At 32.1% G+C, this 72089-nt stretch overlaps 5 protein-coding genes and 1 pseudogene across 13 annotated transcripts in view; 5 read left to right on the top strand and 1 right to left on the bottom strand.

Annotated features, from left to right (window-relative positions):
* LOC146959201 (Splicing factor, CC1-like protein) overlaps positions 1-1605 on the top strand; it is a 10115-nt gene extending 8510 nt beyond the window's left edge. For 2 of the 3 annotated variants that reach the window (XM_085740741.1, XM_085740742.1), the window contains 5 exons: positions 343-407; positions 483-699; positions 785-873; positions 955-1069; positions 1169-1605. In XM_085740741.1, coding sequence (XP_085596867.1) covers positions 343-407; positions 483-699; positions 785-873; positions 955-1069; positions 1169-1210 — 528 coding nt within the window. In that variant the 3' untranslated portion in view covers positions 1211-1605. Of the gene's footprint in view, positions 1-342; positions 700-784; positions 874-954; positions 1070-1168 lie in introns of all 3 variants that reach the window. The other variant, XM_085740740.1, reaches the window with a different exon arrangement.
* Positions 1606-2199: 594 nt separating this feature from the next.
* LOC146959200 (monooxygenase 2-like) lies at positions 2200-4491 on the top strand. Its single transcript, XM_085740745.1, has 6 exons — positions 2200-2404; positions 2510-2656; positions 2799-2867; positions 3023-3179; positions 3330-3558; positions 3706-4491. Exons 1-6 carry the CDS (start codon positions 2319-2321, stop codon positions 4236-4238), a joined length of 1221 nt encoding a protein of 406 aa, XP_085596871.1. The 5' UTR covers positions 2200-2318; the 3' UTR covers positions 4239-4491.
* A 2258-nt stretch (positions 4492-6749) lies between these two features.
* LOC146959199 (monooxygenase 2-like) lies at positions 6750-9695 on the top strand (annotated as a pseudogene). Its single transcript, XR_015024835.1, has 5 exons — positions 6750-6926; positions 7824-7970; positions 8198-8269; positions 8444-8831; positions 9118-9695. The product of XR_015024835.1 is annotated as a monooxygenase 2-like (transcript).
* A 22029-nt stretch (positions 9696-31724) lies between these two features.
* Positions 31725-33194, bottom strand: LOC146959198 (transcription factor MYB32-like). Its single transcript, XM_085740739.1, has 3 exons — positions 33062-33194; positions 32540-32669; positions 31725-32447 (listed from the first exon to the last, which is right to left on the bottom strand). Exons 1-3 carry the CDS (start codon positions 33192-33194, stop codon positions 31748-31750), a joined length of 963 nt encoding a protein of 320 aa, XP_085596865.1. The 3' UTR covers positions 31725-31747.
* A 21861-nt stretch (positions 33195-55055) lies between these two features.
* On the top strand, positions 55056-62346 carry LOC146959197 (monooxygenase 3-like). Of its 2 annotated transcripts, none has more exons than XM_085740744.1 (6): positions 55056-55236; positions 55471-55617; positions 59895-59966; positions 60094-60262; positions 61228-61459; positions 61721-62346. In XM_085740744.1, exons 1-6 carry the CDS (start codon positions 55157-55159, stop codon positions 62248-62250), a joined length of 1230 nt encoding a protein of 409 aa, XP_085596870.1. In that variant the 5' UTR covers positions 55056-55156; the 3' UTR covers positions 62251-62346. The 2 variants fall into 2 exon arrangements, with proteins under 2 accessions (XP_085596870.1, XP_085596869.1); XM_085740743.1 differs by having other exon boundaries at positions 55071-55236; positions 60094-60379.
* Positions 62347-63025: 679 nt separating this feature from the next.
* Positions 63026-66635, top strand: LOC146959196 (monooxygenase 2-like). 5 transcript variants are annotated; one of them, XM_085740747.1, is made up of 5 exons: positions 63026-63230; positions 64089-64235; positions 65126-65197; positions 65311-65696; positions 65938-66635. In XM_085740747.1, exons 1-5 carry the CDS (start codon positions 63151-63153, stop codon positions 66459-66461), a joined length of 1209 nt encoding a protein of 402 aa, XP_085596873.1. In that variant the 5' UTR covers positions 63026-63150; the 3' UTR covers positions 66462-66635. The 5 variants fall into 5 exon arrangements, with proteins under 5 accessions (XP_085596873.1, XP_085596872.1, XP_085596877.1 ...); XM_085740746.1 differs by having other exon boundaries at positions 65308-65696; XM_085740751.1 differs by lacking the exon at positions 64089-64235.
* The last annotated feature ends 5454 nt before the right edge of the window (positions 66636-72089 follow it).

The following is a 72089-nucleotide window of genomic DNA, read 5'->3' as shown; positions in this document are numbered from 1 at the left end:
GTCTCTGTGCCTTCTCTTTCAACGAGTACCAAATTTCAATGATCTTGATATTCAACAAATCAGTGAGCATTTCGTTTTGTTAGCTGCACCTGTATGCTTGTTTCTGTTTAAAAATTAGTACATTTTTTGGTTGTATTTTCAAATATAAATTAACTTGAATTGAAGTTAGTTAAATTTATATTCAACTATATTTCTACGTAATTTATATTTAAAAAATAGATCCAACTCTTAGACCCTGTGATGGTGAGTGCTTCATAGCACCAAGTTGCCCTTTACATAAATTAATTTGAATTATTTTTTCATACAAACCTATGTTGTAGCTGACCTTCCTTAATTTTTCAGTCCTTGAATGCCTCTTCCCGAGCATTACTCATGCAGAAGTTGGATCGCAGTGGCATTGCATCAAGGTTTCCCCCCTGCCATTTTGGTTTTCATATTTTGAGATCAATGTGTAATCTTACCTTCTGTGACTTTTTTTGCAGCATGGTTGGTTTGCTGGGAAATTCTGTTGTCAACAATACAGGCCTTAATGTACAAGCAATGGGAAACATACCAGCAGTAGCTCTTATTCCCACCCCAGGAGTTGGAATGCCAGGTGGAGGTCTCCAAATTCCAATGCTGACAAGTCCTACTATTGATACAATCGGCGCTCCAAGTGAATGCTTATTGTTAAAGAATATGTTTGATCCGGAAAATGAGGTGGCTAAATTGCTCTCCTATATTTGGAAAGTTTTCCCCATATTTTTGTTGTGTCTAATGATATTATTGGCATTGTGTGATGCAGAAGGAACCAGACTTTGATTTGGATGTTAAAGAAGATGTTGAAGCAGAATGCTCTAAGTTTGGGAACTTAAAACATATATATGTTGATAAGTGAGTTAATCAGTAATTCTTATGTTCCTATGAGACTACAAAATCATGACATTTTCATTGAATTATTGTTTCTGTGAGCAGGAGGAGTGCCGGATTTGTCTACTTAAGATTTGAAAATACCCAATCTGCAATAAGTGCACAGCGGGCCTTACATGGAAGATGGTTTGCAGGAAAAATGATCACTGCAAGCTTTATGGTACACATATGATCGGCTTTATTTTCCTTTGTTTGATTTTCTGTATATTTTACGTTTTCCCCTAACCAGAAGTTTAATAAATATTGTATATGATGGTAGGTGCCCCAGTTATACGAGGATCGATTCCCAGACAGCAAATGAGTTCTTGGGGGTCCATTATCAAGTAGTGGAATGATAGGGAATCTTGTAGCAGAAATTAGCATTCTCAGAAATATTTGAGATTTTTTTCTTTAACCAAGTTATGTTATATATACCCCACCCACATGAACTTTGATTTATCTTATGACTTATAAGAAGTTAAAAGGTGCTGCTATTAGGAGCTGCAGTTGCTATACTTCACCTGTCTGTTTTGGAGGGATATTGATTTTATTAGTTTGCAGTGATACTGGGACATGTTTTGTGAATTCTATCTAGTAACAGTAATGTAATTCATCCTCTGACGGCAATTACACTGAATTTTTTTTTGTCTCGTAATTGGTCCGTACTATGTGGCCTGATAATCATAAACGAACCACAATCGAGTGAGATTATCTCAAGTATTAACATATACGTGTGATGTCAATTTAATCACTAGACCAGACTTAACGACATCAAATAAATAAATTTGATACTCTTATTATGCTCACATTAAATATGTTAGTAACATATGTTAGTGGCTGTCTCCTCATTGTTACGAGCAAATGGATTGACGAGTACCAAAGAATATTTGAATTCCTGGTAAGTTGTCTCTCAGGCCTAACCTTTGGATGTTCAGATTTTGCCCATAACTTCAACCCATATATGATGTTTTTCTTCCCCTGGATTACCGAGCATTATTAAGATAGTTAAATTGTCGAGCCCTCTCAAAAAGTGGATAAATAAACTATGTCGGTTTCATGGATGATTAAATATTCTATTCTATCATGGGCGAGACAATTACGAAAGCTTCATATGCTCTTTTATTCTATTATTACTTAGGAATAGGATGGTACATAAACTTATTTTAAGAGAAAATACGTACGGTATGGCGTTATCGTAAGCACTTGGGTCACCATCTTTGTCAACTAGTACTACTATATATATATATATATATATATATATATATATATATATATATATATATATATATATATATCTTCTTCTGTGTACGTAACGTAATAGTAGCAATCCTTAAAAGAAGAGCTGTTATAACTGGACACAAGGTTACTCTCCGGCCATCGACCAAGGTTACTCTCCGACCGACATATCATGTATTTTAAATTTGTTTGTAATGGAAACAACAAAAATAGTTGAAGAAGATATTGTGATTGTGGGAGCTGGAATTGCTGGCCTTACTACTGCCTTAGGACTTCACAGGTACCACCTACCTTTTCAATTCTGTAATCTTCATTATATATATGAGTATATTTAATTAGAGTAATTGAGCTAGTTTATTTTTTTTTATTGTGATGTCGTTGGCAGGTTGGGTGTAAGAAGTTTGGTATTGGAATCTTCAGATAGTTTGAGAGTAACTGGATTTGCTTTAGGAATATGGGAAAATGCTTGGAAAGCCTTGGATGCTGTTGGTGTTGGAGATATCCTCCGCCACAAACATATACATCTTTATGGGTATTTTGCATATTACTTACTAACTTAATGTTTTTAATATTATAAAAAAAACTGAACAAAACATGAAAAAAGCGAAAGCACTTTGTAGAAAATGTTGTTAGTTAGAACATGAAACTTAAGTACTTCCTTGAATTGGGTGCAGGAATGTGACTACTTCTTTGATTACAGGACAGCAATTAGCAACTTTGTCTTTCAGGGACAAAGGAAAGCTGTAAGTACAAAATTGTATTATTGTATCTATAATGTTTTCAATTGAGTTTAAAAATAACCAGCTTGTTTTATTCAATTTTTGCTACTCGATATCAATATATAGAGGACAGGCTTCTAAAATTTGATGTGAAATTCTTGTTATGATGAGTTATGTAGTGAACTACGGAGTGTTAGAAGGAAGTTATTGTTGGAAGCCCTTGCCAATGAACTTCCAAATGACACCATTAGGTACATGTCAAAAGTTGTTGCTATTGAGGAATCTGGATTCTTTAAAATACTACATCTTGTTGATGGAACAACCATCAAAACCAAGGTAAACAATATGTGTGACATGACATAATGAATATAAAATATTTAAGATATTTTACTTCATACATTAGAAGAAGAAAACAAAATATATTATAACATGAATTCAACCTTGTTTGCTTTGACTGATACATGAATATAATTTGTAATTGAAAAGGTATTGATAGGATGTGATGGAATCAACTCTGTGGTTGCAAAGTGGTTAGGCTTCAAGGAGGCCATTTATACAGGTAGATATGGAATTAGGGGTTTTGCAGAGTTGGAAAACAATCACAGTTTTGAGCCTATGCTTATGCAGTTCTATGGCAAAGGTTTTAGAGTTGGAGTTGTTCCTTGTCATGAGAAAGGTGTTTACTGGTTTTTCACTTGGAGTCCTACCACCCAAGGTCAATTCCTTTTTTTTTGAGCATGTTGAAAGTGAATTCATTGTTTCATTCCAGAATGGTCTTATTTTTAATGTTTGAAAATTAAACAACATTCAAAAGTATTTTGACCATTGTCATGTTAATTGATCAACTTGACTTGTGTTGCAGATAAGGAGCTAATGGAGAACCCTGTTAAACTGAAGCAATATGTGTTAAACAAGCTAGAGAATATGCCAAGTAATGTTAGATCTATCATAGAAAAAACAGAGATAGATGCTTTCCATTCAGCTCCATTAAGATATAGACATCCTTGGGAGCTCATAATGGGAAATATTAGCAAAGGAAATGTTTGTGTTGCTGGTGATGCTTTACACCCCATGACACCTGATCTTGGTCAAGGGGGGTGTTGTGCTTTAGAGGATGGGGTGGTTTTAGCAAGGTGTCTAGCTGAAGCCTTGTCCAAAAAACCAAAGGAAGAAGAAGAGGAGGAGAAATACAAAAGAATTGAGGAAGGGTTGAAGAAATATGCAAATGAAAGAAGATGGAGATGCATTGATCTTATTACTACAGCTTATATTGCAGGTGTTATTCAGCAGGCTGATTCAAAATTGGTTACATTTTTTAGGGACAAAATTTTGGCTCCATTACTAGCTGGTCAACTATTCAAGAAGTCTGGTTTTGATTGTGGTAAACTCAATTAGCCCTTAATTAGTGGCACACTTACCTTGTATAATTATCTAAACACAATGTCGCTTTTCTTTTTGCCGTGGTAATGAATTTGAGTTGTAAGTTATGCTTTTGATGCCAATAGTTTTCTTTCTTCACTATTATTTGATGATGATGATGAGCAAAGTTGGATGTGTAAGGTTGTAATCAAGGTTCAAACTTCTATCGTAATTAATGAACGATGCTATAAAAAAAATCATAATGAAACAAATGATGATAATTGCTCCCCCGATTTCTTTTTAAATGTCGTTTGTAAGCAAAGGTGAATAAAAGAATTAGAGAAATATATATTTACAACCATTTTATGACAACTTTTATAACAACGTTATATTTTTACTTTTTCTCTCTAATGTTTTGATTTCCATGTCAATATCTACTTTTCTTTGTAAATTTATGTTTGTCCTAAACATTGTCTCACAAATGATTGTTCAAAAAACACACCTTAAAAAATTAATACAAACTTTGAAAAGATAGTTAAATATGAATAAAATATTTCTTCAAATTTGACAATTAAAAAAGAACATAGGAAGCAAATTACTAAGAGCACCCACATCCATGCCACTCTACATGGTGGTATAAATGGGTTCCACGTAATACTTTATATTATTTCACACTTTCCAATTATTTAAACCACTCAACTACATTTTCTAAATATTCATACCACTCTTACAAAACTTACAATGTGTCCCACTAATCTTACAATATAACTTACATGCATGTCTTCAAAATAGAATTGGCAAAAGCTAGTTATTAATAAAATAATAATAAAAACTCAAAGGCAAATGGTATGGATACGGTTCCATTCTTTACCACGGTTCCAACCAATGCTACTACCACCTCGTTAAATAGGGGAAATACTTGTGTGACATTAATGTCACGGTGACATTAAATCTGGGCCACACATTGGGTGACATTAGATGTGTTGTGTGACCCAGATGCAATGGCAATGACAATGTGTGGCCCAGATGCAATGGCACGGTAACATTAATGTCACCAAAGTGCCACCCGTTAAATAGTGGTATCCATACTGACACAAGATGCCACACGTAAGCAATGCCACCACCGATGTTTGTGCTCTAAGACCATCCCCAATGGTTTTCCCATTCAACACCTACTTTTTCAATTCCTAACACTCCACGTCTTTTTCTCTCTCTTATTTAACACTCATTCAACTTTTACCTTCTCCAATTGTTTTCCATTCAACACTCTACATCACCACTTTTTATTTCTTATTCTTATTTAATTTTTGTTTTTATAATTACTTAAAATTATCGATTATAATTATCGATTATAAATAAATTAAAATAATACAATTAACTATTTATTTTTTAGTATTTTTTGAAAAACAAAATTTTGTAAAATAATTTATTTTTATTTTCTTAACTTAAAATGCAATACAACAAACTAAGCACGCGGCACACAAATAACTTAAAATGTAATACAACAAATGGGTAATTAAATGGGATTTTCGTAGTTAAATGGGTAATTAGAATAATTTTGGGTGTTGAAATGGTTATTATTGGGATCCATTTCACTAAAAATAAGATTAAAACTTCACTTAGTTTGCTAATAGAAAGATATTAATAAGATGAAGATAGTGAAAAACTTGGTTTTTTTTTCTGTGTCAAAATCAAATGAACCAAGTCTCTATTTACAGAGAAAAAAGAATCATGAATTTTGGTATTTTTTTTTTAAATTAATTTACAACGAAATAATTGAGGTCCAATTATTAAAATGATAAGAATCCAGACAACCAATCAAAACGCAGCACGTGTCCCTTATCTTTCAAAATTTTGTTTTCTCTCTTCGTCCTCTGCAGGTCACGCGTCTTGTCGGCGCGTGTGCTACACGCGCCAGGTTTCAACAAATAAAGCACCGACGCGTGGCACTTTCGGCAGGGTTCAACCATGTTTAATGCATTCATCTCCTCTCTCATCCATCTCAGCATTCAACACACTTTCAACAAACCATTGGAAAGGACAATCACGTTGAAACTCACATTAAACAAACCATTGCACTTGGTCTAAGAAGTTAATTGACTTTATCCATGAACACCAACTTTGATTAAAAAAATAAGACATAATTTAAAATATTAAAAAAATCAAAGGTGAACACAAACGGAATCCATAAAGTTTAATTGTGTGTGTCTTTCATCCGATCATTTTATACCATGTCATGTTTTTATGTAACTCATTTTAAAATAATTCAAATGTTAAACAAATTTTGTCTAAAAGTATTACTAGTATCCAATTAAACTTCAAGATATTTAAGAATTAAAAAAAAAAATCAAATGACATATGCATTTACAGTATTGGACAAACTAAAAGTCGTTAAAAGTTTTTATACTATTTAAAAAGTTGTTAAAATAACGTATGGCATGACGTCATGAAATGAAATTACTGTTGGCACTATGAGATATCAGTGGTGTTGCATCACCTTGACCTTTGCCCAATTATATATAGAAACTTCTCGCGGTGCTCTTCTTTGAACCATCATCATCCTTACCTATAGCAAGCTTCTGTCCATTCTATATATTTCTATTCTAATAAAAACTTAAAAGGATAGTGAGCTATATACTTAGTAATGGAAACTGTTATTGAAAAAGATATTGTGATTGTAGGAGCTGGAATTGCTGGCCTCACAACATCCTTGGGACTTCACAGGTACTCTTTCTCTCTATCTCTGTATAATCTATTTATAATTGATATTTATTTATTTATAATTGATATTTATAATTGATAGCAAACTACACTCACTTATAATTTACTAAAATACACTTTTGTTTATATTCTAATTAATTTTAAATAGAAGGGCAATTTTGTAACTAGCTTAAAAAAGATCCTTAAAAAAAGAAACAAAAAAGGCAATGACATGCTTAAGGTACAAAACATGTAATAAAGACAAACTTTTAAAGAAGCAATATTTGGAATGATGAAAGTGGGTGTAAATTAGTGAAAGTTGCTAACTTGCACCTTAATAATACTTATAAAAATGAGTGTAAATAATCAAGTGGATGTAGGTTGCTAACTTGCACCTTAATAATTTTAGATGGGTGTAGTGTAGCTTGTTAACTTGCACCTTATTGTTTTTAGGTGGGTGTAAGTTAGCAACCCCCATATTTATATAAATGAAAATCACACATAAATGGCAGGTAAGCGGATAATAAGTTTCGCCGCTAAGTCTTTTTGGACTCCACTTTGGTGCCATTAATGGCACCAATGGCACCATACCATTGCATCTCCACCACACACACACATCACACACACATCCCCACACACATCCATACATATCAACGGCCAGGATTGGTTCTATGGCACCAATGACACCATTGCTATGGCACTGAAGTATTATTTACGATCATTTTTGTAGATGATTAATTTTCACGACAAATTTAGCTGGCTAGTTTTAGTGGGTCTTCAATCTCAATCACTCTTTTTTTTTTTTTTTTCATATGTAAGATTTAAACTAAGTTTAGGAGACTCGAGTTCAATTTCACTAAGATGAACGTAAAATTGAAACTAATCCATGCATATGTTTGATAGTAATATTGATGATTGCAGATTGGGCATTGAAAGTTTGGTGTTAGAATCTTCAGATAGTTTGAGAGTCAGTGGATTTGCTTTAACGGTATGGGAAAATGCTTGGAAGGCGTTGGATGTCGTTGGTGTTGGAGACATCCTCCGCCACCAACATCTACAACTTCATGGGTAAGTACAAAACATACTACATCCTCCCTACTACATTTTCTAAAAATGAAAAAAATAAAAAAAATAAAACTAAACCCTAAAGAGTCAGTTATATATAAAAAAAATGCATTTTAAGATCATGTCCTTTCATGAACATTTTCACATCATCTAGTAACTTGTTACCTCATTCTTTAAGATGACCTGATGCCAAGAGAGGCTGAAACGAAATAACTTGAATTGGAGTGCAGGAATGTGACTACTTCTTTGGTTATGGGGAAACAAACATCATCTACGTCTTTCATAGACAACAAAGGAAAGTAGTAAGTGCATTGAACATACTTTTATAAATTTCTACTATAAGTCTAGAAGTGTTACAATTTTTCTAAATACTCTGCCTCTGTTTTATTATATATGGATACCATTGTTAATATGTAGAGGACCGTTCTTAAATTTGATATGAAGTTCTTACCATGATGTATGTTTTTATGCTATAGTGGAGCCCGTGAAGTTCGGTGTATTGGAAGAAATTTATTGTTGGAAGCCCTTGCCAATGAGCTTCCTAGTGGCACCATTAGGTACAGGTTGTTGCTATTCAGGAATCTGGCTTCTCTAAAATATTACATCTTGTTGATGGAACAACCATCAAAACCAAGGTGTTGATTGGGTGTGATGGAGTAAACTCTGTGGTGGCAAAGTGGCTAGGCTTCAACGAAGCCTCATACACAGGGAGATATGCAACGAGGGGTTATGCAGAGTTGAAGACCACTCACAAGCTTGAACCAATGTTCATGCAGTACTTTGGCAAAGGTTTTAGGGCTGGAGCTATTCCATGTGATGACAAGGGTGTTTATTGGTTTTTCACATGGACTCCTATCAACCAAGGTGAATAATACCCTTTCTTTTGCTTATACAAATTAAATAGTTTGTTTCAACCAATGTTTTAAAAATCAAATTAGAGAATGACGGTAAGACCACCTAATCATGATTCAATTTGTTCAAACGGCAAATAAAAAATAAAAAAGTATTAATAAAGTTAAAAATAAAGAATGTCAAGTGGTTTCAACCAATCTAAATTATAATCGGGATCAAATCAACTAGTGAGTTGGCCGATTCAATCCGATTATTAATCTAGAAAATAAAATAATTGTGCACTTCACCTGTCTTACAGATAAAGAGTTAGCACAAGACCCTGCTAAACTAAAACAATATGTGTTAAACAAGTTAGAGAAGATGCCAAATGATGTTAAACATTTCATAGAAAACACAGAATTAGATGCATTTCAATCAGTTCCATTGAGACATAGACATCCTTGGGAGCTAATAATGGGAAATATTAGTAAAGGCAATGTTTGTGTTGCTGGAGATGCTTTACACCCTATGATGCCTGATCTTGGCCAAGGAGGGTGTTGTGCATTAGAAGATGGGGTGGTTTTAGCGAGGTGTTTAGCTGAGGCTTTTTTGAAGAAACCAAAGGAAGAAGAAGAAGAAGAAGAAGAAGAATACAAAAGGATTGAGGAAGGTTTCAAGAAATATGCAAAGGAGAGAAGATGGAGATGCATTGATCTCATTATTGCAAATTATTTTGTTGGTTCTATTCAGGAAAGTGGTTCAAAATTGGTTAACTTCTTCAGGGATAAAATTTTGGCTACATACTTAGCTAGTCAGTTATTGAAGAAATCTAATTTTGATTGTGGTAAACTAAAAAATAGCCCTTAATTAGAATAGTGACACAATTATCTTGTATAATATTTTTTTATTTTTTATTTTTACCAAAACTTATATATATATATATATATATATATATATATATATATATATATATATATATATATATATATATATATATATTGTATAATGCTTAGTCCACAATGTCGCATTTCATCTTGCCGTCAATTAAGAACTTGAGTCGTGTTATCTAAAAAATGCCTGAAATTTCAATATACATTGTGAAATGCTTTCTATTGCAGTGGGAAATCTCCTAGATATCTTTACCTGACAAAATGACATTGACAGTTTAAGCCATAATTTGAGTTAACTACCTTTGCTTCAATTTCATGTTATGCAAAACCTCCATAAATCATAACTTGATTTTAGATGAACTTTGGATTTATAAAGAAAATTACAAGAAGTTGGATAAGAACGAGTTTTAATTTAAAATGTATATACCTCAATCATATTTTATATTCAACTTTTCCCATGTAAAATAAAATTTAAATAAGATAATCCGATAGTGAAAGTTGGTAAGGAGTTGCCTCTCCTACAATGTTGTGGTTCAGCCCCTGTTGTTGTAGGAACCTATTTAGTGGGTGATCCATAAGTATCTTTATAAACGTTTATTGAACCTTAATATGTGCTTTGATCTTGGTGAGTCCTTAAATTCAACTATACTTTACATTTCACCAAAATCTAATAGTAAAAAATTGCTTATGTGGACGTTTATTGCTAAGTTGTTAGATCCAAATTAGGTTCACAAATGCATTATTCAATTCTAATATGAAACAAATTTGATCAATTAATTGTAACAAAAAAATCAATTAATTGATTTATAATGTTGTTGAAGAAATATTTATTTGTAAAATTAAGATTGAATTGAAAAACTATAAGCATTTTTTTTAACAAACTCGGAAAACAACCAATTTACAACTAAAATTTAAAAAACCCCAAGATATATTTCCAACATTCCGCTTTGTATGTACTAGATTGGTTACAAAAATATTTTCCATTCCAAATTAATGGGGCGGTCAATACTATCTGATTAGATATTAGACCATCCCCAATGAAAGGATCTTCAATTTAAGACCCGGTACGTATTAGGTATCTTCATTGGGGAGAAATTTTTATGAAGTCTTATAAGACGTAGAATCTCACTTAAAACCTTTAATCTTAAGTGGGATCCACATCTTTTTAAGGAAAATGCTACTTCTCAAGAAAAATAGCTTCAAGAATTTTTCAAGACACAGTTGATAAATTTTAATTGGATGATTTATTTGTCCACTTCCTATTTTTCAGTCACACCTCCTTGAATTGTGGCAAATAGTGCATTGTGATTGGCTATTCTTTATTCTTGAAGAATTCTTGATGTTATTTTTCTAGAGATATAGCATTGCTCCCTTTTTAATATTAAAAAATTGAAATGTAATGATAGAAAGTTATTGATAGTTGATTAGTGGGTCCCGTTTAAAAAATTATATATGAGTGATGTGTACACGCGAGTTTCATTTAAATACCAAAAATGAATGTCTCCATTGTGGATGCTCTTAGTCATGATGGTAAATCATTTCATAACAACAATTTGTTAAATTTGAATTTGAATATTGCAGTTGGAGGAGAATGAGGCAATAATTAAGTTAAGGCTTTAATATGTGTTTCGTCCCTGCAATTAAGGAACATTTAAAAATTGGTCCTTGTATTCGTTAATCCTGGTATTTTGCCCCTGCAAAATTTAATCATTTAAAATTCCGTCCCTCAGCCCAATTAATCACTGCCACGTCAGCTAATCAGTCTGCCTCAACAGATTTTGGCTTGAACAGACGAAAATACCCCTGAAGGTCTTGGCCAAACACAAAATGACACATTTACCCTTTGATCTTCATCTCTACCACAATCCAACAATTCATCTTTTAAACCCAGATTTTTTTTTAAAACTTCAATGAATAAATATACAACAAAACTCAAACAAATCCAGCCTTTTTAAAAAAAAAAAAAAAAAAAAATCCAGCCTTAATAAGTAATAACAAACCACAACCATTAAAACTATGAGAAACAAGCTGGCAAGAGGAGTAGGACTACACATGATATCCCGACAAAGAAACAACACTCTTAGAAAACAAAGTAAAACAAAACTACCCTTTGGCCAACAATCTCTACAGGGACGAGACCCTACACAAAACCAACACACTGAATAAAACAACAGGAAAGACACAAGGAGGAGAAAATGATGTTGTCTCACATGGTAAAGCAACAAAACATCGTCTTCATCTTTCAAACGTAAATTTCAATTTCGATTCCATCTTCATCTTCATTTTCAATTAAACGCAGATTTAATTTCATCAAAATCTCTCTCACACTGTCCATTCTTACCTTCAATCGTTCCAGATCCGCTTATGGGTTCGTCAAAATTTGTTCCCTCGCTTATGGGTTCATTTGTTTCTCCCTTCTTCCAATGTTTTGGATGTTTGAGCCATTGAAATCTTGAGCCAATGTTTCGGATGTTTGAGAAAATGAATGTTTAATGAGTTTAAATCAAAATGGGGGATTAGGGTCACAAAGAACATTGAATGCAGTGAAGAAGAAGAAGAACGAAGAGAGCAAGGAAAGAAACCATTTTTTCTCAATTTTTTTCCACGACAATTTTCTCTCAATATTTCGGTAAAGAATATTGAAATAGAGAATGAACGATTTTGATTTTTAAGATGTTAAATTTGCCGTTTATGTATTTTTAGATTTGAGTTTTGTTGGATTTGAGGGCTAGGTTTCACAGGTTGTTCATGGTGGAGGGTTGGGTTTCACGGTTTGTTCATGGTGGTGAAGAATCTCAGCTTCATGTGATATTCAAGCCTTAGAGATGAAGATTAAGGGTAAATGTTTCATTTTGCATTTGGCTAAGACCCTCAGGGGTATTTTCGTCTGTTTAAGCCAAAATCTGTTGAGTCAGACTGCCACGTCAGCTAATCAGTGATGTGGCGGTAATTAACTGAGCTCAGGGACCAATTTTTAAAGGATTAAACTTTGAGAGGCTAGTTTGCAAGGATTAGCGAATACAGGGACCAATTTTTAAACGACCCCTAATTGCAAGGATGAAATACATATTTAAGCCTTAAGTTAAAAATGACGATGCTTCTGAATAATGAACGATCACAATATTTCACAAAATAAGGCCGAAAAACAAGTATCGAAGTTTGGCGCATAAAAGATATCTTCCACAATGAACACAACTTATTTTGTTTTGTTGGGATATCATACATGTTTCCCAATGAATTATCTTTCATTTTTTTAAATTGTCTATTTTAATTTCAATTTAATGACATATTTTGATAGTCATTTAATTTTGGCCTGTCATTTATCAAATGAGGACATTTTTGGTTGTCCTATTCTAAGAGTACCACAATATGCCAACTATTGCAAGGCTATCCTTTATAGGGTATTTAATGCTACTATCTTAACAAGAATTAGTTAAGGAATAGTAAAAAAAGTATAAAAAGAAGTATAAAAAAGAAATAATATCAAATTTGTCTTTTTTTCTTTCTTTCTATTCTTAATTGTTTAATTAGTGTCCATGAAACACCTGTTAATGCCGATATATAGCCAAATCCTTAATGGCCCATAAAAAGACTTGTTACTACACACTATCTTGGGAGCTAGGTCACATATTTGTGTGGCAACTATTGCGTGAACTGTCCGAAACTCCCACATTGATATTGTCTTTGTTGGATGGACTTTAGAAATTTTATATAAACTTTTTATGACTCAATCGCGAAGTCCCTTTACTCATATTCAACCCTTATGAGTACTGCATTTGCATATGCATCCTAATCACGATAAAACGATCAGGAAAATGTACATAGTTCATTTAAGTTAAAATTTTAACGGACTGTCACACTATAGTAGTATTTTTATATGTTTGTATCAACATTGAGGTAAATTAGTGTGAAACAGATCAATTATTTAGTGAAGTATATATCCAAATTTTATAAGATATTTTTACGGAGTTAGGGTATACGTTAGTTGATTATGATGAAAATTAAATACACATACGATTAACTCAATAGGTAAATGACATTGCATAATATATGTAACGATTGGAGTTAGAATTTTGAACACTTCCACTTTAAGTGAATTTTTAGACACTAAATTATTTGAAAAAAATGACAAAAAAAAAAGTGGTGGAGTTTTATTTTTTTAATGAGCAAATGGGGTGGAGTTATAGAAAACAAATGAGACAACTGAATTTTTATTGGAGTTATGGGCTGTTTTTGGTGAAGTTTCGAATGGACGTGGTGAAGGGAGTGGTGTTGCCGTCTTGGGAGATGTCTAAGTGGTGGTGATGCAGTCTGCGTGTTGTGATCTCAGATCGAAGGTCATGATTTATTGAGTTGATGGTGATTTTGGTGGTTGTTGGTGTTGAGTTGGGAGGCGGAATGTTCATTGTCTCTTACTTGTGTTCGGGGGTGTGGCGATGATGATGATGATGAGGAGGAGGAGGAGCTTGTGGGTTGTGTTGTGTTGGGGGTTTTGTGATTTTCTTCCTTGCGGGTGCTGAGTTTGCGGCTATTAAAAAAACATAGGATGTTTGGTGTTTTTGTGTGGTGGATGTTTCCTTCTGATCTAGACCTATGTGGAGGAGGCGATGGTGTGATTGTGGTGTGAGGTGGTGATGTAGGCCACGCTTTTTGTGGTGTGAGGAGGTGTCGGTGAGTCTTCAACGGTTGGGTTCAATCATAACTTTCTCATTCGGTTTGACTACTATGTTATTTGGTGGTTTGTCTATGTGGATCGATGGTGTTGCTGTTGTGAAGGTGGATTTTGTTGTTGCGCTGGTTGTTGTTGTTGTTGTTGCAAAGGTGATTCGTTAAGGTGACATCGATTGTTGTTGTGACGAAGGTGGTTGTTGTTGTTTCAATCGCTATAGTTACCAGTTGTTTTTCAAAGGTTGTTGGTTGTTGTGTTGGTTCTTGACGTTGTTGATTGGGGGTTGTATGCGAGCAGCAGAATGTAGGTGGTGGAATTTGATTTTGTGGCAACTTATGACGTTGGTTGAGGGTTCTTTTTTATATATGTTGGGTGAGGGTTTTGATACAACTTTTGTTTTCCTTTGTATGTTGCTACTTTACGACTCCTAGTCTAGCATTCCTTGTGCTGGATAGGATTCATTGTGATTTTAATAAATTCCATTTTAGCTTCTTCAAAAAAAAACTGAATCTTTAGGTTTTGTCTGAATGCCAAATAGGTTCAAACTTTATTCAGAGAGTAGGAATTGGATTTGATATTTTAGCGTTTACAACACTCACACACTTTATATATCAACCACTTGCCACTACATCTTTGAAGAGGTTTTCAATTTTTTTTTCTGTTATTGAATGTGCATAGAACTATAGTGAAATTAAATGTGATCATATTTATGGTTTGAATGGGAGTTTGATGGAATGGTTTATGATATCTCTTTAATATCTCATTGTTCTTTTAACTGTTTTATTATCTAATTTGAAGATGAGGGTTTGGGGGAGGGGAGAAGAGGAAAAGAGAGAGGTAAATATTTTATCTTATTTGAGAGAATATTTTTGTAGAGAATAATAAAGGAATACTTATTTTGATATCAATAAAAATTGAATGAAATTTATTTAACTTCTCAAAAAAAAATTAATACAATTTTTTAATTCCTATATTTCGATGAGATTTTGTATTATAAAAAAAAAATTCCTTTATTCAAGTGGACGGACTATCATTTATTTCATTTCCCTTCCTCATTCTTTTTACACAACTTTTCCCTCACCTTCCCTCCTAAATTTTCAAATAGATTTTAAACCGTTGGAATGTTTGGATATCTTTTTCATGGATTAATTAAGTAAATGGTCCCCGTAAATATTCAGAATTTTGTTTTTAGTCCCTATAAAATAAAATCACACTTAAAATTTTCCATCAACATTTTTAGTCCCTATAAAAAATTTTCCATTAGCATTTTTAGTCCCTATAAAAAATTTCCATCAGCATTTTTGGTCCCTAAAATGCTTAAAAAAAATGTCACAGGGATTAAAAAGTGTGATTTTATTTTATAGGGACTAAAAACAAAACTGTGAATATTTATAGGGACTAAAAACTTAATTAACCCCTTTTTCATTAAGTGTATTCAATTTTTACTTTATTTTATTGTTTAATACTTTAATCCATTTCATTCTTTTTTAATGTCAAAAGGTGTCAAATTGATAAGTAACACAAATAAAAAAAAGTATAACATTGTTTAATATGGAGATTTGGAGTGAGCTGTTTTGGACCAGCATTACCTCCGGATGCATGATGCCAATACAAGGATGATTCACCATCGATTAGTTTTGTGACGACTCTTTCATGTTTGTGGATGACTAGTAATAATTGGGTCTTCCCGAATTCTACTATGATTGTTTAAGCTTCGATTATGAAGATAAATCACCAAAGGGTTGCCATTTTTCAACCCTTATCCATTAATTAAGGGTCTATTTTTTCCCGTCTCTATTGGTAGTAACGCTTCTTTGTCCATCTCTTGGACCCCTATGACTAGTGGTTGCTTGAAGCTTAGTGGGGTGGGGATGGTGCAATGACAAACTATATGAGACTACAACAAGTTGTGGGGTTGTATCTCATGACCATAATCAGATTTTTTTTTTGTTTGGGTTGTCTCATACCCTTGGTGCATGTGTATTTTTTTGGGTGTTAACCTTTCGGTTTTTCAATGTATGAGCCTTGATAATTCAGAATCTGACCAAGAATCATTTCATTCTTTTATTTGGGTTGTCGCATACCCTTTTGGTGCCAGTGGCGAAACTGGGGGGGTGGCAAGGGGGAGCCACCGCCACCCCATCTTTAAAAAAAATAAATTTTTTTATACACTGAAAATTAGCAAAGATGTAGTTTTAGTTAGCAGATCCGAATCACAGTGAAAGAAAATAGATCTTGAACAAGAAACATATGTGAAGAATAAAGGAATAGATCAAGACAAAAGGAAAAGAAAGCAATCAACCATTAATATGAAAGAAGTTGCTGCCAACTGAGGGCTGTTGTTAACATACGGTTGTCAAATGCTTGTGTGTTTTGTAAAATAAATTCTAGAAAATTGCTTTTCTGACATAGAATACTTCCAATTGACACATGGAAATGACCATTTTACCTCCAGCGGCTGTTAACTGTCGTTGGTTAATGCGCCGGCAGTTAACAACCGCAGGAGTCTTCCAGCGGCAGTTAACAGCCGCTACGTGTATTCTAGGATGCACCGTCCTTTTCACCATTCAACCTCTTTTTCTTCATTCATTCAACACATATTTTCCACATTTTTTCCACATTCAACCTATTTTCTTTCAACATTCAACCTATTTTTTCTACATTCAACCTCTTTTTCCATCATTCAACCTCTTTTTCCATCATTCATTCAACCTATTTTTTCTACATTTTTCCCCTATAAAAACCCTCACATTCTCACATTTCCTCACATTCTCTCCTCCTTACTCTCATTTCCTCTTTACTTCTTTACTCTTTCTTCTACAAAATGTTTGTTTGTCATAGTCCAGTACTCAAAGAAACTCAACCAGAACTTGTTCATTGGTTATATATTCAAGTGAGGAACAACACGAATTGCAGCATGAACCCTCTTGTAAAGCTCCTCAAGGCCATCTGCCTCGATTCCTTTCTTAATGTACTCACTAAAGTGAGTCTGGTATTTCTCAGGCTCATCCTCAGTCAATAAATTGAGTCTGATATTTCTCAGGCTCATCCTCAGTCAATAAATTGAGTCTGGTATTTCTCAGGCTCATCCTCAGTCAATAAATTGAGTCTGGTATTTCTCAGGTTCATCCTCAGTCAATAAATGTACAACGAAGATGACTCCACCTATTAAGGAATAAATGTACGACGAAGATGTTATTTTTAATGTTATTGGTACGACGAAGCAGATTTAGTTTTACCCCATTGTAAATGTATTATTATATTAATAAAATGTGATTTTATATATATTACTTGTGTTCCTTTATTTTAGTTTTTATTTTCATTTATTTATATAAAATCCGAATAAAATTCGAATAAAATCTAACGTGAATTCAAATAATTAAAATTCGAATAAAATCTAACGTGAATTCGAATAAATATTGCGTATCAAATAAGTAAATTATAATAAGTACACAACATTAATTCAAATAAAAATGGCGTATTGAATAAATAAATTCGATAAGTACACAACATTAATTCTTAGACAATTTTATTTACATATAATTTCATCTACGTTACATTACATTGTCTTACATATAATTTTATTTACATATATTGCGATAGCGTGAATTCGAATAAATATTGCGATAGAGTTTTCGTTACATTACATAAACGACATGTATGTCAACAATTACATTACATTCCGGAATGTACCTTCCAACTGCAACAATTATCTTACCACTGAATGGGGCAAATTCAAACTTGCTAAGCAGCAGGACTCCAATATTCGATGAGCATCTTGAACGATGGTATTCAAGTGCCAACTAAATGAGGTCCATTCCTTGACACTTGAATACCATCGTTCAAGATGCTCATCGAATGTTGGAGTCCTGCCGATTAACAAGTTTGAATTGCCCCATCCAGTGTAAGACAATTGTTGCAGTTGGAATGTGCATTCCAACTCCAACATTTGTCTTACCTCTAAAATGGGGTAAATTCAAACTTGCCAAACAAGAGGACTCAAGCATTTTGCTGGGCATTCATGCTTTCCTTTGAAAAGAATAAATTTTTGTCAGGCTTGATTTAGATGGTGGTATTCAAGTGCCAACGAAATGAGGTCCATTCCTTGACACTTAATACCATCATTTAAGCAAGCCTAACAAAAATTTAATCTTTTCAAAGGAAAAACATTAATGCCCAGCGAAATGCTTGAGTCCTGGCCGTTTGGCAAGTTTGAATCACCCCATTTCAGAGGTAAGACAATTGTTGTAGTTGGAATGCACCTTACTCTAACTAATGACGATCTTCTGGCGGAATCAAGTTGTTGATGATATCTTCAGTTGATCTCAGCAACGTCACCTGCATATCAATCCACTGGAACATGCTGTGCTCCCAAAACATGCTCGTCACGTTTTCGTCGTTCTTTAACTCCACCCAAGTGAATGATACCCTCCCCTCGTCGAGCGTCGGACGTTTATACCGGACGTTTTGTACGCTCCTTATGTCTCTGGGGTTGACTCCTTGGTTGAATTCATTCAATTGATCCTTGAGACCTCTTAACGTTACATCAAGGCACCGAACCTTCAACCTCTGAGGTTCTCTGCCGTTGAATTCTGCATGAACGTCGATCCACCCGGCCATTGTTTCAAATCTACACACATAGAAATTAAAAATAATCAATGAAAAACTCATTCAAACACTTGTAGTGAAAATTTGACATAAACCCTAAAAATCCTAAACAAACCCTAAAAAATTTATAAAATTTGAAAAAAAATTATAAATTCAATCAATATAACTTCATTATAACATGTATTGATAATATATGTTAATATCATTTCAGATCTACAACATAACTATATTAAAAACAAATATTCAAAATTTAATAATTAAACAACAACTAAAATTATAAACATATAAACACATATACTAACTAAAATGTATGACAATAGCATAAGTGATAACTTACTTGTGATTTAGTGGAAGAAATTTTGGATGATTTGGTAGAGTTTTTTTTAGAGAGAGAGTGAAAATTTGAGAGAAAGATGGTGATGGTGATGGTGATGATGGGTGAGTGTCTGGATTGTGCTACTGACTTGGAGTTATCACGAACATCAGCGGTAGTTAACAACCGCTGGGTACCAGCGGTAGTTAACTACCGCCAGGGGCAATATGGTCATTTCCATGTGTCAATTGGAAGTATTCTTTGTCAAAAAAGCAATTTTCTAAATTCTAGGGTTTCATGAAAACTTGGGCTTTATAATAGAGAGTTGCTTTTCTGACATATAATACTTCCTATTGACACATGGAAATGACCAAAATACCCCCAACGGTTGTTAACTACCGCTAACACCAGTTACATAACCAGTGCAGTGTGTAACTGGTTTTGCCCAGGAAATGTGTCATGTTTGACCTGTAATTTCAAACGGCAATTCTGGAGGAAATCAAACCAAAACAACAACATCCATAGTTTATCAATTATTCATAGTTTATCAATTATTTGGTTACATTACACCAAACCGATAATGCGTTAACGTTTAACAATTGTTTGAAATTCATCAAATTTTCCACATTATGCGACACAATACACGTAAGGTACATTCTATGCCGAGGTTTTGCTTTATGTTGTTTAGAGTAGAATTGTGTTAGAAAATGTTAGGAATTGTTTAGAAATTATTTTATGTTATTTGAAATATTGCGATAGAGTGAATTCGAATAAATATTGCGATAGCGTGAATTCGAATAAATATTGCGATAGCGTGAATTCGAATAAATATTGCGATAGAGATTTCGTTACATTACATAAACGACATGTATGTCAACAATTACATTACATTCCGGAATGTACCTTCCAACTGCAACAATTATCTTACCACTGAATGGGGCAAATTCAAACTTGCTAAGCAGCAGGACTCCAACGTTCGATGAACATCTTGAACGATGGTATTCAATTGCCAACGGTCCATTCCTTGACACTTGAATACCATCGTTCAAGATGCTCATCGAATGTTGGAGTCCTGCCGATTAACAAGTTTGAATTGCCCCATCCAGTGTAAGACAATTGTTGCAGTTGGAATGTGCATTCCAACTACAACAATTGTCTTACCTCTGAAATGGGGTAAATTCAAACTTGCCAAACAACAGGACTCAAGCATTTCGCTCCGCATTCATGCTTTCCTTTGAAAAGAATAAATTTTTGTCAGGCTTGATTTAGATGATGGTATTCAAATGCCAACGAAATGAGGTCCATTCCTTGACACTTAATACCATCATCTAAGCAAGCCTCACAAAAATTTAATCTTTTCAAAGGAAAAACATGAACGCGGAGCGAAATGCATGAGTCCTCGCCTTTTGGCAAGTTTGAATCACCCCATTTCAGAGGTGAGACAAATGTTGTAGTTTGAATGCACCTTACCCTAACTAATGACGATCTTCTGGCGGAATCAAGCTGTTGATGATATCTTCAGTTGATCTCAGCAACGTCACCCGCATATCGATCCACTGGAACTTGGTGTGCTCCCAAAACATGCTCGTCACGTTTTCGTCGTTTTTTAACTCCACCCAAGTGAATGATACACTCCCCTCGTCGAGCTTTGGACGTTTATACAGAATATTTTGCACCCTCCTTGTGTCTCTGGGGTTGACTCCTTGGTAGAATTCATTCAGTTGATCCTTGAGACCTCTTAACGTTACATCAAAGCACCGAACCTTCAACCTCTGAGGTTCTCCGCCATTGAATTCTGCATGAACGTCGATCCACCTGGCCATTGTTTCAAATCTACACACATAGAAATTAAAAATAATCAATGAAAAACTCATTCAAACACTTGTTGTGAAAATTTGACATAAACCCTAAAAATGCTAAACAAACCCTAAAAAATTTATAAAATTCGAAAAAAAATTATAAATTCAATCAATATAACTTCATTATAACATGTATTTATAATATATGTTAATAGCATTTCAGATCTACAACATAACTATATTAAAAACAAATATTCAAAATTTAATAATTAAACAACAACTAAAATTATAAACATATAAACACATATACTAACTAAAATGTATGACAATAGCATAAGTGATAACTTACTTGTGATTTAGTGGAAGAAATTTTGGATGATTTGGTAGAGTTTTGTTAGAGAGAGAGTGAAATTTTGAGAGAAAAAATGGTGATAGTGATGATGGATGGACTGTCTGGAATATGGCCACTGGAGTGAATATATCACGAACACAGCGGTAGTTAACAACCGCTGGGTACCAGCGGTAGTAAACAATCGGCGTGTATCCCAGCGGCAGTTAACAACCCCTGGGGGCATTAAGGTCATTTCCATGTGTCAATTGGAAGTATTCATTGTCAAAAAAGCAACCTTCTTTATAATATAATAAGAGAAGCCCATATTGAATTGTTATGGTCCAGCTCATTATATTAATATTACTATATAAAACATAAAAAAAAGAGGGGTACGGTCATTAATTTTTTAAACATAATCTCTAACAATACAACCAAGCCAAGAGACATGTTATTTTTCAAAAAAAAAAAAAAACATTCTTGTTAGACGGTGATTCCTGAAACCAAAACAATATTACTAGCCTTGGTTCTTCGTATTTCTTTGTCCGGCACACTTAATTTGCTTCCTTCGTCAATTTCAATCATTTTTGTTACATATCCCTTGTCCGGTATCGGGGATCACCCAAGGCGGTTTCAACACACTTGGTTTAGCATGTTTTCAATACACTTAAGTATTTGATGATAAACTTTATATTTTATGTAATTTAAATTTTGAATAATCAATTTTTAGTTTATTACGACTTAAATGTGTTGTATGCAATATGATTTATATATTTTAGTTTATTTTGATAACGGCTAGGGGTGTTCGCGGTCCGGTTTGGATCGGTTTTGAGGTAAAAAATCAACCGATCCAAAATAAAAATTATGTGCGGTTCGGTTCGGTTTGGATGATTATGTTAAAAAAATCCGAACCGATCCGATCCAAATATATGCGGTTTAATTTGGATCGGTTTTTGGATATCCAAAGTGTGACATGTAATTTTTTTTTATTAATATTAATATTACTCATACACAATAAAATAATAGGTTTGATACACAATATGACACAAATTTATTAAAAAAGTTAACATTACACAATGAAAATGATTAATTATATTTGAAATAGATGAATTAGTAATAATATATATTAAATTAATGCAATATATAAGATTAAATACCAATAAGCAATATATTAATGCAATATAAAATACTAATAAAATAATAAATAAGTATAAAAATTTACTTTTGCGGTTCGGTTTGGTTCGGTTCGGTTTTAAAAAGGCAGTCCGAAATCCGATCTGATCATAGCGGTTTTTCCAAAACAACAATCAAACACATCCAAAAATATTCGGTTTTTTGTGGTTTTCGGTTTTTTTGGATCGGTTTGCGGTTTTATTTTGGATCGGTTTGGATTTGAACACCCCTAATAACGGCCACCCCAAACTTTTTTGTCTGGCTCCGCCACTGCTTGGTGCATGTGTATTTTTTTTGGTGTTAAACTTTCAGTTTTTAAGGGAATCAGTCCTAGTAATCCAGAGTTCAGTCAATAATCGTTTCATCCAAAAATTAAACTCGGGTTCTTCTAAATGATCATACTTTTGGTGAAGTTCGTTAACCACTTGAATTCAATTGTTTAATTTGTCTAAGTAATTACCATGACAGAATTATGCGGTACCATTAAATGGTTGAAGTTAGTCTTCGGTCGGGGCTTCAAAACTACTAATATTGAATATGATTCGAAGGTGGCCGTGTGATTTGTGTTAGATAGGTGTTGTGCAAGATATCCTTATTTACTGCTGGTTTTTATGATTCTTAATATCCTGCATGAGTTGACGCATTCATTATTCATTGAATCATATTTTTCGTGAAGCTAACCAAGTGATAAATACTTTTGCCAAGTATTGTATGGTTTACATACGGTAGATCCCAAGATATTTTAATGTTATTGTTGATTTTGCCTCCTTCCTTTTATCGGCTGATAGGAATGTATTCCCCCTTTTCAGGACCGTCCCTGTGAAATAAGAGGCTCGACTCTCTTTTTAAAATAAGCCTCTAGTAAAATAAAACGTAATTTTTTGTGTAGCTAAACTTCATTAAAAAAAAATCAGAATCAGAAGAATTTCTAAACATGAAAGAAATTAAAAAAAATTAAGTGAAAGATGTGAAATTTATCTAATAGCGTCGTTTGGATTTGTCATTCCTCTGTTGTGGAAAAGGGTAAAACGAATGGTTTATGCGAAGAAAAAAATGATTGTTGTGATTCTTTCAATGAAATAGCTTTCCAAATTGATTGATTAAGTGATTATACAAATTAGGGATGGTTTGATAGGATCAGATTTATGTACAAAAAGGAGAACTAGAGTCTAGAAAAAAAACTCAAACATGTACTGAACAAAGAAAATGATATAACATATATTTATTTTATTTAAGTGGGGGGTGGATATTACACTTAATATTTTATTTGAGGCCCGAGCATTTGAAGGCCCGGCCTGGTTGAGCACCTTGCACTCCCCAAGGCCGGGCCTGCCTCTTTTTAGTTTTTTTTTTAATTTCCCAGCAATTTGAAAGACTTTTTTAATTTAATTTATTTAAAACATAACAACAATCATCATATACAATTAGAGTTCTTCTCAATTGCTATGCACACAACAAATCTAATTTCAAGCAGTCAAGTCTAATTCCTATTCACCTCAAAAAAAAAGGCTAAAGTGCAACTTTGGCCCCCTATCTTTCAAAAAGTTGCGATTTTGGCCCCCTAAATATGAAAACTACAATTTTGGTCCCCCATGTTTGGGGAAATATGCTCTTTTAACCCCCTAACTTAAGGGAAATATGTCTATTGACCCCTTATCTTTTCAAAATGTTGCGATTATGGCCCCTTATCTTTTCAAAATGGCCCCTTGTTTTGGACACGTGTCGCCTTCTCAGCAGTTTTCAAAGTTAGGGGGCCAAAATTGTAGTTTTCAAAGTTAGGGGGCCAAAATCGCAACTTTTTGAAAGATAAGGGGCCAAAGTTGCACTTTAGCCAAAAAAAAAATCTAATTCCAATTATATATACAACTATACAAGTGTATAAGTATGTGAAAATTTTACTAGAGTCTATTTATATAAAACGAAGTTATTTATACACCAGATTATCTAAATAATACTTGGATTATATACACTTAGCATTTCAAGATATTCATGTGTCTTCTAGGCATGGCAATGAGGTGGGGTGGGGACAGGTTTTGTCTTCCCCCGTCCCCGTCCCCTACTCCCATATACTTACCCATTACCCTACCCATACCTAACGGGGATGAGAAATTGAATCACATCCCCGTCCCCAATGGGTTTGGGTATTCCCACCCCATCCCCATCCCCGCAGAAAATCATTTTTTTTTAAGCTTCAATGATAATGTTGTAATACATTATCAAACAATTTGCACTCGTTTTAACATTTTCTTAACGAATAATTCGGTTTCTCCTTTAACTATCAGTGAAAGTTTGTATATCATGACAATTATCAAACCAAATAACATGACATATCATTATCAACCCCCTCAACAAAAACAAAAATATGACCTTTCTACATTTGGGTAGGGTTTGAGTATGGGTTCGGGATGGATAAAATATCCATGTTACTCGTCCCGTACCCTTATTTTGAAACCAGGGAAAACCCAAACCCAGTCAAATCGAGGAAAACCCGTTAAATCGGGGTTGGTTTGGACGGGTACCCATAGACAAGAGTTTTGTTGCCATGCCTAGTGTCTTTCTAAAAAAAATAAGATATTAATGTATCTCTTGTCCGTGCTTATTGTCGACAGGTAAAAATGGAAACATTTGTAGGTAGAAACTTTCGGTTTAAACTTTCTAAAAATAAAAAAGGAAGCTGAGGTTGATGATATCAAACAACTATTTCAAAATGGACAAAGAAACAATGCGTTGTTAAGAGCAATAATCACACTAGAAGAAAGAATTTCATCATATAGTCTGTTAACACTTTATGTCTCAATCGTTTGCTCATATAAAATATTCCTATCTTAACAAATAGCATTGTGATTTATGAAATGTCTTGAGAGTTGACAGTTTTTCCATTTGACACACAACTAGTAAATCATTATCTTGTCCGTCCGAGTATTCCTGGCAAGCGCTCGTACGCTTGTATTCATGCTTATTACCCGCACTTTAAAATAAAAAGACAATAAATAAAAAGAAGAAGAAAAAAAACTCGTCCTCGTGCTTATTACTCGCACTTTAAAACAAAAAGACAATAAATAAAAAAAATAGTACATCACAAGGTAATTAAAATATAATCTAAAATCTTTCAAATCAATGTATAAAATGTTACATATTGTAGTACGTAGTCAAATAAAAAAATATACCGCGTATGAAAATAAGAACATATTACAATAAATATCAAAGACTTGTTACCAATAATTAACTTAGTGGATGTCCATTCTTAGTCTTCCACATTCCAATAACTTCCATAAATGAATGGATGGTTAGTGGTCGTTAATTACTTTGATCATTCACTTGCTCATATTGTATCCTATAATAGGACTCAATTTTTAATGTAAAGACACACTTGTGAAGAGAATAATACACAAAGCTTTCACCTTCTTCATCTTTGATCTTGTCCTTTTATTTTATTTTATAACACATTATCAGCATGAAGCTCTAAGAATCTGAACTAAATATGCAAAAATCCAACAGTCAATAACCAATATTACAATAGTGGAGCAGATGCACTTATTGAAACTTCTGAAGGCCCGAACTCTAGTCTATGAGTTATATGTTTATCGATATGAGTGATGTAATAGTCAATTTGGAGAATTTTGTTTCTTCTCACTCAAGAGAAAAGAAGATCAAGTTGTATCAAATATCTTTGAGTAAGCGAATATGTGTTTATTATTATTTTAAACACACAATCCATTTCAATCTAGACCACATTAGCATATTTGTCATTCTTGATAATTTTTTAAATAATTTAATATGAAGCATCCCTGAAGGATTGAAGAATGAATTGTTCTTGATCATTATGAAGTTCATGTGTAATATAGTTCCTGAAGAACTAATTATTTTTAATATTAAAGCATCCTCGAAGTTTTGCTCAAATAATGAATTTATCTTGACCATTATTTATGAATATTGGTGGTATAATTCTTGAAGAACTAATAACATAATATCAAGTATCCATGAAGGATTAAAGAATAAGTAAAAAAAAAATGTGATTTCCTTGATCATTGTTGATAGAGATTTGTGGTATAGTTCATGAAGAACTATACTTCTAGAACATAATGAAGTCTATAAGTTCTCTTTGATTTTAGTATTAATTTAAAAGAAAGAAAAATTAACCTTTATAAAACTATGTTTTCATACAAAGACTAAAAACTTGCCCAAACAATTAAGTTGTGGGTAAAAATTCATTATTGTCACTATGGATGTGAAATGATATCCATGGTTACCGATAGCATGGCATCCGTGTTTGCACCGTTGAATAAATATGATATAAGTGTCTGTTTCATATTTGTACGGGTATCCATTAAGCGGATAATCCACGAATTTTGAGATATTCACAAATATATACATATACCATGAGTATCTGTTAAGCGGATAATCCATAGATTTTGAGGGGCGAACAACATCTTACTCCATTTGTCCCTAATTATAAGTCTCATTTATAAAAAAAAATTTAGTCTGTAAATATAAGTCCTATATAAATTACTAGGTGCATTTATTATTATTATTTTCTTAAACACATCCCTAATTAATACTACTAACTTGCATTGTAATATGAAAAATTAAATTTACTACCATACAAACAAATGACAATTTAATAAAATTCACACACAAAGTAGACACACTAATTACACTATCAACTTTTCTTAATATGTGAAATTAGTTAAAGTGACTTATAATAAGCGACGGAAGGAGTACATATTAACATTTGTATTTATATACTCGCTCTGTTTCACAATAAGTGTCACTTTAGCAAAAAAAAAATTTCAAAATGAATGTCATTTTACATTTCCAATACAACTTTATTTTTTTCCAACTTTACCCTCAATAAATACTCCAACTTTTCTCTCACACAATTTTCAATGCAACTTTAAGTTTGTTTTTCTTATAAAGTAAAAGCATTTTAGTAAAAATGTTATACTCCTATCTTTTTTTGAACAAGTAAAAATCTTATATCTAATGATTATCTTATTCAATTTTTTAATATGTGTGTCAAAACCTTAAATGACGTTCATTATAAAACGGAAGAAGTATTAGTTAAAAAATAACGTGAAAGTAAGTTGAACAACAAAGGTTGAACATTGAAGTGGACATGAATTAAAGAAGATCCAATTTAAAATAATTACTTTTTATCCACGAGTTGAACACCAAGAGGGGGCATGGATTGTTGGAAAAGGGACTTTTACTAACCATAGAGAATTTTCTTCTTTGGTTTCCTTTTAAAGTACTCGTGTCTTGTTCTTTTTATTGTCCTAGCTAGATACTGTTAGATTAGAGTAAATATCCTGATAAAGAGTCATATCATAGGGCATCAATGTATTCTTTCTTACCAAGAAGTCTATTCTTAAGTGGTCGCACAAAAAACAATGTTTAGAACTAACAGAAAATACGGATAGTTGATGAAAAGATTGTTTTTACGAAACAATATGGCAGACAATATTTGATTTTTTTCTCTTCTTTCCATCAACTACCTTGCGTCTTTGGTTAACATTGTTTTTGTGCAACCACTTAAAAATAAACATGTAGGCATTCTCGCATCTCTTCTATTATTTTCACTACCGATATTCAAAATGAAGCTCAAACACCTATGGTACAAAAAGGTTTTGAATCCTATTCCACAAGCATCTCTCTTCAGCAACAAAAAATGTGAGTGAAAGCTGAGAGAAAATTGCAAAAAAATAGCAGATAACTAAAAGAGAGAGTAATTACAAGAGAGATAGATAAAAATAATATATTGTGGAAGATTCAAATCGCCATTTCGATGCAACCGAGGGTGCTAGTTGCATACAACAATTAGTTTGTGGAGATGTTAAAGAGTATCATATTGAGAACTTGTTACGTAAATAAAATAAAAAAATTTGTTGTGAATTTTTAAAAGTTTGAAATTTGTAATTTTCAATATAAACAAATTTCTAATTTTTGTTTTCTTAACTAATGCACTTAGAATACTTTTTTTTTTTTTGACAAAACACTTATAACACTTGTTAGCATAGCTTTTATTTTTAAATGGACAATTTGCTTGTAAATGAGGTCACACACACTCGGTGATTGAGGTCATAGCAACGATTTAAATTTTAATCATGGTACTATTATTGACCTTAATTTTGTTCAGAACTCCAATTGATGATTTTGACTATATACTAGATCCCTGCCTTTCGCAATCAGAATCCTATAGACTTAATCATTGTGTCTTGACGGCAGAACCCTTGGGCAATTGTGGAAAACGTGTGAGATGTGAACATGTATACCATAGTCGTGGTTTAAGCATCTCCTTCGTTGGTATTCCCTCCGCCCCATTTTAATTGAGTCTTTTGTTCATTTCACACGTATTAAAAAAAATATATAAGTAAAAGAGATAGAAAAATGATTTTGACTACCTTTGTCAAGTATTAGTGCATTCATCTTTAGCATAAATGCAAAACAGAATATATTATACTACCTCCATCACTAATTATAGGATTCTTTTATGAAATTTTTTTGTCTCTATTTATAAGATCAACTTTGCTATTTCCAAGTACATTAATTAATTCTTTACCAACATACCCCTATTTATTTTATATCTTTTTCTTCGATCATTAAATACTACATTGAAAACATACACTAACCCTCTCTCTTAAAGGATAAATTTGTAAAAACAATAGTAATTACAAACAAATTTATTACCACTTTTAATTTTCTTAATTTCCGTTATTTTTTCAAAAGGGTCCTATAATTAGGGACGGATGTAGTATTAGGAGTGGTGAAAATAATATTAATTAGAGTTATAATTGAAAAAAGAGTAATTAATATTTTATTGAAAAGTGAAATAAGTCAAAAAAATTTGGATTTTTTTTTTTTACAAATGAGTCACTTATTATGGAACGGACGGAGTAGATGACAGTTCATCGTCCCTTATTATATACCTCTTTGCAAATCATAATAATCTCAATTTTAGACTATGGCCATTGGCCAGCTAATTTCATACTACTTTTTTTTTTGACGTTAAAAGACAATTTCATTAATGAAAGTCTGGCAATAAATCAAATGCCAAGACTGCAGAAATACAAGACGGAGTTTCTTCGACCCATATGCAATCTAAATTCTTAAGAGCATATTTAGCTAAATAATGAGCAGCTTGGTTGGCTTCACGCCTAACATACAAAAAATTTAAACTACGAAAACTACCCTTAAAACTAATACAATCTCGAATAATAGAGCCAGCATAGTTGGGAGATTGTTGGTGAGCATTCAACGCTAAAACCACATTAGAAGCATCCGATTCTGCTATAAGATTCAGAAAAGACATGTCTTTTGCAAATTCCAAACCCTTCCACATAGCTAAAGCTTTTGCAACCTCTGAATCTGGTAATGAAAAGACTTGCCAGGAACTAGCACCAACGACAACACCTTCATTATCTCTCATCACAACACCAATACCCCACTTATCACCCTCTATCGGACCTGCTGCATCAACATTAAGCTTATAAAAACCATTAAAAGGAGGTGTCCAATGAACATCAGATTTTCCATACATTATGTGGACTAACAGCTAGTCGGCTACTATATGGTAGGAGTGTTTAAATCCAAATCACTCAAAAATAAAACCGTAAAACGATCCAAAAAAAAAATAAAAAGTAAGGAGTCGAATATTTTTGGATGTTGTTTTGAAAAACTGCTAGAATCGAATCGGATTTCGGATCACTTTTTCAAAATCAAATCAAACCGCAAAAATAAATTTTAATACTTATTTATTATTTTATTAGTATTATATTTTACATTAATTTATTGCTTGTTGGTATTTAAACTTATTTATTGCATTAATTTAATCTATATTACTATTACTACATCTGTTTTAAATATAATCGATTATTTTCATCGTGTAATGTTAATTTTTTAATACATTTGTGTTATATTTTGTATTAAACCTATTATTTTACTAAGTATGTGTAACATTAATATTAATAAAAAAAATTAAATGTTATACTTTGGATATCCAAAAACCCATCCAAATTAAACCGCATATATTTGGATCAGATCGAATTTTTTAGAACAATAATTCAAACCGAATCGAATCGCATGTGATTTTTATTTTGGATCTTTTTTTAACGTTTTTATATATGCTTACACTAAATAATTAAAAAAAATTATGTGATTTTCTTAAATTATTAACGGCGTCGTGTCAATGTCCGTGTTATATTCAATGTTCGTGTCAATATCTTTGCTTTATGGCTAAATGTATCCTATATTAAAACAGAAAATATTATTTGGACACCTGGTTTTGAAACCGTACGTATATGATCAAAGAGAAGACCTACCCCTATAGTATCTCTCTCTCTCTCTCTCTCTCTCTTCAATAATGCAGATTTTGAGCAGCCAATTTAACCTTTTTGTTAACCTTTTTGGAGGGATTTGAGAAGATAATCTTCTTATTCTAACCTCTGCCAGCTTCTCCCACAAATATCGCTTGTTACCAAATTATGCCCACCATTCAGAAACGACCCAGGTACATGCAATGTAGGACAATAAATATTTTTTTGGTGGCCGGGGTTTGAACCCGTGGACCTTGCATATTTTATACATTGTCTATACCAACTGAGCTAAGCTCAAGAAGACATAACAATATATATATATATAACACAGATGGATCATTGAAAATTTAATAAATAGTTCTCCAATGTTAAGGGATATTAACTTCTTAAACCTTACTGTTTTTTTAACGAGCAGTGCTATTAAACACGACAAAACAACTGACGACAAATACACGACCTCTTAAATTAGTGGATGGCCCACAATACATGGGGAGAGAAAATAAAAGCAGCATTGGTTCAATTTGCATCGAAAGGTTGTAACGTGTCGTGCAACTTTCGTGCTTGTTTGGTGTCGTGCCAACAAACTATATCCATGTAGCGGCGGTATTTTATATAAACACTTCTGTATTATTATATTTATTTATAATTTAATTATAATTGTTCTTGTACGTAATAATTAATTATTAAGTGATTGGGCATGTGGAAAATTAAGGATCATAAAATATTAACTTCACTCTTAATAATATACAATACAATAGTTATACAATCAAACTTTCTCCAAAGTAAAGAGGGGGAACCATCATAATATATACTCTAATATTTTGCTAGAAAGGGAAAAAGTTAAACAAAAATACAGTTCATAATAATTGGTGAAATACATCAAAATTATTAGCTTCAATATTACTTAGATCTTTTGACAGCGATGTTAAAGGATAGGTACTGAAATCCATTGAATTTGTCTTGTTGATGTATTCTTCACATTTTACTGCATTATTCACTTCAAACTGCAACAAAGGATCCAACAGCTTATTGTAATTTTCACCTTCCCATGAGGCATTTTCATTAATCATGTTGCTCATTTGATAATAATCACGATCACTTTCAATATTCACCAAAGGAGAACTAAATTTGGAAAATGAGTTCTTGTTGATGTTGTCTGAACTATTTAGACAAGGCATTGAAGAGAAGAATTGGTTCTGTTCAAATTGTAATTGACTTGGCTGAGGCTGATAATAATTACTCATGCTTAAATTGTAGTGCAATGGATCAAAATCAAATGTTGGCTTATAGTGATTAATTGAATCACTCATTAGAAGTGCTTCTGAATATTCATGTGAGGATTCTAGCATTGTGTGTGTAGCTAAAGTCCTTTGAGGTGGCATTATCGTTGATGGTTTTTCCTTCTCTTCCTTTACAAGTGATTCATTATTGATCAAGGGTTTATGTGTAGCTGGATCAATCCTTTGTTTCATTAGTTTCTTCTTCAAACTTGAATTCCAAAAGTTTTTTATCTCATTATCTGTTCTCCCTGGTAATTGTGATGCAATTTGAGCCCACCTGAGGCATCATTTGAAATTAATTAATAATCACTTTTGAGGCATTATTAATTAACCATCAACATGTTTGAACATAATATATATATATGTTACCTATTTCCAAGTGCTTCATGAAGATTGACGATAAGATCTTCCTCTTGTTTTGAGAACATTCCTCTCTTCAAACCAGGCCTCAAATAGTTTATCCATCTCAATCTACAGCTCTTTCCACACCTTTGCAACCCTGCAACTCATAAAAATTATATATGCATGGTAAAGGAAAAAATTTAAGGAGTTTTTTCTTTTAATAGTTCTCATTAATAAGAGACAGTTGTAAAGTAAAACAGATATATGTTGATAACTTGATATGTAAGTATGTATATATATTAATAATACTAGTATTTGACCACCGTGCTGCAACGCGCGGGAGAAAAAGAGCAATATTATAATGTTTGAGAGAGTGAAAGTGAGAATAGGATGAAAGTGTGGGTATTTGAATTGTGAGTGAAATTTGTCTTGTAATTTAATTGAATTCTAATTAAAAGTCATGTTTATAGTTGCTATATATTTTGTTGGGTTGTACAAGTATATATGTCATACATGCATGTTTATGGATGAACTTTATTTTAAGATTACCAGCTAGTTTAGGAACTGAACTCCAACATCCAACACCAAACATGGTTATGTAATTGAAGAGCTTCTTATCTTCTTCAGGGGACCATAAACCTTTTCTTAGTTTTTGCTTTAAACAACAGGAATGACGACTCATGTTTGTGACTTGTGAGGACAATAGGAAAAAAAGGACACAAATGGCACTGTTTCTTAATTATGGAGAAAGGCTCTGAACAATTAATGAAGTGGTCACTGACTATATATATAGAGAGAAATTACCCCTGTGGTTTTTGTCATTGAAACTCTTCATTATGAGTTGAAAATATACTAAAGAATGTGTCAAAATAAAATTTATATATACGCTAAAATAAACCTTCAATAACAGCCATCAATCTAGTATCTAATTGTTATAGTCAAAAAGTTAGTATCTAAGCTATACTCTCTCCTTCCTAAAAAAAAAAAAAAAAAGAAAAAAAGCAAAAACTATATTTTAAATAGGATAGATTTTATATATCTTTCATACTTGTTCTTCTGCCTTGTTTTGTGAAATATTGTGATCGTTCATTATTTAGAAGCATCGTCATTTTTAACTTGATTATTGCCTCATTCTCCTCCAACTGCAATATTCAAATTCAAATTTAACAAATCGTTGTGACTAAGAACATTCACAATGAAGACACTTATTTCTGGGTACTTAAATGGGACACACGTGTACGCATCATTAATTTATAATTTTATATTAGTAGTATCTAAGGGCATCCACAATGGAGACATCCATTTTTTGGTACTTAAATGGGTCTCACGTCACTCATTTATATTTTTTTAACAATAGTATCTAATAAGTGTTGGTGATTTCCAAAATAATGGAATCACTTTAGAACCAAAAGTTGTAACTCTTCATGGGAATCATTTATATACATTGGAACCTTTGGCAAAGGGATGCTTAATGAACATTTGCATTGATTCAAATGTATATGATTATAACCTTTGGCAAAAGGGTGCTTAATGAACCTTTGCATTGATTCAAGTGTATATGATTATAACCTTTGACAAAGGGATGTTTAATGAACCATGACATTGTTTCAAATCAAAGGGGTGTTTTCTCTCATATGAAGGGTCATATAATGCACTATAAATGCTTGACATTTGGGCATTAGTTGGACACACAAAAGAACTACAACACACAACTTTGGACAGAATTTTGTTGCATTAACAACATAATTCTCCCTCATTCTCTTACTCTAAATCATCCATCAATTCTCTAATGCATGAGTGAATTGCTGGAACCATAAATCTGTAAAATACTGTTAGGAGATACGCTTGGTGTGGTTGTGCAATACACGTCAAGGAACTCATAGTATCCTGAAGGGGATTCGCCGGTCATTCCTTATTGCATCCAATATACAGTTATTGGTGGGGGCGAATCGAACCTAAAGGTTAGTATGGCAACCCCATACGCTTTGAGTTTACATGCATAACCATTAAACTTTTCAGGTTTCAAGTGCAGCAACCTCTTCCCAACAATCAAGATATACAACAATCTTTGGAATGTATGTGCACACTTCATCGTATTCATCTTCATCATCTTCTTGGTCAAGTTATTGCAGCAGACCCCCAACACAAGTTCCAACAATAAGTACTCACACAAATTTCTTAAATGAGACCCACTAATACTCTATCAAATAACAATATTTTTAAAATTGGACCAGACCGGCCGGTTCAACCGGTTGGACCATGAACCGAACTTGGTCCCGGTCTGGCCAGCCTTAATAAACCGCTAGTCAGTAAACCGATAAAAAACACGAAAACCGGATCAAACTGTCCTTACCCGTAAAAACCGGTGAACCGGACGTGGTTTACCAGAACCGAGCGAACCTGAAACAATTTTTTTTTCTTCATTTTTGCTGAGTTTTTTCGTTAATGTTTTTTAAACGAAAAACTCAAACCTCTTCAAAATCAGAAAAGCACTTGGTAGTAGAGGAATGGTGAAACTCAATTATATTAGAGTATGACATTTGAATGAGTTAGTTGTACAGGAAGACAACCAGAAATTAATTGATAGAAAGAGAAGAAAATATAAAGGAATTTATTATTTATTTATTATTTTTTTGGTACAAAAGAGGGCCAAAGGCCCAAAAGAAAGAAACAAAAAACTAAGGAGCTAATCGCATATTTCTAGGCATGCACGCTCCAGAAATATCATCAAACATGAGGTTTTGAAGCTCATTAGGAGGAGACTCCAAAGCTACCAGATTCCAAGAATTCAAAGATAAGCTAAAATTGGCTAGCCAATCAGCACATCTGTTGCCTTCACGCCAAGTGTGAATAACTTGAGTATGCCATTCTCTCCGAAGGATCTCTTGAATACGCTGAACCAAAGAAGGAATGGTTCCATTGATCTTACAGTTGTTAGTAACCATATCAATAAGCACCTTTGAGTCACTCTCAACAATCAAGTGAGATATACCCTCTCTCCAAGCCATATCCAGCCCCAAATAAAGACCCCACATCTCAGCATGCAAAGCATCACAAGCTCCAATTTTGCGGCTAAAACCCTTCATCCACGTGCCATCAGATTGTCGGAGGAACCCGCCACAACCTGCAAGCTCACCATTACCTTTGCATGCTCCATCACAATTAAGTTTCACCCAACCATCCAATGGTCTTTTCCAGCCAATATACACAATTTCCTTATGATGAGGATTTTTCTGCACACGATCTTGAGCAACTTCTTCAATGGCCTTAATGAAATTTTGGATGACATAAGTTGGGTTATCTGGTCTTTGAAATCCTTCTTCAAAAATAGCTTTGTTTCTCCAAGTCCACAGATGCCAGCATGTAGTCATGAAAGTTGTCTGCCACCTAAACTCAGAAACTCCAATCGATCTTTTGCTAAGGTTTTTGAAAACCCAATCCCTGCAATCATCAAAGGAAAAGAAATTAGTTATCCAATCAGAAGGCACAAGTCTAATCCATACCTGATACGCCGGCCTGCAATCACGAAGCACATGAAGAACAGTTTCGTCAGCATTTCCACAACATGGACATGTAGCCGAAACACCCGTACCCCACCTACTACGACGGTAGTTTATAAGAATACGACCATAAGCAACTAACCACATGAAAGTTTGAATACGATGCGGTCCCCTCCATCCCCAAAGCATTTTCCAATCACCATCAACAGTAGATTGGTCCTGAACAAGCAAATTGTAAGCACTCTTAACTGTGAATTGATGCGTACTAGTTCCTCTCCACCCAATGGTGTCAGGACCATCAGCCTCAATAGGCGCGGGTAGCGCAATCACTTTAGTCGCAATGTTTTCAGGAAGATTTTGAAACAAGAACTCGTTATCCCAATTTCCAGATTCATTAGTCACATCCTTAACATTAAGAGTGGTATCAATATAAGATTGAGTTGCTACTGTGATGAGAGAAATGTTGTTGGATCCCCATTTATCCAGCCAGAAATTGGTATGAAGACCATTCCCAATTTTCCACACTATATTTCTTTGAAACTCCCCCCAAGTGCCAGCAAGAGCTTTCCATAAAGGAGAGTCATAAGGTTGGGATTTAATGGACGAACTTAAATCATTATTCCTGCCATACTTACTAAGGAGCACTTTGCACCATAGATCATCAGGCTTTGTATTGAGATTCCAAAGCATCTTCATTAAAAAGGCTTCATTCATAAGGTGGGGACGTTTGAGGCCTAGCCCTCCATTCATTTTAGACAAACAAATAACATCCCATCCAACTAAATGAGGTTTACGACCCTGCTCAGTGTCTCCCCAAATAAAACCCCGTTGAATTTTTTCCATCTCCACACAAAGGGTTTTAGGAAGCTTGGCGTATTGCATATGATAGTAAGGTATGGAACTAAGGACAGAGTTACTGAGGGTAATTCTACCAGCTAAGCTTAAACAAAGTTGTTTCCAACCACTAAGTTTATTTTGGATCTTGTTGACAATATGACTAAAGTGTTCTCTTGAAGTGCGTCCTGGAGCTATGTTAGCTCCAAGATACCTGCCTAGATTGTTAACTTGAGAAAACCCTGTATGATGTAAGATATCCTCTCTAAGCTGATTGTCAACATTTTTTGAAAAAAACACTTGAGTCTTCTGATTATTTATCCGTTATCCTGATGCTTGGCAAAACATATCCAAACAATGCAAAACACAATGAGCTTGCTCAACAGAAGCCTCTGCAAAAAGAAGAAGATCATCAGCAAAAAGAAGATGAGATATTTGAGGACCATACCTGCCTGCTCTCATAGGTTTCCAATATTTTGCATCCACCTGATCTGCAATGATATGAGAAAGTTTTTCCATGCATATGACAAAAAGGTAAGGGGATAGGGGGTCACCTTGCCTAATCCCTCTAGTTGGAATGATGGTGTCGGTTTTCTCTCCGTTCCACAAAATTTTGTATGAAGGTGAAGAAATACAATGATGAATTAATTGAATAATCTTATGAGGGAAATTGCACTCTTCTAAACATTTTTCCACAAAATTCCAGTTTAGACGGTCATACGCTTTTTCCAAATCAATTTTAATTGACATAAACATCTTATTACCTTTCATTCTAGACATAGAGTGGACCATCCCTTGTGCTACAATGATATTATGATGGATACTTCTTCCAGAAATAAAACTTGATTGATACGGAGAAATTATCCCATCAAGTAAAGGTTTAATTCTATTAACAACAACTTTGGAAATAACTTTATAAATAACATTACATAAAGCTATGGGTCTGAATTGAGAAACAAATTCAGGTTTGTCAATTTTAGGTATCATAACAAGCAGAGTATTGTTAATATAAGAAATAAGAGAAGGGTTAGACCACACCTGATTGACAAAACGAAACGTAGACTCCGCAATTGTGTCCCAACATTGTTGGAAAAAGATGGCAGGATAACCATCCTCTCCTGGCGCCTTATGAGGACCCATATCAAAAAGAGCTTTCTTACATTCATTTATTTTAATACTAGCACTCAAAATATTGTGGTGATCTTCCGCAATAGAAGGATAAGTGTTCCTAGAGATGACATTTTCGCGGTCAAGTTTATCCTCTTTGAAAAGATCCACATAGAAATTACGAACCAAGGATTTTAGATTATCACAGTCCTCTATCCAAACTCCATCATTATCACGTAATGTCATAATTTTATTCCTGCTACGTCTAATAATGGTTTTGGAATGGTAGTACTTTATGTTCCGATCCCCATCCTCAATCCATTGACTACGAGATTTCTGAAACCAAAGACACTCTTCCTGATATAAAGTGGCAGCAAGTTGATTTTGTAGATCCTTCTCCAGAGATTCAAGAAAGTTGCTATAACCATAATTGGGGCTGTTTTGAATACCATTCAAACGAGCAAGCAATTCCCTTTTACGTTTGAAAATATTCCCAAAGACCTCTTGATTCCATACCTTTAGCTGAGGTGTAAATTCATGCAGAAGGTGGAGAAAATCATTACCTCTTTCCCATTTTTCGATTAAGAAATTATGAAAATTATTGTGGGATAACCAGGCAGCTTCAAATCTAAAAGGACGATTGCCACCATTGTTAGGAAGACCATCCAAAACAATCAACAAAGGATGATGATCAGATTGAACTCTTGGAAGAACCTTTGTAAATCCCTCATGATATTTTATTCTCCATTCAATATTACAGAGTACACGGTCTAATTTTTTGAAAACTCTGTCACGCCCGTTCCACTTAGGTCCCCTCCAAGTAAATTTAGTACCAGTAGTAGTGACCTCCATCAACCTACACTCATTAATCCAATTGGAAAAATTTAAACATTTTCTGAGATCAGGTTGAGTTCCTCCTTTTTTTTCATCGGGACTAGCAATCTCATTGAAATCCCCCACCATCATCCAAGGTTCCTGAATAGTATCAGCAAGGACCCTTAATTGGTACCAGGTTGCATCTCTCTCATTTTCACGAGGGCTCGCATAGACAACAGTTAGTAACCAAGGATCAACATCTTTCTCCTTAACTTTAACATGAATGAAATGAAAATTATTATGAATCACCTCAAATTGAACACATTCTTTATTCCAGAGAAGCCAAATGCCACCAGAAAAACCTTGGGCTTCAGACACAATGTGATTCTTGAAACCAAGCCTCTTAATGGCCTTGCGAGCAACAATGCCACTACACCTGGTTTCCTGCAAAGCCACAACATCCACTTTATTATTCCTACAAAAATTATTAAGTGCTCTGCGGAAATTCAAACCTTGAGCACCTCTACAATTCCAAGAAAGAACAATCATTAAAAAATAAGTAAAGAAAAAAAGGATACAAGAAATTGATATGAAAAAAGCACATCAATTTATTTGCATTTGGGTGTCAGGATTTCCCCGTGTTTCGATCTTCAGCATCCATCTTATTAATAATGGTGCCTTGGTCTTCTTTACTTTCATTGGGAATATCACACATATTTCTATCTTCTTGTTGTGGAGGAATAATAGCAGACTTTTGAGAAGCTTCCCCTTTAGTAGAAACATTAAGAATATTGCATGTGCCATCTCCTAAAATGAGTTCGGTTTCACTTTGTTTGGATTGGAGGCTATCTTTGTTAGCAATATTCTTTGCAAGTGGACCATTACTTGCAACATTATATGCTTTAGTAGTTCCCTTATTAATTACAGCTGTGTACCCCCCTTTATACACACCAACCGTGTTTGTATCCTTCATGGGATTTCCTTTGATTGTGTTTGTATTGCTTGGCCCAATGTCACCTCTTGATCTTTTCTGCTTATTCTTCCATATACGAGCACTTGCATCACGTTGATTGTTACTTTCGGTGGAGATGAAACGGCCCCTATTTTCATGGGAGAAATCAGCATTGATTTGGTTCAACTCATTTATTCTATTCCTAAGTTTTTGGTATTTGACTTTATTATTATCACCACCAAATCCTCCAATATTATTAGCCTTATTATTTCTTTTCCGCCTTTCCACTTTAATCCACTCGCCGTGCATTGAATCTGGCTCCCCATTAATTCCCAAGGAATCTGTTTTGTTCAAAATATCTTTAATAATATCACCTGAAATTCCACCATGACCGTTTTCAGCATTTATTTCTTTTCCATTATTACTTGTGACCGTTTCTGTTGGTACTTCTGGCGCGGCGGTGATCGGAGTTGATGCCACTTCCGCCGCATCAGTAGCTGTTTTCCGTTGAGCGGTGCAATCTTTCAAAATATGCCCATAACAACCACATTGTGTGCAGATAATGTGCAGACCCTCGTATTGGACATTGTACCATTCTCCATTGATTCCAACTCTTCCTACAACAGGTTTTGTTAGATCTATTTCAACGCACAACCTAGCAAATTTTCCCCTAGCAACCCGTAGAGTACGCATGTCCACCTTCACGGGTGTTCCCACCATCGAAGCTACCGCCCATAACACACTCTCATCGTAATAAACTAGATTCAAATTTGGAATGTGAATCCAAGCCATTGTTTTATCGATCGTTGCCGTGGCAGCATTGAATGTCGGAGACCATTGACGAAGAGCTAAATAATGATCAAAAATCATCCAAGGTCCTTCATTTATCACCTTTGTTTTGTCATCCTCCTCATCAAATTTGACCATGAAAAAAGAGTTTCCTACCTCCATAAGATCAAATCCCCCATTCAGTTTCCATACCGTTTCGAGTTTTGTCTTCATCATATTGTAACCAATTGTTTTGCCCAGAAGCTTCACAACTAAACACCCTTTATATGGAAGGCTCAATTCCTCTATCACCGTTTCTTGTACATGGAGCATTGGGAGTAATCTATTTCCTTTGATGTGTTCCACCTGTGCTAATTTTGTAGCCACCAAATCAACTCGTTTCCTTGTAACAACAGGTTCTGATCCCAAGACCTTGTCTCTGAAGGACATGAACATGGGTTGCTTCGTTGCATTATTATCATCTTTGTTACCTCCATTGAGCATGCTGTTGCGCTATTGATCAAGCAAGAGAGGTGGCGGATGATTGTTTTTATACTATTACTTTTCTCGTTTTTATACTATTACTTTTCTCCATCTTATGAGGTTCTCACACGCCCTATAAATTTTTCAAAAATGTCCATGTGATTTTCGGATTTTAAAATCTGAACTGAATATTTCCTTTGTTATGGGGTGAAAAATGAGGTTTTCACCAATTCAAATTTTATAATCCGAAAACCCAAAAAAATAGGACGTGCTCATTGTTTTTTTCGGTTTATAGAATCCGAACACCCCATAAACACCCTTATTCAAGGGAAAAACATTTCAGATTATCAGCACAAATTCTAAACATGTTATTTTTTTTAAGAGGCTAAAATTCTGAACATGCTTGTAAAATGAATAGTCATTTTAAGGACCATATTAATTTTCCTAACTCACATAATTATGTTTTAAGTCATTGTTAACTATTCCCAATCAAAAAAATGATATTCGGGCTATTTGATCGGATTGCTCCGAAACTTAGCCATAAAATCAGGGAAATATCAAGGATCAAGACTCCCCTATAAGGGACTTCTTATAGGACTCCGGCCATCAAAATCCAAAATTCCATAGTTTAGACCCATTTTTAATTTTTCATATTCTCAATAAAAATTCAAAAAAAATTGCATTAGTTTTATTTGATTTTTAGAATTTTTGGTGGTTTTTTTTTTATAATTTTTTGATTTTATTTGACATGTTTTTATCATATTTTTCTTTGTTTTTTTGTTGTTTTTAAAAGCAAAGTTCAAAACTGCTGAAATTGGAGAGATGCTGATTCCTGCTTATATATAAGCATATTTCGGATTATATAATCCGAACTCATCCAAACTGTGTTCAAATTATATAATCCGAACCAATGATACTTTTGGAGAAAAAAATAGGACGTGTGAGAATGTCATAGGGTGAGGAAAGTAATAGTCTTGTTTTTAAGCCAGAAACAATACAATTAGAAATTAAGGTTATGACTTATGTAATGGGCTTGGGCTAATTGAATGAAAAATACAAGATTTCTGCTCTTCTCCCAGCACAAAACACTCGCGTCTAACTGAAATTACCAATTTACCCCTGTCTTACTTAAGTAACGTAGAATGAGTTAACTCACGCAAGTGTTAATTCCAGCAAGAGTTAACTCACGCATGTGTTAATTTCCAGCATGAGTTAACTCACGCAAGTGTTAATTCCAGCGTGAGTTAAGTTGCGCAACGCATGTTAAGATGCGCAGATTTTAACACTTGCGTTACTTAACTAACACATGGGTATTTTCGGTATTTTAGTTGGGCGTTTTGTGCTGGGAGAAGAGCAGAAATCAAAATACAAACCCATGGTCCAAAACAAAAGGCAAGTACATTCTTTATAGGCTATTACTTTTCTCACCCTATTTCTTACTAGCGCGCCCTGCATTCTTTTTTGACGGCGGCATCTCGCAAACATAAACATAAGAAAGGCTCCACCCTAAGAAAATCATTGCTCTCGTTTTCTCCTATGATACTTGTTTCTAATAATCAATTTTTTGTTTTTTATTTTTGGTCCTGTAACGTGTGTTTATTTTACTTTTTTTAGTTTGTCTCTTTTCTTGCGGTGTTTCTATATTGACTGTTTGAGTGATTTATAGTAGAATTTCCTTGTTTTTATTTAGCTTACCCTGATTTCCTTGTTTTTGGTAATAGGTGGAAAAAGTTACATAAATTACATTACTCCCTTATAATATATAGGTAAATTCTTCATTTTTCCTTTAAATTGAAATTTTTTTATTCGTATTATACTTTGTTAAACTACAGTCTACATATACGGATCAAATGGGCTTAATAGTAGTTTTCGCCCCCTAATTTTCACGAAGTTGCGATTTTGGCCCCCTAAGAAGAAAAAAAACAACAAAACCGCGCCCTAAGTTTTGCAACTGTAACAGTTTTGGCCCCCGAGACCAATTTTTGGTAAAAAAAATAACACGTGGCACCTCACTTAGGGTGTCACGTCAGCGTAGACCGAGTCAAATTGGCCTTGGGGGCCAAAACTGCCACAAGTGCAAAACTTAGGGGGCGGTTTTGTAGTTTTTTTTCTTAGAGGGCCAAAATCGCAACTTTGAAAAAGTTAGGGGGCTAAAACTGCTATTAAGCCGATCAAATGCTTAACTTATATGGGACTGTTGTAACTTACTAGCTTTTTATTTTTAATGGTTTGAATGTTGAAATTCTCATATATGCATGCCCTGGACATGCTTCAACGTCTATGACATAATAACATAAGAATTAGATTATGTTGATTGAAATTATAAATGAATGTAACAACGAATAACCAGTAGGGATCTTTGATTCTGGATCTGCAAAGCAAGGGGCTTCATGCATTTTTAGTTCCTCAGCAGTAGTATTGTTGAACTAGTTAGTACAAGTTCATATATTAACACTCTTTCCTTTTCTTTTTTTTTTTGACAAAATATTAACTCTTTCCTATATTGTCATGTTTCGACATTATGTTCCCTAATCCATTTTATCGTCTGTACATTACTAGTTTGAGACCCGTGCCTGCACGGGAAATGTTTTACTGAAAAAACTATTTTGTATATTTTAAGTGATATAAATTTTAATTGCTCTTCACATGGTTCTTAACTTAAAATAACAATTTTATGGTTATTATAACTGATATTTTTGAGAACAGAGTTTAAGGATGATTCGGTTATGATACTCAAGCGATGGAAGATTGAAATAGTAGAGAAGATGCTCCAATGAGTTTTCTGGTGATGGTTAGAGCGAGCGACGACAATACCTGCAAAACAGACACATGCTCCGACACTCAAGTTAGTATTTGTTCAAGAGAGGGTGAAAAGTGTTCAAAGTTTAACCTTAACTTTATGAGTTTGCATAAAGTGATCGTGTAACTTGTGTGCGGTAGAAGTGTCATGCTTGTAAAGATATCGAAGGCCGATAATGACCGTTGGATGATAAGATGATTGATGGGGTTATCAAGATATCTCATTCCGTGTTGTGATGAGCCTTTAATGTATTGTGCGAGCGCCTTCAAAAGATGTTGTGATCGTTTGCAGATCTTAAATAGATAGGTCGTTGTAAGGCTTTTGATGAGTCACTATTGGACCGTTAATATGAGGTCTGGTCCAGAACAATAACAAACTCAAGACAACAGCAGATTAAAAGAAATCACATATAAGACAACTCTAATTTAGTCATTAGTATTACTATTATTTATAAAATTTCCCCTTCTAATTTTTTTTAATCATTGTACAAAAACAAGCAAAAACAACTAATAAATGCACCTAAGGTTCTCTTTTTTTTTTGTTTACTCCTAAGGTTCTCTAAATAAACACGTAAGTTTTTTTTTCAATTGTAATACTAATATCAAAAATATAAAATACACTCAATCATCTGTTTATTTATAAAAAGAAAAGCATGTCAATCACAAGTAGATAATCGTCTAATCAATTTTGTGGCAAATTTAACAAATGTTATGTCATTTATATATTATTTTGATTTTATGATAAATTAATATTTTAGAAATGAAAAACATAGGGTTCGAACTCGGGTCACACACGAGTTAGCTTTCACTCATAAAAACATAAATTGTTTTGGATGTGTGATATTATTTTTTAATAATTATTTGTTGCAAAAATATGATAAAGTATTTTTTAAAAATGAAATAAAAGTACACATAGGGTTAGCTTCTCTAACAACATGAAAAATCAAAACAAACCCATATAAAGGAGTGGAGAATGTCTTCCGTGAAAAGTGTATCCCGTTAAATCACAACCATCCATTTCTTTTTGTTGCAGGCAGTTATGTGTTAAAAAAAAACATTGAGTACTCGACCCCATCTAGTTAAATTTTCATGGGAGAGAACTTGGTTCCGTATAAAAGGCAAGACAATTCAGGTTATGGCTTAAGACCTCACAACTTAATTATCTAAAATTCATTGACAACGACTCACTGGAATGATCTAATTGATTCACATGTGATGAGACCTCTAGAAGCATCAATTTGAAACAATTTTTTTATTATAATAAACTGTGTATTAGTGATTTTTATTAAAATAAAAGAGTATCAGAGATACTGCTTGAAGCATCAATTTGCATTTTAATAAAAATGATTTAAGTTACAACCCAGCTAGTACTTTCAAGACAATAAATAATATATGCACTAATCCACACCTCAACGTCATCCAAGTGCTACCCCTAATCCACATTCCCTTGTACAATACCAAATACTCCCTCCGTTTCAAAATGAGTGTCGTTTTAGGTGTTTACACACATTAAGAAATGCAATGATTAAGAGAAAGAGAATGATTATTTTACCAAATTATCCTTATTAACTATTGGTTAGTTTTAAAAGTAATACTTTGGAAGTAGTGTGCAGAGTATTAATTGGAGGGTACAATTGAAAAGAAAAAGTTATTATTGCATTGGGAACTGAAAGCGACATTCATTTTGAAACAATTTTTTTTTGCTAAAGCGACATTCATTTTGAAACGGAGGGAGTATGTTATTATGGCATTGAATCCTTATATTCTAAAGCAACTGCGACCAATTAATTATATGCATAAGCTTTGCACCTTAACTTTACATTAATGGTAGAAGAAGGAAGGTATTACAAAGACATTAATTGTACATATTTCACCCAAAAAAGTCTTCAAATGATTGCGTAAAAAAAATGCAATTTATTTACTGTATGCAACTGCTGCTAGAATATTGAAAAAAATAATACATGTGTCAATTAATTCAAATTACTACAACCCAATCCTATATATCCAACAAAGCCAAATAAAATATGAAAAAAATAATACATGTGGCAAACCCCATGGAAAAACACAAATAATAGCATTTAAGTAAATTGATAAGTAATTCTATATTTACTTTTTCTTTGATTTTATACATGTTGCAATTTTAAAGGTTTTTGTCAGATTTAACGGATTTTCATGTAAAATTATGACTACTATCTCCGGTCTCCAAAATACCATAAGATTTAAATATAATCATTATTATATAAGGATAATTTATACAAAATCAAGCTCTCAATACAAAAATGAATAGTAAAGTTTCCACCAATATAGATTGGTATAACCATGCACATGAGGTTAGGAAAACACCTATACATCTTATACTTAGTTTCATAACACATCAAGAGATTACAACACATCAAAATATAATAATGTGATAGCTAGTTTCATCCTATGCTTAGAAAAAGGAGAGAAACCTTTGCTCCAAGAAGTGAAATCCCACAAAAAAACCTATGCATACATGTAGAGTATGTTTTGATACTTTTGAAAGCTTGCATCAAATCATGGATACTTGTATACTTCTGAAAAAAAAGATAGAAGAAACGATGTGGCGGAAAGTGAATGCAGAATTAGTCTTCTTATAGGACAATTGGGATGCAGTTTTGTTAGGTCAATTAAATTGTGGTAATTAGATTTTAATGAAAATGAATATGCATTAAAATCACATCATGTGAGAGTTTCAAGTCAAACAATTATCTTCCAACGATATTCTACTACACATTTTTCTAATAATTTTAACTAATATTTTTTTATTTGCGCTGAACAAATGAAAACGTATAATTTAAATTAACTTTTTGTACGATACTTTTCTTCATATTTATTTGTTCGGGCCTTTATATAGACATATATATTAAGTTAGTTTTTTTTTTTTTTTTATAGATAAGTACACAGAATACTTTGTGTAGTACAATACGTTTTTTATTTTATATTTTCTTTCCAAGTGATAGTACAATTTCATACCTTTAATTGGATCACAAATAAATAAATGGTAATAAAATAGTGCATAAATTAAGGACCCGTGGAAAACAATTTGAATCGGTTATGCTCAAAATAAGGAATTTAGAGAATGGAAACTATTTATTTTCTAATTTATGAGTTGTGTAATAGTAAAATAGTGCATTTTTCCTTTGAATGTTGCCTTTTATAGTTATTGTCACAAAAAATGAGAAAATCAATTCACTATTGCTAAGTGGCAAAGTGCTCAAGTTGATGGCCAAGAGAAGAGAAACATTTAATATAGGTCATTGTAAAACATGCTCAATAGTATATAATATAGATGTTTCCTATATTAACTACATTTATGCTTTGTTTCTCTATTGGCACTATTGGTGACTTTAAGAGTGTGGCCTTCGTATATCTTCAGCTGATGCAATTGTCTTTGATGCGGCGAGCTATTGGAGTTTAAAAGCGGAAAATTATTTTGAGGACTTCTCAATTTTGTAGTTAAGGAATTTTGTTGATTTTTGCCTCTCTTATCTGTACCAATTCTAGTGTGGTTTTGTAATTTTGTTTTAGAGCATATCTAGTTAGTTATGTTTTCAATTTTCAATATTTTATGCATATTTATGGAAGTTTTAACTTTGTATTTGTGTATTTTCGTTATACACCTTATACTTGGAATAACTCTTATTTTAATTCAATCTTTGTCTTTTTAAAGGAAAAAAAATTAAAAGGTCAATGATCTAAAATCTTAATATTTTATGAAAAAAATTGACTTTTAATTTGTGATTTGAGAAAAAAAATGAGTTGAACTTAACGAGTTGAACCGAACTGTTCGTGAACTTGAAACGAGTCGAGTTCGTGCTAAAAAAGAGATTCGTATCGAACTCAAGTCGAGTTTCGAGCCGAACCATTTCTTATCAAGTTGAGTCGAGCTGAAGCTAATTCGACTCGACTCGACTCATTTACAGCCCTAATCCAGCGATACTATGAATATTGTTGTTCAACACATACACAAAAATGGAGGAAAATCGGAACAACTTTCCGAGAAAGAATGAGAAAATCTAGAAAAGGAAAGAGATAGAGAAGAAAAAAGTAGAGAGAAGAATTTGAGTGTTTGATTTTTGATTTTTTAGATTTAAAGATGAAGATGGATGAATATGTATGATGAGGGCGAAGATGAAGAACCGGGAAGAAGATGAAGAAATGTAAGAAAATATTATTTGTTGGTGATGCACCATATGATATAATAAACCTGCATTATCCAACTGCTCTCTTTTAAAACAAAAGATCAAACGGTTAAAGTTATATTTAATAATGTCTACGATAGAGCACTTATAATGTTGGTACATCTTACACATTTGTGGTTAAAGTTAACAGAAACATGCCAAATTGATTAACGGATGTATATTTGAAGGACATAAAAGAAAAAATTTAGAGTTATAGAACCAAATTGAAAACAAAAAAATAAGTTAGGAGACCAAATGATCAATTAAACATATTTTCTTGTCACTTTGGTGATGTGAATAGATGGAACCGGGTTGTCTTTGAGTCTGACTCTGCTACTCTAGTGCAAGCTTTATCGTCTCCAGGCCATGGTGATTCAGAATTATATGCTATTGTTTCTAGTATTATTTATCAGTTATCTTTACATTCCAACTTCGAAGTGAAGTTTGTTAGGAGACAAGCGAACATGGTTGCTCATACTTTAGCTAGGGCGGCCTGTTCTTAGGTTAGTCACCGTATTTTTAATTCTTATCATTCTTGTATTGAACATTGGTTGATTAATGATAATAGTTAATTTTTTGTTGGTAAAAAAGAAAAAAGAAATAGGGATCTCTTAAAAACCAATCCATTCAAGCATCACCGGATTTGGCGTGAATCCCACTTGATTGCTTTTAAGTTTCTCAGGTATCACCTCTCGTAACTTCAACAAGAACTATCACTTTGGCGGAAATGTTAACCGGTGTCCCCTGGGCACTTGTTAAGGATATGAAAAAGGAAATTATATAGTAGTTAATGCATTGAAATTGTGTAATTAATTTATAATAAAGTCAAAAACAGTTTCTTTTTATGGTAATAATTCTCTTTTATGGTATGCTTAACCAGTGTCCCGGAAGCACCGGTTAGCAGGACCCTATAATATTTTTCCCTTTTCTCTTTAAATAATTAAATCATCAGTAATACAATTATTTCCTGATGAGTTTTACCACCCTCATCAGCAGGTAATATTAGAATAAATCAATTTAATCTTCAAACTATCACACTCATTTCAATTTTTCAAAGAGGAATATAGAATAAATCAATTTAATCTCCAAACTATCACACTCTTTTCAATTTTTCAAAGAGGAGTGTTATAGACATTTTTTAATATCTTCAATAACATTCATTCACTTATAGAATGAAATTTATGTGGATATCACACTTTAAAAATAAGTCTTACATAAAGTGGCGAGACTCGTATGTGTTTCACTCAATAGAAGAGTGAATGGTAGAAAGATTTTTTAGGCATTAGTTAAAGAATTATATATAAAAAAAATTATATTGCTTTGAAAATTGTGCATTTTACTTTTTAAAATTTAAAAGTGTTCTTTTCAATATCAAATTTGTCTTTTTTTTTTTATTCTTAATTGCTTAATTAGTATCCATGGAACATCGGTTAACATGACCCTTACAATATTATAAATTTGGCTTATTTGATCCAATGGTCCTCTAATTAATTTCAAGTTTTCATTTTGGTCCCACAATTAATAAAACGTACGTTTAAGTCCCTCAGGTTTTCCTCCGTTTGCCAAATAAATCCCGGACAGTTAACTTTTAACTTTAAGTGTCTATGGTGGACCAACCTTAAGAGTGGTCCACCGTAGAACTTGTTAATTTTAACCTTAAGAGTGTCTATTGGTTTTAATTTATTTTTCTGGTATTTTTTTTTCTGGGTTTTGTTTGAAGTTGTTATGAATGTATGAATATGAAAAAGAAGAAGAAGAAGAAATAGAATGAAAATCATGAAAGAAAAGGAAAGATTCAATGGTCTTGCATGATCCAAGGGTCTATTTTATTTTAAAATGATCAAAAGGCTAAAATTAAATAAATTAATACGGTCTACGGTGGACCATCTATAATGTTGATCCACCATAGACATTTGGAGTTAAAGTTAACCGTCTGAATTTATTTGGCAAACGGAGGAAAACTTGAGGGACTTAAACGTACGTTTTATTAATTGTGGGACTAAAATGAAAATTTAAAATTAATTAGAGGACCATTGGATCAAATAAGCCTATAAATTTTCTTATATGATATTCAACATTCCGATACAAAACCAAATCCTTAATTGCCCATAAAAAGACTTGATACTACACACTATCTTGGGAGCTAGGTCACATATTTGTGTGGCAACTATTGTGTGGACTGTCCGGAACTCTTAAGATGATATTGTGTTTGTTGGATGGACTTGTTATGGATTTAAAAGAGGACTAATATGATACTCCATCCGTTTTAAAATGAGTGTCGTTTTAGGTGTTTACACACATATTAAGAAATGCAACGATTAAGAGAAAGAGAACAGTTATTTTATCAAATTATCCTTATTAACTATTGGATAGTTTTAAAAGTAATACTTTGGAAGTAGTGTGCAGAGTATTAATTGGAGGGTACAATTGAAAAGAAAAAGTTATTATTGCATTGGAAACTGAAAGCGACACTCATTTTGAAACAATTTTTTTTGGCTAAAGCGACACTCATTTTGAAACGGAGGGAGTAGTAACAATAGTCCTTCAATGTATTGAAATTTCAAAATAGTCCTTAATTATGGATTTCGTCAGTCAAAATAGTCTCTGAAATTAAAATAGTCACTCAATGCTAACATTAATTCCTTTCATACAGGGACTAATATGATAGTAAATACTTATTTAGACTGATATGACAATAAGTAAGCATATTGAGGGACTAAAATGACAATGTTAATAAGACATTTTAACGTACGAGACTCTTTTGATTAACATAATGCACAATCAGAAACTATTTCAAAATTTTGATACATTGAGAGATTATTGCGACTCTTCGTTAGATATTCAGGAACGAAAATGACTATTATCCATATGTGTATGTGTGTGTTCTATAATGAGGATGCGTGGCTTTTAGCCACATATAGGCCAGTACTACATCCGCCCCTGGATTAGCTACAATAAATCAGTTAATCATCCTCTAAAAATCATGGATGGGAAAATATTAGGAAATTTTGGGACAGAGATACATTAAAATATCAATTGTCTATCTTAATCGTACCAATTTGATTTGTGCATCTAAAATATCATCATCATAAACATTATTATTCTTTTGATGTTATTTACTCTACTTTAACAAGAGAAATTCATCTTCGATTGATGCTAGTTTCATATTTGTTTATTCTGTGTGAATTGAACATATTAATGCCATATTGTACTTCCATAGTAGTTGCATGGATGAGAGTATATTACTAATTATATATAACATACTCATTCAACACACTCAAAATATGTCTTAAATGACTAAAGTTAATATGACTTCAAAGATAAATTTGCTAAAAACATAACCTACCTTAATTGAAATTACAAAAATTTAAAGTAAAAACAATGGAAGGTATACTTAAAGTTCTAAAAAGCTTGAGTCTTTTCTGATTAGGAGTATTTTTCAGAAATTAAGCATTCGACCATTTCTTCTTTATGAGAGCTCTTATTCATCAGGAAAAGAAATTGAGTAATTGCTACTTCAGTGACAGGCCACGATCGCGGTCGTTGCTTTAATGAGCCAATATCAACAGATCATGTGTTGTAAGTCGACACACGCTTCAAATTTGTTCTTTAATTGATATTCCGTCGAATACATAAAAACTCACCTTTTCTATTATATGTACTAATATGAAGTGTGCGATGAAGCTCAGTCGTGTCTTTCAAGTCATCTATTCTGTCAATTTCTAGATTATTGTTGAATCCTTTCGTTCGTGTTTTCTTCAAAAAAAATTGACTTTATATTGACCCACGATATTCTTCGATAAGATGAAATTTTGTCAATAATAACATCCAAGTATAGCATCGACAACAACAAATAACTTCTCTTGAAAAATGGAGGGAGTGAATTGTAATTTGCAGAAAAGGTGTACATAGACAATTAATAAATTAATTTTGCAAATAGTGGCCAACTTTTTTTTGACTAAACAAATAGTAGCCAACTAAAAAATGGAAAGTACCGCATCTACATGCTATAATGGAGGACCACAATTTATTTTTAAGGACATGGAGGACCACAGTTGGAACCTAAAGAGAAGGTATATATTAGAAGTGCCCATATATTCACATAAGAAAGCTTGTTAGTAGGGATGGGAATAGGCCAGACCAGCCTACATGGGCCTATGACCTAGCCTACGACAGGCCAGACTTTTTTTCTAAGTAGAGCAGGCTTAGGCTTTTTTAAAAGCCTATTTAGCTAAAAAGGTCAGGCCATAGGCCATATAAAAAGCCTCATAGGCCTATTAGGCCGGCCTACTTAAGTAAATATGAATAATATTGTTTATTATTAATATTATTATATTTTGCATTTTGAATTAAATGATAAATTTGTTAACCTTTTTAGTAATTTAAGTTTATTAGTATACTTTGAATTTTTGCATATTTAAATGTATTATTATAAACTAGAAATGAAATTTGATATATAATATATATAACAATTCTCTAAAAATTCTTGTTAAATATAAAAAATGAGTTTAATTTCATTGATCTATTAGTTCATTAGTTGATTGAAACTTAGATCACATTACTTATTTAAAGATGTTTATATGAAATAGGCTTTTAAACAGGCTAACAGACCATAAAGGCTTTCAACAGGCTAGGCTCAGACCTAAAAAATAAGCCTATGACAGGCCGCAGGCCAGGCTTAGGCCTCAGAAATTTTTTACAGGCCAGACTTAGGCCTTGCAAAGCCTAGCTCGGCCTAACCTATTCCCATCCCTACTTGTTAGAGAATATTTTGGATTGCACTCCTATTTACTAAAGCTGGAAATAGGCTAAAGCGACTAACAATGCCCTATGACTGAGTCTACTTCGGACTCAAGTTAGACCAAACATTTTTAAAATAGATTAGACTAAGGCTTTTTTAAAAATTTATATTTAGATAAATATACCAGACTTTAAGCCCTAAACGAAAGCCTTTTAGACCTTTTCGGCCTACTTATTTAAGTAAATGTAAATAATTTTTTTGTGCATAATTATTCTTATTATATTAGATTTTATACTTTGTGTTAAACATTTTATCTTTATATTTAAAAAAAAACACTTTCATTAACTTAAGCATATTAACTTATATTAATTTTTGACATATTTAAATATATTAATATAAATTATAATAGAAATAGTTTTTAGTATAAATATATTAATCTCATTGACTTATTATTAGTTTGTTGGTCTATTTAAATATACGCTAGATTACTTATTTAAAGATTTTAATATGAAGTAGGCTTTCAAGTAGTTTTTTTTAATTTTTTTTAATTTTAATATTAAACAAAAGGGAAAATATATATAATATATTTTTAAAAAGGTCGGAGTCAGACTGGAATTTTGCAAAGTCTAACTCGGTCTAACTTATTTTCATCCATTTTTATGACTTTAATATTTTTGAAATCACATCTGTTAATAATATTATTAAAATATAATAAATCTAATGATTTTATGAGCTCAACCAACATAAATGACCACATCGGATAGCTCAGTTGGTTGAACTAAGAGATGAATTAAAAATCCAAAATTCAAATATTAAGTAGGGAGAAAATACTAACATAATACTCCCTCCGTTTCAAAATGAGTGTCGCTTTAGCCAAAAAAATTTGTTTCAAAATGAGTGTCGCTTTCAGTTTCCAATGCAATAATAATTTTTTCTTTTCAATTGTACCCTCCGATTAATACTCTGCACACTACTTTCAAAGTATTACTTTTAAAGCTAACCAATAGTTAATAAGGATAATTTCGTAAAATAACCATTCTTTTTCTCTTAATGATTGCATTTCTTAATATGTGTGTAAACACCTAAAACGACACTCATTTTGAAACGGATGGAGTAATAACATACTAATTGCAATTAGAAAACAAAACTTCTAAAAAATGACCGTTTCTACCTCACCCGTTTTATGGTTTTAGGACACGACAAACAATATGTTCAACAAAAGTTTAAAGAGAGACTAATACATACAATAGTGAATTAAATATAAGATGTGTAGTAGCCCAATTGGTTTTGAAAAATACATGTTAACTTTCACAACGTGGTCTTCAACTTTCTCCTATTTCTATAACTAAGTGACATTTTCATCTCTCTCTATTCATATAATACCATGTTGTGGTTGAGTTTAACATCAACCGCAAAGAACATCTCAGGAAGAATGGGATGGAGTCAATTGTAATTTGAAAAATAATTTAACAAATAGTCAACAACGTAAAAAAGGAAAAGTACTGTATATCTTCATGCTTAAGTACCGGGTGTTTGAACGGTCCAAGCAACCCATGGAGTCATTTGCCATTAAAGTTCTTAAAAATAAGATAAGGTTGTGTACAATACACTAAATGGTAGAACCCCTTCTTAAACCTGTGTCAGCGGGAGTTTTAATGTACTAAACTATTTTTTTAATTAATCACATTTTAAACTATGTTAAACGTCTAATTTATTGTAGAATTTTAATGTCAAACTTCTATGTCAAAATAACATATCTCCTTTGCGAAAATATATATATTGAATTGGATGCGAGTGAAAATAATGAACTCAAATTCAATTAGAGCATACACAACAAATCACCCCATTTTGAGTATTTAGATGGACATTTATGTCCATATCACTTATTGCATGATAGTGTCTAATAAGCACTAATTTTTTTTCAACTGAACACCTAAAAAAATGTTAAATAGGTCACACCAATAATTTTATTTTATATTATTACATTTCAAAAAAAATTATTTCATTATGATTTATAAAAGTATCCGTAAAAAGTGAATAGAGAGTGTGTTCTGATAACCACTATTTTCATTAAGCACCCAAATTTTATACTCGACAATAATGGTGTCTATTTAGTATGATACTAAAACAGATGAAACAACAACCATTGTGGATGGTTTTATGTATGACATGTCATCGTTAAATGAAATTATGTTAAAAAATAAAGTATGCGACTAACGTCAGTGTCGTTGCATCATCTTTGCCCAATTGTATCCCTATATATATATATATATGTATATATATATATATATATATATATATATATATATATATATATATATATATATATATATATATTCTTGCGGTTCTCTTCTTCAAAGCATTATGCTTACCCACAACAAACTTCTATCCACTCCATTCTAATAAAAACTTAAAGAATATTGAACTATATACTTATTGGTAATGGAAACTGTAATTGAAGAAGATATTGTGATTGTGGGAGCTGGAATTGCCGGACTCACAACATCCTTAGGACTTCACAGGTATTGTCTTTACTCCTGATAACATATCTTATATAAATTTGACTAACCATCTTTACTAAAATCTCCTATTAAAACTATATTTTTTATCCATATAACTCTAATCTAAGATATTGTTTAAAAGATTTAAGTTTAAGTCCATTTTCAACGTAATGTTTGTACTACTTCATCTACATGATTAGTGGTATAATTCAAGATATAGAAATTAATTATTAATGGTGATATTGATGATTGCAGATTGGGCATTTCAAGCTTGATATTAGAATCTTCGGATGGTTTGAGAGTGAGTGGATTTGCTTTAACACTATGGAAAAATGCTTGGCAGGCCTTGGATGTTATTGGTGTTGGAGACATCCTTCGCCACAAATATCTACAACTTCATGGGTAAGTGCAAACTATTCAATTTTTAAATCAACAAAAAATATAGAAGAAAATGTGCAAACTCGTGATTTTTTTTTTTTTTTTAAAATCGTGGTTGTTGCAATGCATATTGTGGCATGCATTAATTTTAAGTTTGCACCAAAAGAAAAATAAAATATTAATAATGTGTGAAATTTATTCATTTCAAGTAATTAAAAATTGTAAAAGAAAAGTATTAAGTAATTTGGTACGTACTTAAGCAATTTGTTTTTAAAAGATCTAGATAATTAATAATCGATTTTTTATTTACTTAATATAAAAATATGACCAATAAAAAATAATATATATTACTTAAACTAATAAAAGCAATCAAACACGTCAATATCAATTATACGCATTCAAAATAAATTTTAATCCCTATAAAAGTGGAATGAAACATACGCTAATGAAAGTAAAGTGATCTGGTAACATCTGGCATCACATATGATTATGTGTCATTGAGGGACATTGCAATATGTGGTAACTAGTATGGAGCCCGTGCCAAGCACGGGTAAGAATTGTTATTTGCGACTTTTTTTTTTTAATTATTAACATTGACCATTTGTAATAAAAATTTAAAATAAAAATACAGTGTATTTTGTGAAGTATTTAAGCAACGGAAAATATTTGATGGTTATTTGAGCCATATTGATAGCAAAATTGTGTGTGAAATAAATCAAGCTCAAATATTGTTACAAAAACAAAACAGGATCATATATCCAACCCAAACATACTTGAACGATGGCAACAAAGTTTGTGTTAATTGTTTGAAATTGAAGGTATGGATATGTAACAATCAATTGGATTATTTTTTTTATATTAGGTAACTTGACAATTATCGGTTAATGCATGCAAGTATGTTGCATAATTGTATATATGTCTGGAATTGATTATGAGTATACACTTGAATGCATGTTATAGTATTTGCATCTAGATGTACAATAAAATATTCAATCCGGATTCAAACCAAATTGTCTTCTAAACCATGACCACTTTGTACCATAGTCATTCTCAGTATGAGAATTGCCATAATAAAGTTTTTGGCCAAATCACTGACTATTACCCTGTCTGATCAATGTTTTTCATTAGCATTGCTAGACATCATTTTTAAGTCTCAGCTTGTGGTTCGGAATACCTGATCACTTTATGTCATTCAAAATCTCATTAGCATAGGCATCTTTTCCTAAACCTCAACTTGTGGTTTGAAATACATAAACACTTAATGTCATTCAAACACTCGTTAGTAAACTACTCCATGTGTATACCATTTTTTTCTTTAATTTACAAACAACAATTGAGCTCAAGTATTCTTTCTCTTTTTTTTTAAGGAATCAAATATTCTTTCTCAATCTCTACGATTAATTTTTTTAGGAATTATTCAAGATTGTGTTGGTGTAAAAAATGGTTGAAAATTTTATTAAATAAAAAATTCAACAATAAAAAATTTATGATGTTAAAAAAACAACAAACTTTATTGTCCATATGTTGCATTATCATTATTACCATGCAAAGACACAACAATAGCAGACTTATATTAGAATTTGGATATATTAACAAAATGATTAGAGGTAGTCAAAAGTAAAACATTGAATAGAGAGAAAATGTGACATCTAACCAAATCCATCATATCTATATTCGTAGATACAATCTTCTAGTGAATTTTAGTTTCACCGAATGTTCTAATGAAGGTTATTTGGAACATCTACAGCAGTAGTAAACTAAAAAGAGTCTTTAACTGAGTCTCACATGTACACATCATTTATTTATAATTTTTGTAAGTAAGTTTCGAATATGGATTCAATGATTCAAATGGTAGTAAACTAAAAAGAGTCCTTAAATTGATCCCACTAATATGTACTTTAATGTGTGCATTTAGAAAATAAATAAAAAGAAATTGAAAGGAGTAAAAATCACATGAACTTGAGATGGTAGAACTGACTTTTATCTACATTATTTCTTATTATGATTGTTGAAGAGAGAGTCCTTATACAATGGTCGGTAACTAATGAACTCTACTTTTTTTCTTCCTTAAAAGAGGTCCTTATGGAGATGCTCTATGTTCAAATCACATTATTATCTTTCTTCCCCCCATGCTATGTTTTTAATCCCACATAACATCGCATAACACCGACCCTTAAAATGTGATAGGGTATATAGGGGTTGAGGGTATTGTCGTGTCGGGGTGGCTTTGGCTACCCAATTTTCTTTAGTTCATTTAATTATTTTATAAGTTAGTGTATTTTTATATTTTGCTACACTAATAATGTAGATTTAGTTACCCTAAATAGTTTATTTGCGAAAAGTATTAGCGGATATATGAAAGAAAAAAAAGATAATTTGATATTTAAATTTATTTTGCTTGTTTTGACACTTTCAATCTCTATAGCAACTACAAACATAGTTTTGTAAACAAAAAAAAAATGTAAAGATAAGATTCGTAAAAATATTTTTTATTTTTTCTATATAATTTTGCCCCCTCATAAAATTTCTATTAGATTCATCATTGACGGTATAACGATAGCCATTTTTTCAAAGACTAAAAACATAGTACCAAGTAAACATAAAAAATCAAAAATATCAAAATTTAAGATGCTTTCATACCTAATAATTAAAGATCCTTAAATGGAATAAAATTAGAACATAAAAAGGGTTCGAATTGACATGTACATCCTTAAAAAAAGACAACGGTTTCAAGAAAAATGATTTGAGAAATTTCACCTTGAAACCCTAATGTCAGATGTGACAGAGGCTTGGGGCAGCACATAGCAACCTTAAAAACCGCTATTGCTAGCGGCAACTTGTGGGCCAAAAGCATCTCGCCTGAACCCTACCACCACTATGTTATTCCATGGTAGCGGCACTAATGACGACATTGCTCCCATGAACACCTTGTATTTGTCTTTCATTTACTTTCATAGGTAGTTCATTTAACAGTGTAAAATATATTGGTAGACTAACCTGTATGACAGTCCAATTTTTGAACTAACTCACCATTTTTTCTATACAGAGTAAATCCTGTCCAACTCAATTGAAAATTTCAATGACAAACTGTTGACAAACATGTAAAAGCTTTCATCAATATCATTGGCTTGATTCAAATACGACTCGCTTTTCAATTTGTCACATAAAGTACATGTCTTATGTTGTACCCAAAAAAAAAAAAAACGTACATGACATATGAACTCATAACATCTTATTTTAATATAAACTTGGTTTTTTGAAACAAATATATTTACATCCGTTGAATTCTATAACGATACCCTCAGATGGATGCTTAACGAATCAATTAATTACTGTACATAAAATTTAAGTAGTTTATGCAAATGAATTTCATTAAGACTACAATAACATAAGAACTTATTATAACCATGAATAACCCTTAAAAAATGATGGTCTATTAGTTCACCACCATTTTGCCAATATAGAATATTCATCATTGCTTTTCTGATTCCCTTCAAGCAATTAATTTAATCAAAGATGGTCTATTAGTTCACCACCCTTTTGCTAATGAGGTTCAGAATGTCAGTTGATGGCTAGAGATTGATATGTTGTTGTTGAGCATACTCTCCGAAAATGTAATATGTATGCGGATGTTCTTGCTAAGACAGAGTGCAGTCCAACTATCTGTTTGTGACGTTATATGAACCTCCTATTGATAATGTGTGAATTTTATTCATTTCAAGTAATTAAAAATTGTAAAAGAAAAGTATTAAGTAATTTGGTACGTACTTAAGCAATTTGTTTTTAAAAGATCTAGATAATTAATAATTGATTTTTTATTTACTTAATGTAAAAATATGACCAATAAAAAATAATATATATTACTTAAACTAATAAAAGCAATCAAACACGTCAATATCAATTATACGCATTCAAAATAAATTTTAATCCCTATAAAAGTGGAATGAAACATACGCTAATGAAAGTAAAGTGATCTCGTAACATTTGGCATCACATATGATTATGTGTCATTGAGGGACATTGCAATATGTGGTAAAGTGAGGGATTCATTTGGTACCCTTGGTGGACTTAAAGGAATCCCTTAATACCTTGTATCGGTGGTTGGGTTCAACTGATTTGAGCTAATTAATAAAATAGAGTTGGAAGTCCTGGAATAAAACCCAGACAAATAACTAAATGTTAATCCAACAAATTAACTATTAACATTTGTTATTAAAAAAAAGTAACCTTTGTATTTTTAATTAGTGAGAAAATGAAAGAGTAAGAAGGGATTGAAACTAAAAACTTGATTTGGAATGCAGGCATGTGACTACTTCTTTGATAACGGGGCAACAAATATCAACTACGTCTTTCATGGACAACAAAGGAAAACAGTAAGTGCACTGAACATATTATATAGTCTTAACATTGACACATACTCCAAGCTAGTGTTTCAATTTCTTTCATACCCTACCACAATTCTGTTTATTCTTCTTGCTATGATGTTTTTATGCCATGCAGTGGAGGACCCTGTGAAGTTCGTTGTGTTAGAAGAAAGTTATTGTTGGAAGTTCTTACCAATGAGCTTCCAAGTGGCACTATTAGGTACTTATCAAAGGTGGTTGCTATTCAAGAATCTGGCTTCTCTAAAATACTCCATCTTGCTGATGGAACAACAATCAAAACCAAGGTAAACAATATATGTGTTACATTAACCCACTTGAGTTGGCCTAGTGGTATTAGTTTGGGACCTGGGATGTGCTCCTCCTCGAGGTCTCAGGTTCGATTCTCACCGGTGTCAATTAAGGTGGGTTAATTTAACTTCTTCAAAAAAATATACTCCCTCCGGTCACATTTATAAGTAAAAAACAACTTTTTAGGTACATTCAATAATTAATGTATCTAACTCATAAATATGACCGGATATATTAATTATTCAATGTATCTAAAAAGTCATTTTTTATTTATAAATATGACCGGAGGGAGTATGTGTTACATTCCTATTGCATTTAGCTAGTGCACATGATTAGGTGTTGTCTTCAACCCTTCCTTAGGAAGTGGGGAGAGTGATTACTAATGATACTGAGCTAGATGAATTTTAATCAATTGATTTGCTTATAATTAAAAAGTGTGACATAACATATAAAATAGATAGGCACACACAAAAGTTTCTTATGGTCACAAGTATCATACCGTTCATATTTTCAACTATGTAAATCAAATTTATAGAGAAACTCAAATATGAGCTATTTAATCTTCATCCAAATGTCGTGATTAACTAAGTGTGTGTTGCTACTTGCTATGCGGTGGCACTAACTGATTGTGAATTAATTGATTTTAGTTTTTATTATAAGTGGAGCCGGATAAAGGCAGGTTATGAAAACCCTCGTTTTAGATCCATCAACAAAATGTTATTTTTTATTAGATTTTATAAACAAAAAGATTTCATATACAGACAAAAAAGGTCTTATATGCCATGATTATGAGTAGAAATTGAAAAATACTCACACACATTGCGCACTTAGCAAATTTGTGATAGACTCATCTAATTTTAACTGTGTTGTGGTGACTTAAGCTAGAAAAAAAAGAAAATAAAAAATAGAATATACTGTTTTAAGAGATCAATTGACACATGGTAATTTGAAAATTTGAAAGGTATTGATTGGGTGTGATGGAGTGAACTCTATGGTGGCAAAATGGTTAGGCTTCAAGGAGGCCTCTTACGTGGAGAGTTTTGTAACTAGGGGTTATGCAGAGTTGAAGGACACTCACGAACTTGAGCCAATGTTCATGATATACCCAGGCAAAGGTTTTCAAGGTGGAGCTGTTCCATGTGATGACAAGTGTGCTTATTGGTTTTTCGCATGTACTTCTCCTAGCAAGCAAGGTGAATACAAACCCCTCTGATCCATGGTTTTTCACATGTACTCCTAAAAAGTTTAAAAAAAAATTCAAATGAACCAATTATGGTCCAACTTGGTTCAATTCAGTTCAATCAAACTGTAGTGCAATTGAGATCAAACTAACCGGTGAACTAATCGGTTATCGTATCAACCATTTGAATTGAACAATTTAGTATAATTTTTAAATCATTGGTTTCAACTTTGAAAATGAAATAAGTTTCCACTTCACTCGATTTGTTTTACAGATAAAGAGCTAGCACAAGATCCTGCTAAACTAAAACAATATGTGTTAAGCAAGCTAGAGAAGATTCCAAGTTATGTTAGATCTATCATAGAAAATACTGATTTAGATGCTTTACATTCAGCTCCATTGAGATATAGACGTCCTTGGGAGCTTATAATTGGAAATATTAGTAAAGACAATGTTTGTATTGCTGGAGATGCTTTGCACCCTATGGCACCTTATATCGCACAAGGGGGGTGTTGTGCTTTAGAGGATGGGGTGGTTTTAGCAAGGTGCCTAGGTGAGGCATTTTCCAAGAAACCAAAGGAAGAAGTAGAAGAAGAATATAAAAGGATTGAAGAAGGTTTGAAGAAATATGCAAAGGAGAGAAGATGGAGATGCGTTGATCTAATTACTACAAGTTATATTGTGGGTTTTATTAATGAAAATGGTTCAAAATTTGTTAACTTTTTTAAGGGCAGATTTTTGGCTACATTCTTTGCTGCTCTGCCGTTGAAGAAGTCAAATTTTGATTGTGGACAATTAAAATAGCTTTATAAATAGTGACACAATTGTCTTCAATTAATCGTTGTTGCTTTGATCATCTTCCCAGGACAATAAAATGTGAACTTTTGTTCGTTACAATAATATATAACCAAGTATGATTTTATGTTGATTAGAGAATTCAACAAGTATAATAATGTAATCTTAGTCCAAGCCTAGTTAATGATTGATTTAATGAAAAAACTTAACAAGTATAATAATGTAATCCAATAGTTTCCCAAAGAAATAGAATGGTTACAGTAATAAAAACAAGCGTCTTGCTAACAAGTGCCCTAAGGGCATTGTTTAAGGAACCAAAAAAAAGAAACTATGTCTTGAAAATACAAGTCAAACACTTTTTAAAGTCATGTGTGTACAATTTTCAATGCAAAAATTGCTACTTTTAGATGCTTAAACAATGCCCTTAGAGCACTTGTTAGCATTTTCCTAAAAACAAATGGTTAAAAAAAAAACAATCTAAGGATTTTTTTAGAGGAAAAAAAAATCCATTGATTGTTTTTTTTGTTGAGCAAAAATCCAATGATTGTTATCTTATGAATAAATGTGCCTAATTAAAAAAAGAATAAATGTGGCAATTTTGCAAAAGATATCTAATGAATGGGATGTGAGTGAACATATGGAACTCAAATTCAATTTTGCAAGCTAAGGTATGCCTAAATGACGTATGGCGTGTCGTCATGAGATTAAATTATAGCTCGGGACAGTAACGATGCATTATCTCTTACCCAACTATATATATAAACTTCTTGTAGTGTTGTTCTTTGAAGCATTATCCTTACCTAAAGCAAGTTTCTCCACTCTATCCTACCTCAAAAAAAGCTTAAAATATACTAGTATACTAGAAATATTTAATTAGCACCCAAAAACCATATATTAATTTAAATAGTTATGGAAAGTGTAATGGAAGAAGATATTGTGATTGTGGGAGCTGGAATTGCTGGTCTCACAACATCTTTGGCACTTCACAGGTACCCTCTTTCACTTATTTCTATCACCTTTTACTGATCTGTCTAAATAAAATAGTATATTGTTTTTTGGGATGAAAAATATAGTATATTGTTAATGTAATTAAGATAGTATATACAGCAATTAGGGGTGTTCAAAACCGAACCAATCCAATAGAAAAACCGCAAACCGAACCAATCCAAACCAAAATCGTAAAAAACAGCATTTGGTTTGGATGTATTCAGATCAATTTATTACTCAACTGCATGGTTTGGTTCGGTTTGCGGTTTTGATTTTACCAACCTAACCAAACCAAACCAAACCGCAATATATGACAAACACAAATTAAATATATATCACTTGGACCAATACTCATAGAAACTCAATGAAAACTTTAATAAAATGACTTTTTTTTTCTTGTTAAGTTTCTTTACTTTTTCTTTCAAAAATGTATTTATGTACTACTTGAACTCTTAGAGAATGATTAAAAAAAATTGTATTTTGTATTTCTTACAAAATAGGATTATTTGTCCGCATTTAAATTTAGTCTACGTAGTTAAGAACATTGTTTGATGAAAATAAAATGTTAATGTTGGATGAAATTTAAAACATTGCTGAAAATATGTCATGTTTTAACTTTTTAATTTGATTTTAATGTTGGAAACAAAAAAAAATTATTGTCTAAAAAAATCGCGCCAACCGATCCAATCCAAACCGCAATGGTTTGGTTTGGTTTGGTTCGGATTTTATTTTAAAAGTCAACCGAACCAAACCAAACCGCATATTTATTTATCTTGCAGTTCGGATGACTTTTAACCTCAAAACCGAACCAAACCGCACCGCGAACAATTAATAATAGATAATGATGCTGATAATTGCAGATTAGGTGTTGAAAGTTTAGTATTAGAATCTTCGAATAGTTTGCGAGTAAGCGGATTTGCTTTAACAATATGGGAAAATGCTTGGAAGGCCTTGGATGTTGTTGGTGTTGGAGATATCCTTCGCCATCGACATATTCAACTTCATGGGTGAGTACAAAATAATATTGTTAGACAATAATTTATAATTTTGTTATTTACATATGGTGTTGATACAATTTTATTTTTGTATTAGTTTTTTTCCTCTCTCTAAATAAAATTAATATCAATAAATTTTTTATAATATCAAATACATTGTTAACTTTTAGATTTTTGGAGTGTTGCTATTTAGTATGGTGACAAAAACAACAAATATCACCAGAACAGAAGAGGCGGTTACAATTTTTATTTCACACTAAAATGATATAATTTTGGCTTGTAGTGGAAATCATGGACAATGTATAGTGTTATTTGTTGGTTTTCGTTTGTCATGCTTCGTACAAAGAGTGTTTCTCATTCAAATAATATCCATCAAGTAAATTAATTTTGACATTTTATACGATGCCAACTTTTAGAATCAACACAAACCAAGTATAGCAACCAAAAAAAATTAGACAATCACTTCTAAGTATATGGTATTTGTTTTCTTTGGTCGTCGTAACGTAAGGATGTCATTTAAAGTTTCTTTTTATGATATGTGATATAGAGTATTCTTTGAAGTATGAACACAATTGTCGTCGAATAATTTTGTTAACCATACTATTAATGTGAAATATTGTTCACTTTGTAATGGTCAATCTTCATTAGGAAATTGGATTATCGACCTTTCTTTAGTGGTAGGTATATACATTTTTGCATTTCCATAGGTCGAATTCGAGACACTGCTTTATGGATACGAACCAAGTTCCACTCCATCAATTGTCAAATAATCACTACAAGCAAGAAAAAATAAATACAATTTGGGACGGAAAATCCCTCCTAGTTAAAATTTTGGCTGAAATAAGAGCAAAACAAAAATATTTATCAATTGTGATATTCTAAAAACTTGATTTGGAAATTAGGAATGTGACGACTACTTTGATTACGGGGCAACAAACATCAACCACACCTTTCAAGAATAACAAAGGAAAACAGTAAGTGTATTGTGTAACATTCACATCAACTACAAGTGTTTCAATTTGTGTAGGCATACCCTGCTCCAACTCTATATTCTTCTTATTGTGTGTTTTTAATTTGTGCCAAGCAGTGAAGTTCGTTGTGTTAGAAGGAAGTTATTGTTGGAAGCACTTGCCAATGAGCTTCCTAGTGGCACCATTAGGTACATGTCAAAGGTTGTTGCTATTCAGGAATCTGGCTTCTCTAAAATATTACATCTTGTTGATGGAACAACCATCAAAACCAAGGTGTTGATTGGGTGTGATGGAGTAAACTCTGTGGTGGCAAAGTGGTTAGGCTTCAAAGAGGCCTCTAACACAGGGAGATATGCAACCAGAGGTTATGCAGAGTTAAAGACCACTCACAAGCTTGAACCAATGTTCATGCAGTACTTTGGCAAAGGTTTTAGAGCTGGGGCTCTTCCATGTGATGAGAGGAGTGTTTATTGGTTTTTCACATGGACTCCTATTAGCCAAGGTGAAATACCATTTTCTTCCCATTTTTCTTTTGCATATTCATATTAAATTTTTTTCTCTTTCAATTGGATTGGATCGGAGATCAAACTAGTTCGACCAAATTGTAGTACAATTATGATCAAACCAACTAATGAACTAATCACTTCTCGATTCAACCAATTGACCGATTAGTAAATTTTTTAGAATATTGGTTTCAACGCAAAAAATGAAATAATAGTCCACTTTCTTGACATGTTTTACAGATAAAGAGCTAACACGAGACCCTGCTAATCTGAAACAATATGTGGTAAGCAAACTAGACAAGATGTCGAGCGATGTTAGATATTTCATAGAAAACACAGAATTAGATGCATTTCAATCAGCTCCATTGAGATATAGACATCCTTGGGAGCTTATGATGGGAAATATTAGTAAAGGAAATGTTTGTGTTGTTGGAGATGCTTTACACCCTATGACACCTGATCTTGGTCAAGGGGGGTGTTGTGCTTTAGAGGATGGAGTGGTTTTAGCAAGGTGCTTAGCCGAGGCCTTTTCCAAGAAACCAAAGGAAGAAGAAGAATACAAAAGGATTGAGGAAAGTTTGAAGAAATATGCAAGTGAGAGAAAATGGAGATGCATTGATCTCATTACTGCATCTTATATTGTGGGTTATATTCAACAAAGTGGTTCAAAATTTGTTAACTTCTTTAGGGATAAAATTCTGGCTACATTCCTAGCTGTTCAACTGTTGAAGAAGTCAGATTTTGATTGTGGACAACTAAAATAGCTCTACTTAGTGACACAATCATCTTGCCATGATAATGAACTTGTGTTATTTACTTTTGACGCTAAGATTTCCATTAGAGAATTTATTCAACAAGTATAATAAATAATGTTGTCAAAGTCCAATCTATATAATATAAATTTACGACCTGTTTCATGGCTTCTTATCTTCTTTTTATGACAAGTGTCACCATATTTCAAGGTTTTAAGATTTCTTTCAAATAGCGACATGTGGCGCTCTAATGTTCTTCTATTCTAATTTTTTTTTATGGAAATGTTATAATTCAATGTTTTTTTGGAAGAGCAATTATATTGTGTTATTATATGTTATTTTTTTATGGAAATGTTGCAATTCAATGTTTTTAATGTAGTGTTTAGTTATCATATATTTTATAGTTGGTATTAAGGAATTAAATTTTAACGAGATTGTTTTATATAATATGATATTTCAATTATAATATGAAAATATGTGCAGAATAAATAAAAAATATCGTTGAAAATAAAAGGTTAACCCACACTGATATTTATCCCTGTGCCAAAAATATGAACATTGTTTTATCCCTGCGCCAAGTATAGTGACCGTGATCCACCATATTTTTTTGTTTTATCCCTGCGCCAAGTATAGTGACCGTGATCCACCATATTTTTTTTTAATAAATTTCGTTGAATATTTATTTTAGGAAAGGAAAAAAAATCGGATACTTTATTTTAGGACAGAAAAAATATTGGAGTTTGAGGTATTTAATTGGAATTAAAATCATAAATGGGTGATTGGCAACAAATATGAAAAATATGGTTATAATATGATATGAAAAAAGAGTTCAATGAGCATATATGATCGGAAAAATTAGCTTTACATAAACTGACACCCCATTACAGTAATTTCTTTCTCCATATTTTATTGCCAGTCTAAAAACACAATTATAAAAGTGGCACGATATAGTGATATAGCAAAAGAAAATTGGATACTTTATTTTAGGACATAATTTTTTTTGGAATTTGAGGTATTTAATTGGAATTAAAATCATAAATGGGTGAATTTGAGATAATTTAAATGTTTTTCTAATATTACTTAAAATTGTGATAATAATGAATTTGTATCTCCAATTAACATAAAGATTTTGAAGGTGTATTGAGTTATTGAAATCGTTATTATGAATTAAAAGGCCATAATATTTATAACCATTTTTGTCAAATTTTTTAATAAAATATGATTAACTGTGGAATGATTCGTAAGTGAGTATATTATTGTATTTATTTCTAGAACAAGGATAGAATGGAATGCCTATTTGACTTTTTAATTCAAATCTTTTGATCTTCTTTTTTTCTGTGGAAAAAATTGTGTTTAAATACATTTTACATAAAAAGAATTATACATCTGGTTTTTGAACACATTTACAATTTTTTTTTACGTATTTATATAAAAAAATTAAATAGAGATGTACATCATGAGTATTTGTTTCCCCTAAAAAAAATCATGAGTACTTTTTTTTCTTTCTAATTTTAATCGTATAAATTGTTGAAAATTAATGTACCATTTTATTTTCAATTACTATATCCATAAATTAAGGGAAATTTTTTTGTGATTGTTTCATACATATTGGCTATAAATATTATGTTTGAGACTCACACTTTTCACACCATTTTGAGTTACAACTCACAAATTTCACATTAGTGCTATAAATTGTTCTTTTTAAAAATTTTCTCGAGATCATTTTTTTAATTAATTAATTATTACTTATTCTAATTTTTTTCTTAGATCTAATTATCATTACCAGTTCAATTTCTAATTTTTTTTTTGTCAATTCATTTTTATCTTTATTCACCTTCTATTTTGTTGTTGTAGAAGTGCATCTCAAACGACGAATATGATGAAAGAATCAGCATATGGTGTGAAATTTGAAGAGATTGGATTGTACACTTTGATTAGAATGAATGTATTTTATTAGTTTTTTAAGCGATGATTATTCTTTTGTACAATTATTCATCTAATTAGCTTTAGAAATACAATTTGTGTTCTAAATGTTATTTTACATTCTGAATAGTAGTGTTTCTATAGATTATTCATTATGTTGTACTTTCAACTTTGATCTGCATCTATGAAAAAAAATTGTAAGAACTGTCATATGTTTATTAAGATTTTTTTTCTTCATATTATAATATTGATAAGATTTTATTGAATATTATAGAAATTTGTTATTTGCTTCTTTGTAATTTGTTATTCAACGAAATTAATGAGCACAAAAATACAATTATAGATCTTCTTCTTAAGAGACATAGAACATTGTGGTTCAAATCTTTCGCCCTATGATTTTGTGTGGGACACGAACATAGACCAATTTTCTTAATATTTAGAAATGGTTTTAATGAATCAAAAGATTGGCTTGCAATTTTGATTTTTAATTTTTGAATTTTTTAGTAGTTTACGTTATTGGTGATTAATTCAATTTTTTGTTGAATTTTAGATTTTTTTATGATTTTCAATTTTAGTTTTTTACTGATATTTGACGTTAAAAATAAACATATCCAAAATTAAACTATATATATACCATTTTAGGTATATATTTTACATTAATATTTTTTTATTAGTTCAATTTTTTTCCAATTACCAAAATTTTAAAGGAATTATTGTTTTAATGGACATTTAATGAGGAAATATTCACCATTCAATAGCTATTATCATTGTCCCGGACTTTTAATGTGTATGCTTGAAGTGTTTTGTATATTATAAATACAATGTTAGTATGTTAATTTGACTAAATAAAATAAAAGATGATACCTTTTTTTTTTGTTGGTATGATACCTTTTTTATGCCGATATTTTTAGATGATTATGAGCACACAAAAAAAAACATAGACTTCTATTGCCTATATTATATATATATATATATATATATATATATATATATATATAAATATATATATATATATATATGGGGTTTGCTAGAACACACCCACTAGTTTTTATGTGGGAGTGTTTTAGCAAGTTATAACTAAAAAGTTAATAAATACACCTTAAGGTGTATGTTGCTATAACACACCTTCTAACAAAAACAAGTGAGTGTGTTCTAGCAAATCCTATAGGGGTTTGCTAGGATACACCCACTTACTTTTTAGAAGGAGTATTTTAGCAAGTGAATAACTAAAAAGTGGTTAAATACACCCTAAGGTGTAGCTTTGCTAAAACACTCCCACATAAAAACTAGTGGGTGTGTTCTAGCAAATCCCTATATATATATATATATATATATATATATATATATATATATATATATATATATATATATATATCTCAAATGTATATATGAAAACAAAGTTCTTCAAAGCCTACTCTTGACACACGACACCATGGACCAAACCAAGCATTTTCATGCATTTAACATCTGTGGCGGTTATTTCTTTATTATAATTTTTTTATTTGGTCATGATGTATGCATTAAAATAATTTTACTATTCTAAGGTTTTTTATTTTCTCATTATGTAGGCATTAATTGGACCAAACACAAAATTTAATAATTATAACTAAAAAAGAAAATTGATTTTTTTTTTATAAATATAATTGTTTTAATCTTATTTTTTAAATAAATTGAAACAACATTCATCTTTTTTGTTGGTTTCTAAACAAAATTCATCTACTTTAATAATTGTACCACTAAATTAATTTTTTACATGTTGAAAAAGTATAAATAAAGATAATTTGATTTTTTTTATATTTAATCATTTTTAATCTACAACATGGTTAAAATAATTTTGTTAGCTTTTAATTTTCTTAAGATTTTAAATATTATAATTAAATTCCTCAAAAAAATTAATATAGTTATATAATTTTTAAGTCATATTAATAAAAACTTATGAAGGTAGACAAATATCTAAGAGAACCAGAAGCAATTTAAATGATAATATTGTGATACAAGCTTTCTAAACAAGTTATCAATTTGTAATATTTTTAATAAATTTTAATTTTAATGCGTACTCTCCTTAATGAGTAATGAAGTTTTCCTAATAAGTCATCTCAATATAATATATAACAGAAAATTGAATATTAATCAGGACATTCTCTTTACCGTCGAATTTTAATAATTATAATTATAATAATAAATAAAAAATTTAATTTTTTATAACTACAATTATACATTAATAAATTAAAATAATAAGTATTATTAAAATAAAAAGGGAAAACCAGTTCATTTCTTTTTATCACAGGTTGATGTAATTTATTGATCTGTCTTTAATGTCCAAGATCTTATCTCTTTACCACTAGACCAAACATTTACAAATGTATTACATTAATATTAATATATCATCGGTTGATTTTAATTTTTTTTTTTTGATATTTTATCTCATTCTTATGAGTGTGTTTCCATGGGTGGATGCACCAAATTTTATCTCATTCTTATGGATTTGGTGTGGCTATAGTCACACCAAATTTTTCCTAAAAATAAACTTACATGTGAAAGATGTCTACAAGATAACAGTAGAATTACAAGTTTAAAAAAATTGGTCAAACCATTTGTGATTATATATACTTGGTGTTGTTATACATACTTTTTCATCGACACCTACATGTGTTCACAGGATGGGTCACTTTTCATTGTAATCTATTACCCGATGCAATGAAGTTTCATTAGGTTGGATCAACAAATCATTACATATAACTTTTTTTAAAAAAATATTTAAAATATATATAATTAAATGACATTCTATATTATAAAAACTTCAAGACTTAGACTAGATTCTATTGTTTAAAAATTGAACACTTGAATACAATTGAAACACTTTGAATCTCTATGACATGAACCGAGTATTAATAGTGTGAACACTAGGTCAGTGCTTAGAGGAAACACGTTGTATAAGTCAAGTACAATGTTAAATGAGCAAGGGTCGATACATCGCCGCCTGGATGCAGTAAAAAATAAGCAAGAGTCTCAACATCTTTGTGAATGAGTGTGAGTAAATAAGTTAGTTCACGAAAGTATGACCCATTTTGGAACATGGAATAAAAGCACCCTTGAAAATATATGGAAATAGTTGACTCTATGACTAGGAGGAAGGTTAATTTTATGTGACAACAAGAAACTAAGTGGGTGGGTGAAAAGGCGAAAGAATTAGATAGTTCAAGATTTAAGCATTGATACACTGGGAAAGTTGGATCAAGAAATGGTGTAGGCATTATTGTGAATAAATAAAGGAAAAAGGATATTATGGATGTAAAGAGGATAAGAGATTGGATTGTAGCCCACAAATTTGTAGCTGAATTAGACATCTTTAATTATTATTTTTTGAAAGGAAATAAGACAACTTTAATGTTATTAGTGTTTATGCATCTTAGGTATGGTTGAAAGAATGTCCTAAAGTAAAATTTTGAAAGGATTTGAAAGGCTTAATTCAAGATATACCACAAGAAGAAAATATTTTTCTAGGAGGGGGTCTAAATGGGAATGTTAGGAGTGTTTGATAAGTTTTGAAGGTGTGAATTAGGGTATAGCCTCGGGGAGATAAATGCACATGGTAAATTTATCCCAGATTTTTTGTTGTCTTCTAATCTTACTTTAGGAAAACAAAAGGGAGTCTTATTACATACAAGAGTGAGATGTCATGTTTTCAGAGAGATGTATTTCTTATTAGTAATTATG

This window comes from Medicago sativa, chromosome 1, assembly GCF_051527215.1.
Source record: "Medicago sativa cultivar Bolivia chromosome 1, Bolivia_mono, whole genome shotgun sequence".
NCBI lineage: Eukaryota > Viridiplantae > Streptophyta > Magnoliopsida > Fabales > Fabaceae > Medicago > Medicago sativa.
The sequence above is the reverse complement of the archived record's forward strand: the minus strand, read 5'-3'. Positions and strand labels throughout refer to the sequence as shown.

Bases quoted from the DNA above. Each gene is read 5' to 3' on its own strand.
- LOC146959200 (XM_085740745.1), top strand. From the start codon at position 2,319: ATGGAAACAACAAAAATAGTTGAAGAAGATATTGTGATTGTGGGAGCT. The intron at 2,868-3,022 runs GTAAGTACAAAA...TGAGTTATGTAG, and splicing joins TTCAGGGACAAAGGAAAGCT to TGAACTACGGAGTGTTAGAA. The intron at 3,559-3,705 runs GTCAATTCCTTT...CTTGTGTTGCAG, and splicing joins TTGGAGTCCTACCACCCAAG to ATAAGGAGCTAATGGAGAAC.
- LOC146959198 (XM_085740739.1), bottom strand. From the start codon at position 33,194: ATGAGTCGTCATTCCTGTTGTTTAAAGCAAAAACTAAGAAAAGGTTTA. The intron at 32,670-33,061 runs GTAATCTTAAAA...TATGAGTTGCAG, and splicing joins TTCAGTTCCTAAACTAGCTG to GGTTGCAAAGGTGTGGAAAG. The intron at 32,448-32,539 runs GTAACATATATA...ATGATGCCTCAG, and splicing joins CATGAAGCACTTGGAAATAG to GTGGGCTCAAATTGCATCAC.
- LOC146959197 (XM_085740743.1), top strand. From the start codon at position 55,157: ATGGAAACTGTAATTGAAGAAGATATTGTGATTGTGGGAGCTGGAATT. The intron at 55,237-55,470 runs GTATTGTCTTTA...TGATGATTGCAG, and splicing joins ACATCCTTAGGACTTCACAG to ATTGGGCATTTCAAGCTTGA. The intron at 59,967-60,093 runs GTAAGTGCACTG...TATGCCATGCAG, and splicing joins ATGGACAACAAAGGAAAACA to TGGAGGACCCTGTGAAGTTC.
- LOC146959196 (XM_085740746.1), top strand. From the start codon at position 63,151: ATGGAAAGTGTAATGGAAGAAGATATTGTGATTGTGGGAGCTGGAATT. The intron at 63,231-64,088 runs GTACCCTCTTTC...TGATAATTGCAG, and splicing joins ACATCTTTGGCACTTCACAG to ATTAGGTGTTGAAAGTTTAG. The intron at 65,697-65,937 runs GTGAAATACCAT...CATGTTTTACAG, and splicing joins ATGGACTCCTATTAGCCAAG to ATAAAGAGCTAACACGAGAC.